At 44.8% G+C, this 72,089-nt stretch overlaps 1 protein-coding gene across 1 annotated transcript; it reads left to right on the forward strand.

The window, feature by feature from the left end:
* Positions 1 to 5,683: 5,683 nt before the first annotated feature.
* MGARP (mitochondria localized glutamic acid rich protein) lies at positions 5,684 to 57,361 on the forward strand. The gene is made up of 5 exons (XM_030191726.1): positions 5,684 to 5,933; positions 25,501 to 25,604; positions 33,952 to 34,054; positions 40,449 to 40,457; positions 55,334 to 57,361. Exons 1-5 carry the CDS (start codon positions 5,858 to 5,860, stop codon positions 55,684 to 55,686), a joined length of 645 nt encoding a protein of 214 aa, XP_030047586.1. The 5' UTR covers positions 5,684 to 5,857; the 3' UTR covers positions 55,687 to 57,361.
* Positions 57,362 to 72,089: the final 14,728 nt, after the last annotated feature.

Here is a 72,089-nt window from a genome sequence, read left to right on the forward strand (position 1 = left end):
TGCTGCATGACTTATATTCTGTCAGTGTCGCTAAGCTCATATTAGCCCTCTCCTCAAGTCACTTCATTGGCTCCCTATATGTTGTCGCATACAATTCAAACTCCTCTTATTGACTCACTCTGCAACTCCTCAGTACCTCTCCGCTCTTATCTCTCCCTACACTCCTCCCCCGGAACTCCGTTCACTGGGTAAATCTCTCTTATCTGTACTCTTCTCCTCCAATGCCAACTCCAGACTCCGTTCCTTTTACCTTGCTGCACCATATGCCTGGAAAAGACTTCCTGAATCAGTACATCAAGCTCCGACTCTGGCCGTCTTCAAATCTGCTTTTAACTCCTAACTCCTATTCACTTGTTCAGTATCCATGTCTGTTTTATAATTCTACTACTACTACTATTAAACATTTCTATAGCGCTACTAGACTTACGCAGCGCTGTACAAATTAACATGAAAAGACAGTCCCTGCTCAACAGAGCTTACAATCTAAATTGGACAGATGAACAGACAGCTAGGGGTGGGGAAATTGCAGTGGTAGGGGTGATAAGTGAGGGTGTTGAGTAAGAGAGTCATGGTTAGGAGTCGAAAGCAGTAGCAAAGAGGTGGGCTTTAAGCCTAGACTTGAAGTCAGCCAGAGACTGAGCCTGACGTACTGGCTCAGGGAGTCTATTCCAGGCATAGGGAGCAGCGAGATAGAAGGAACGGAGCCGGGAGTTTAGCAGTGGGGGAGAAGGGGGACGACGAGACATTTACCCAGCGAACGGAGTTCACGGAGAGGAGTGTAGGGAGAGATGAGAGCGGAAAGGTACTGAGGAGTTGCGGAGTGGATGCACTTGTAGGTCAAAAGGAGAAGTTTGAATTCCTACCTTAAGTAATTCCCTTATTTGTCCTAATTAGATTGTAAGCTCCGTAAAGCAGGAATTGTCTCTTAGATGTTCAGTCTACAGTGCTGCATACGTCTAGTAGCGTTATAAAAATGATAAATAGTAGTAGTAGTAGTAAAGAGTTTGTTTGGTGGATCGGGGGGGGGGGGGGAGTGAAGGAGGACAAGAGAATGGTGTTAGATTCATGGAGAGGGGCGTTGGCTGAGAAAGGAAGAGGGAGAGGTGCTGCACCCATGAGAAGTGCAGGGAGGGAGAGGGAAAGGTGCTGAACTTGCAGGGGGAGGAGGACAGAAGAGATGCCAGACTACAGGTGAGGGAACCAAGGATAGATGGGAGTGCCAGACTATGCAGGGAAGACTAGGGACAGGGAGAGATGTCAATCCATGGGGGGACGGCTGGAGGAGGGAGAAAGTAAGTATAAGAGAGAGAGATGATGAACTGCGGGTGATGGCGGGAAGGGGGGGGAGATGCAGCGACACTAACCTTGATACTGTGCTTCTTCCCAGGCTAGGTAGGCGGTAAACCACACTTAGGATTTCACTTCTGGTGCATGGTTTGCCATCTACTACTACTACTACTTAGCATTTCTATAGCGCTGCCAGGGTTATGCAGCGCTGTACAGGTTTCACATGGGGAAGGACAGTCCCTGCTCAGGAGAGCTTACAATCTAAAGGTTACAAACTATGTAGTCAGTGTAGGTAGCTTACAATCTAAAGGTTATAACTAAATGGCTTACAATCTAGAGGTTACAAACTATGTAGTCAGTGTAGGTAGCTTACAATCTAAAGGTTATAACTAAATGGCTTACAATCTAGAGGTTACAAACTATGTAGTCAGTGTAGGTAACATGAATGGGGAAGGTGGTTAGGCGCCAAAGGCAAGGGAGAAGAGATGGGCTACATGATCCAGGAAAGAGCAGGGCTTTGGTATTTATAAAGCCACATTTCCTGCTGCCAGGCTCTTTTTCCTGCGGCTGCTCTCCCCTCCAAGCTGCTGCTGGGTGACAGAGGAAAATGTTCCTACTTGAACACGGGCACGGGGCACATAGCAGATGGAGGGGAGATGTTGAACACTGGGGAGCATATAGAGACAGGGGGATGTGGAGGGGCATTTTCGATATGTCTAAATCTGAATTTGGACGTTTTACACAAAAACATCCAAATTCTGAACAGGAAACAAGGTCATTTTCGAAAAAGAAAAATGTCATTTTTTTTTTCGAAAATACTATGGACATTTTGTATTTTGGATGTTTTGTGATTTGGACGTTTATTTTTTTTTGTCCATTTTGGGAAAAAAAATGTCCAAGTGCAAAACATACAAACTCGAGCCAATGGTATGTAGGAGGAGCCAGCATTTTTAGTAGACTGGTCCCCCTGACGTCCCAGCACAGCAACAGGGCACCCTAGGGGGTATTGCAGTGGATGTCATAAAATGCTCACACATTTGACCATTGCTCCCTTACTTTGTCTGCTGAGACCCCCAAAACCCACTACCTCCAACTGTACACCACTACCATAGCCCTTACGGATGAAGGGGGTAGCTATATGTGGGTAGAGTGGGTTTCTGGTGAGTTTTGGAGGGCTTGCAGTTTCCTCCACAATTGTAACATGTAGGGAGAGGTAGGAAGCTGGGTCCACCTGTCTGCAGTGCACTGCACCCACTACTGGACTACTCCAGAGGCATGCATGCTATTCTGATGGACCTGAGTATAACATCTGAGGGTGGCATAGAGGCTGCAAGTAATGTTTTTCATCACATTTGGGGAGGGGGTTAGTGACCACAGGGGGAATAAGGGGAAGTCATTCCGGATTCCCTCCAGTGGTCATCTGGTCATTTAGGGCACCTTTTTGTGCCTTATTTGTAATAAAAACAGGTCTAGCTCAAAATGTCAGTCCTGGATGTTTTTGTTTTGTTCAATTATGACTGAAAAACGTCTTAAGTCTTAGGAACGCACAAGTCCCGCCCTGAACACGTCCCTGAAACGCCCCCTTGATATTTGGACGGACTTCTGACGGATTTCATAGAAAAACATCTAAAATAGGTTTCGAAAATACTGATTTGGATGTTTTTGTGAGAAAAATGTTCAAATGCAGACATATCACTTTTTAGACATTTTTCTCTTTTGAAAATGAGCCTGAGAGCGAGATAAAGGGGAGATGCTGGACATGGAGGGAAACAGAGAGATGGAAGGGAAATTTTGGACATGGCGGTATAGGAAAATGTACAGGATATGCTGGACATTGGGAGGGATTGAGAAAAAGTGCAGATGCTGGATACAGAAGGTGGGAATTGAGAGACAGAGTATACCTTACTCCTTCTTGTCCTTCTCACCTTTTACGATCATCTCAACAAGATCTTCTAACTGTTACTTCCTTTTCTGACATTCTTGCTGCCACTATGTGCCACTCCATTTTTTTCAGTCCAAGCCCCCCCAGCTTTGGAACCATATACCTCTACGCAGTGGTGTGCTGGAGCAGGCTCTCACAGGCTCTCGAGAGCCATTTGTTAAGTTTTTAAGAATTTTGGGAGCCGGTTTTCCATGGCTACTTTAACAAATGGATCCCAAAATGTGGGCTTGGGCCCCTCCTGAATTCTCTTTTACTTTGCTGGCAAGAGAGAGCCCCCTGTTAACAATTTTCTAGCACACCCCTGCCTCTACGTCTAAAGCACCTTACTACTTTGGGTCAGTTCAAAACCTGAGTTGAAGACATATCCTTTTTTGGAGGCTTACGAGTGCTAACCATGATGTACGGAACGCTGGTATCGTTTCCATTATTTTCTACGTGCGCCTTCTCTTTCTTTCCTATCGAGGGTTAAAGAAGGAAGGTCTATAAAATCATGAGTGGAGTGGGCATATTTCTTAACTCAACATGTAATTAAGCATTATCAGAGAATGTGGTAAAAGCAGCTAACACAGCAGGATTTAGGGGCCCTTTTACCAAGCAGTGGTAGGGCTACCATGCAGGTAGCGCACAAAGAATCAGCACTACTGCAGGACACCCTGAGGCATCCCATGGTATCTCTGAGATCAGCGTGCATTGATTCCTGTGCTAGAAAGTTGAGCATTGATTTGAAGATGGGTAAGGAGGGGGCACAGCGTATAGGCTCAGGGAGTTTGTTCCAGGCATGGGGTGAGGCGAGACAGAAGGGGTGGAGCCTGGAGTTGGAGGTGGTGGAGAAGGGTATGAAAGGAGGGATTTGTCTTGAGAGCGGAGGTTACGGGTAGGGACGTAAGGGGAGATGAGGGTAGAGAGGTACGGAGGGGCCGCAGATCGAGTGCATTTGTAGGTAAGAGATTTGCGAGCATACGACCCATTGATGTATGCTGCCCAATTACTAGTGCTTGAGCCCTTATCACCTGATAAATAGGTGACGGCAAGTGCTCATGCAGTAATGGCCACATGCTAATTTGGAAATTAGCTAATTGCCATTAATGGCAGAAATAGAAATTTGTCCATTTTAGAGCTGTGCTAAAAAGTGGCCGGAGCTCATAAGGCAATCCATGCACTAAAACTATCTCCAGCCACTTTTTAGCTTGGCTTAGTTTAGTAAAAGGACCCCTCAAATAAGTTCTCAAATCATTACTAGGGCAGAGCTGGGAAAATCCATTGCTTATTTCTGGGATAAGACCATGAAATCTAACTGTTTTGGGATCCTGCAAGGTACTTGTGACTTGGCTTGGCTACTGAATCAAAACAGGATTCTTGACATGATGTACCTTTGGGCTGTCCTATTACTAATCATGTTTATAGCGCTACTAGACGTATGCAGCGCTGTACACTTGAGCATGAAGAGATAGTCCCTGCTTGACAGAGCTTACAATCTAATTAGGACAACCAGATAAGGGAATTACTAAGGTGGGGGCAATAAAATAAGGGTACTGAACAAGTGAATAAGGGTTAGGAGTTAAAAGCAGCATAAAAAAGGTGGGCTTTTAGCCTAGATTTGAAGACAGCCAGAGATGGAGCTTGACTACCGGCTCAGGAAGTCTATTCCAGGCATATGGTGCAGCAAGATAAAAGGAACGGTCTGGAGTTAGGGGTGGAGGAGAAGGATGCAGATAAGAGATTTATCCAGTGAAGGGAGCTCCTGGGGAGGAATGTAGGGAGAGATGAGAGTGGAGAGGTACTGAGGAGCTGCAGAGTGAATGCACTTATAGGTCAATAAGAGGAGTTTGAACTGTATGCGGAAACGGATAGGGAGCCAGTGACGTGACTTGAGGAGAGGGCTAATATGAGCATAACGACATTGGTGGAATATTAGTCGTGCAGCAGAATTTTGAGCAGATTGAAGAGGAGAGAGATGGCTAAGTGGGAAACCCGTGAGAAGCAAGTCTATGATGATACTTATTATGTAGAAAAAAATCTCCTAGTTGGCACTAAACTAAAGTGCTAGTGCTTAGGGTCCCTCAACTATAATTCCCCTACGTTTATTAGTATGCTCGTTTCCCCATGTGTTGCCAAAGCAATATACAAAGTGGTTAAAAGAAAACAATAATTTATAAAATAGGCAGTTCAAGTAGGTCTCAGAATCGGAGGAGACTAGACGGCTAAAACCAAAAATCTTTTCCGTTACTTGTGCAATTATGTACTAAGAAGCACAAGGTCGTTTTACTACCGTAGTGTTCCAAAGTCCAAATCTCCGTCCGTGAACCCACCACCGCCTTCTGCTTCCTGTTGCCTCGCGCCCTTCAGGTGTTCTTCAGGTAACGCCTCAGCGCTTTCTCCTACGCTGATTGGTGAGAGTGGGGACGGCCCCCTTCCTAATAGGGCAAAAACCAAGCCCCTCGTGCCCCCGCCTCTTCGAGTGAAGCGAGGCGAGTAGAGCGGTAGAGCCTGGACGTGCGCGAGACGCTTGACGTTCGCACATTGCTCTTGCGTTCCGGCACGCGCCTACCACTCCTCAGGCTCCCCTGACAGCTGCTCAGTCTCTTTAACACTGCACAGGCTCGTTTTGTGCTCGCGGACAGCGCAGCGATGCATCTGTGCAGGGCCGCCTGGCGGAAGCTCGTGCCGCTGGCGAGGGCTTCCTCTACCCCGCTCCTCAGAAACGGTAAGCGAGGGAACATTATGAACTGGCGATTGCAGAGTTGGCTAGAGGCTCTGGGGTACAGCCGGTTGTCGGTGCACTTTGCAGGTGACGTTCCAGGTGTGGGACGGAGCGGCGGCGGAAGTGCTGGAATGTGCGCGCGGGCGCGCTGGTATAAATGTCCCTTTCACTGAAGGTCACCCAGACTGCGGTAGCGAGATCAGGAGCTGTAGCGTATGGTATGGCCGAGGCCCTGCCCTTTGGTTTTCATTGCCTTAACACCCAAGTTTTATAGCTGAGGCCCAGCCCTTTAGTTTTTTCACTGCTGTAACACCCAATTTTTATAAGTAGACGTGTAAATATGAAATGTTTCCTGCTTAGTCTTTCGACTACTGTATATTATTAGGTTGCTTGAAAAGGCAGCAAAAAAATAAACTGTATTAAAACACATTGGACACGGTCATCGTTTTAAGCTTTGTAATATTCTAAAGTATAAACTTAAAAGGCAAAGGAAGCTGTTGAATGCAGTCTAGGTTTCGCAATATGTGCTGGGGAGGGGACTCGTGCTTTGGCTTAGCTCCGCTTGGCCACATTGTAGTTCTTCAGCATTCTTTCTGCTATTGTGTTTCTGTTTTAGTGTATAGGTAGGCTAATCGTTTATTTATTTTATTGCATTTGTATCCCACATTTTTCCACCTAGGCTCAATGTGGCTTACAATACGTTAATGGTGTCTTAAAAAAAATGAACTTAAAATAAGAGTTGAGAGGAGGGGGGAAAGGAAACTGCCCTTCAAAAAATGTCCTAATCGTTTCACTTTCGTTATTTTTTTTTTCTTGCTGCTTCATGTCTGGCTCTTCATCGCAATCCTTTTGCGGTTTACATCTGTGGGATCCGCTTGGTCCACAGGATCCATGTTTTATCCGAACCTGAAAGTGCAATATAGTCTTCTCCATCTTGAGATCGGTTTAACGTTTGGAATCTGATTCACTAAACTCTTGTCCACCTCCGACATAGAATAGGAAGAACATTTCAGTGAATCTATTTGGTTTTTTTTTTGTTTTGTTCTTTGTCTCTGTTAAATTTCTATATGCGCCTTATTTGTCTCCTTTTAACCTTCTCTAGAGGCAGTGGTGGGTGTTTACTGTTGCTGGACGAAATCCCTCGTTTGCAGGCTTGCATGCCGCCATGTCTTTACCTTGTGGTTACAACAGATCTCGTTTTTGAAAATGTCAACTTATTCTTCTGTAATATGGTATTTTTAAAGACACAAGCGGCGGTTATCGTATTTTCTGTGTCATCTTTCCTCATAATGCTTATGGGATGCAAACTATTTTTGCTCTGAGGTAACTGTAGCTCATTAGTTCGCTGTTCTGTTAATAACGTGACTGATTAACCAGAGGTCATACAGGTACTGCAAATAAAAGAGGAGGAAGTGGCAGTCCCTGGGTAATTATGTTATAGTCCTGTTGCTCTGGGCTTAATCCCTAGGTATCTGACAAATATGATTCATGTCTTATTTATTTATTTGTTGCATTTGTGTCCCACATTTTCCCACCTGTTTGCAGGCTCAATGTGGCTTAAATAATACTGTGATAGCAATCGCCAATTCCGGTGTGAGAATATTGCGTTAAAGTCCATGAGTGACAGAGTAAATTAGGTAGTCAAGGAAAAAGAGTTAAGTTTTGTCCAGTTCTGGTATAAGTTTCGTTGTGTTGCAGGGTTCAGATGTTTATCAGGGGCGTAGGCAGCAGTGGCGTAGCTACGTGGGGCCTGAGGGGGCCTAGACCCCCATAGATTTGGACCTGGCCCCCTGCTGACGATCCCCTTGAACCCCCCCTCTCGCCACCAACTCTTCCCCGCTGTTGCCGCCCGCCCAGCTGCCACCGCATCAGATACCTTTTTTGCAGGCGGGGGTCCCCGAACCCCGCCAGCCGAAGAGTCTTCTTCAGTGCCGGAGTAGCGCCTTTGTTCAACGAAGTTTCTGGTGTGATCAGCTGTTTCGACACCTTATTTCCTGCACCGTGCATGTAGCCCCATGCAGGACGTAAGGCGTTGAAACAGCTGATCGCACCAGGAACTTCGTTGAACGAAGGCGTTACTCCGGCACTGAAGAAGACTCTCTTCGGCTGGCGGGGTTCAGGGACCCCCGCCAGCAAACAAGGTATCTGATGCGGGGCGGGCAGCGACGGCAGGGGAGGGTTGGTGGCGGGAGGGGGGTCCAATGTGGCGGGGGCTCGGGGGGGGCGGCTAAACAGTGCCCCCCCACCGTTGGCTCTGCCCCCCCTCCCGGCGAGGTCTGGCTACGCCCCTGGTAGGCAGACACCCAATTTTGTGTGGGCCTGTACCTAAGATGGGTGGGCAGAAGAACCCTGTCCCATCCCACAGGTGATTTCGTCTCTCCTTCTCTGGTCTGCATCCCATATGGTCTCTCAAACATCCTCCCTCTCCTGCATACCTTTTAAATAGCAGATTTTCACCAGCAGCGACCAGCAACTAATACACACTGCTCATGTTGGCCTCACAGCCTTCCCGCTGATGCAATTTCCTGTTTCCGCATAGGTGGGAATACATCAGAGGGAAGGCTGTGGGGCCGGTGCGAGCAGTATGTATCAGTTGCTGCAGGCGAAGATCTGCTATTTACAAGGTATGCAGGAGGGACAGTTACATAAGTACGTAACATAGTAAATGACGGCAGAAAAAGACCTGCATGGTCCATCCAGTATGCCCAACAAGATAAACTCATATGTGCTACTTTTTGTGTATACCCTACTTTGATTTGTACCTGTCCTCTTCAGGGCACAGACCGTATAAGTCTGCCCAGCACTATCCCCGCCTCCCGCTCTGCCACCCAATCTCGGCTAAGCTCCTTAGGATCCATTCCTTCTGAACAGGATTCCTTTATGTTTATCCCACGCGTGTTTGAATTCTGTTACCGTTTTCATTTCCACCACCTCCCGCATTGCCGTACTGGGAAAGACCAAAGGTCCATCAAGCCCAGCATCCTGTTTCCAACAGTGGCCAATCCAGATCACAAATACCTGTCAAGATCCCAAAAAGAGTACAAAACATTTTATACTGCTTGTTGTTGAGAGTTTTCAGCTGGTGGGGCTTGGGAATCCCTGCCAGCCACATCATAGGTGTGGTGCTACTAGGTGGGCCTGAGCCCAAAGTGGGTGGGCCTAGGCCCATCCTTGGCTATGCCACTGGTTTAGGTTGGATCATTATGGTATGCCTTTTTGAACAAATTGGTTTTAATGATTTCTTGAAGTTTGTTAGGTTGTGCATTGTTTTCATGACGTTTGGTAGTGCGTTGCATAGTTGCGTGCTTATGAAGGAGAAGCTGGATGCATATGTTGATTCACATTTTACTCCTTTGCAGTTTGGGTAGTGAAGATTTAGTTATGTGCGTGCTGACCTTTTTATGTTTCTGGTTGGTAAGTCTATGAGGTCTGCCACGTAGACTGGGACCTCACCGTGAATAATTTTTAAAAATTTTCATGAAGTCTTTATTAGTAAATAATACACAAATTCTGAAACATAACATATCATGCGTATCATGGTACAATCCAATGAGTTCGCCGTGAATAATTTTATGCACCAGGGTGCAGATTTTGAGTGCAATTCGTTCTTTGATTGGGAGCCAATGTAGTTTTTCTCATAAGGGTTTGGCGCTTTCGTATCTCGTTTTTTCCAAATATGAGTGTGGCTACGGTGTTTTGGGCAGTTTGGAGTTCCTTAATTTGTTCTTTGCTTCCGGCATAGATTGCATTGCAGTAGTCTAGGTGACTTAGCACCATTGATTGTACCAGGCTGCGGAATATTTCCCTTGGGAAGAAAAGTTTTACTCGTTTGAGTTTCCACATTGAGTGGAACATTTTCTTTGTTGTAGTTTTTGCTTGGCTTTCTAGCGTGAGGTTTTGGTCGATTGTAACTCTGAGAATTTTCAGGCTGTCTGAAACAGGAAGGGTGTAGTCTGGGGTGTTTATATTGGTAGGTTTGTTCGTGTTGTATTGTGATGAGAGGATGAGACAGTGTGTTTTATTCTGTGTTGAATTTTAGTTGAAATGCATCCGCCCGTGAGTTCATGATTTGTAGACTGAGTTGGATTTCGTTTGCGATTTCTGTTAGATCATGTTTGAACGGGATGTATATCGTGACATCATCTGGGTAGATGTAAGGGTTAAGGCCTTGGTTCGATAGGGATTTGGTTAGTGGGGTCATCATTAGATTGAAAAGAGTCTTCTAGTTTATATGGTGGCATTCAGGCGGGGCTCTTGTCCAGTTACTGTTAAACTATGGTGCCCACTGCTTTGTTACAAGGTATGGAGAACGCAGTGGGCTAATCGTCACGCATTTGGACACGTCAGGTGTAGTGTACCTTGTTGGGGGCTTATTGGTTATAATTTGGAACTGCAGTTGATCTTGTTGAATTGTAACTTTACAAAACCCTGGAACCGAATCTCATGTTGACAACCTTGAAAGGGGTTTTAATATGTGTAAATTTCATATTGAGAACTATATATTGGGTAGTACAGTATAGAATTAATTTTGTTTATACATTCTTGTATCCCACTGTTATCCCAAAACAAGTTTCGATTCAAAGTGGCTTACATTTGGGGCCCTGTTTACTAAGCCGTGTTATAGGCATATTAACATTTTTAACGCGCGTTAACTGTGTACATGCCTACAATATCCCTATAGGCACCTACATGGTTAGCGCACTCGCTAATTGTAGGTGTGTTAAAAGTGCTAATGTGCCTTAGTAAACAGGGCCCTTGGTGAGTTACGGTTGTTTTTTACAATTAGGACATGGGGGAGACAACTATAGTTTTTATCGGCTAACTGTAGAATTTGTTTAAAGAGGTAGGTTTTCAATTCTTTTGTATACTGAAGATAGATAGTGATGTTTCTTGTGGTTTTTGGTACTGAGTTCCCCCATTTGGAAGCCAGGTAGCTAAATCCTGCTGTGTAGATGGTTTTATAGGTTATGTTTCTGCAGTTGGGTAGATGAAGAAGTAGATATTCCCCGGTTTCCGGGCTAGCATTTCTTGGGGATAGTTTTATCCAGGGGTGTAACCAGACCTCGGTGGGATGGGGGTCCAGAGCCTAAGGTGTGTGGGGGGGCACATTTTAGCCCGACTCCCCCAGCCGCTGACACCCTCCCCCACTGCCAGGTACCTTTGCTGGAGGGGGTCCCCAACCCCCACCAGCCGAAGTCTTCTTCATGCAGGACGTCAGTCAGGACTCGCAGCACAGATCAACAAACGCGCTGGAGACTGGCGCTGAAGAAGACTAAGGCTGGCGGGGGTTGGGGACCCCTTCCAGCAAAGGTATCTGGTGGGGGAGGGTCGAAAGTGGAGGGGGCCAGGGCTAAATCTGTGGCGGCCCGTGCCCCCACCTAGCTACGCTCCTGCTTTTATCAGATCTAGCATATAATCTGGTGCCATCCCAAATAGTACCTTGTAAATGAGTGTGCATGCTTTGAAAAGTAGGTGTGCCTTGATTGGCAGCCATTGTAGTGTTTTGAACAGTAGAGTCGCTTTTTCATATTTCAGCTTCTTGAGTATAAGTCTTGCTGCCATGTTCTGGACAGTTTGTAATGATTTTAGTGTGCTTTTCTTTGCATACTACGTTTGCTGTGTTGCAGTAGTCTAGTTGTGATAGTATAGTCGATTGAACCATTATCCGGAAGGATTGTTTGGAAAAATAGTCTCCTATCCTTCTCAGTTTCTGTAGTGTTCTGAAGCATTTTGACTTTACTGCTGATATTTAACTGTCCAGGGATTAGATGTTTGTCGCGGATGATTCTCAATATTTTTAGTTTTGTTTCAATTTGAAATATTGGTTGGTTGTGAAATTTTGGTGGGATGTGGGGTTATGTGGGCTGGATAAAACCAGGAATTTGGTTTTGACTCTGTTATTGAGTTTTGAAGGTGGTTGCCCATTCTTCCATAAGGTCCCGTCCTGTTTTTTTTTTTTTTTTTTTAATTCTGTCCAATATTTCAGTAATGCTGTTTTTGAAAGGTATGTAGATGGTAATATCATCTGCGTATATGAATTGGTTTGAGTTTTTTTGCCAAGTGGTACCATCATTATGTTGAACAGTATTACATAGTAACATAGTAAATGACGGCAGAAAAAGACCTGCATGGTCCATCCAGTCTGCCCAACAAGACAAACTCATATGTGCTACTTTTTGTGTATACCCTACTTTGATTTGTACCTGTCCTCTTCAGGGCACAGACCGTATAAGTCTGTCCAGCACTATCCCCGCCTCCCAACCACCAGCCCCGCCTCCCACCACTGGCTCTGGCACAGACTGTATAAGTCTGCCCAGCACTATCCTCGCCTCCCACCACCGGCTGGCTCTGCCACCCAATCCTTCTGAATAGGATTCCTTTATGTTTATCCCACGCATGTTTGAATTCTGTTACCGTTTTCATTTCCACCACCTCCTGCGGGAGGGCATTCCAAGCATCCACTACTCGCTCTGTGAAAAAATACTTCCTGACATTTTTCTTGAATCTGCTCCCCTTCAATCTCATTTCATGTCCTCTCGTTCTACCGCCTTCGCACCTCCGGAAAAGGTTCATTTGCAGATTAATACTTTTCAAATATTTGAACGTCTGTATCATATCACCCCTGTTTCTCATTTATTCCAGAGTATACATGTTCAGGTCATCAAGTCTCTCCTCATACGTCTTGTTACGCAAATCCCTTACCATTCTCGTAGCTTTTCTTTGCACCGCTTCAATTCTTTTTACATCCTTCGCAAGGTTCGGCCTCCAAAACTGAACACAATACTCTAGGTGGGGCCTCACCAACGACTTATACAGGGGCATCAACACCTCCTTTCTTCTGCTGGTCACACCTCTCTCTATACATCCTAAAAACCTTCTAGCTACGGCCACCGCCTTGTCACACTGTTTCGTCGCCTTCAGCTCCTCAGATACTATCACCCCAAGATCCCTCTCCCCGTCCAAACCTCTCAGATTCTCCCCGCCTAACATATACATCTCCCGAGGGTTTCTGTTCCCTACGTGCATCACTTTGCATTTCTTCGCATTGAATTTTAATTGCCAAACCTTAGACCATTCTTCTAGCTTCCTCAGATCCGTTTTCATGTTTTCCACTCCCTCCTGGGTGTCCACTCTGTTGCAGATCTTAGTATCATCCGCAAATAGGCAAACTTTACCTTCTAACCCTTCGGCAATGTCACTCACAAATATATTGAACAGAAGCGGTCCCAGCACCGATCCCTGAGGCACTCCACTACTCACCTTTCCCTCCTCCGAGCAAACTCCATTCACCACCACCCTCTGGCGTCTGCCCGTCAACCAGTTCCTAATCCAGTTCACCACTTCGGGTCTTATCTTCAGCCCATCTAGTTTATTCAAGAGCCTCCTGTGGGGAACCGTGTCGAAAGCTTTGCTGAAATCTAAATAGATTACGTCCATAGCACGTCCTTGATTTAATTCTCCGGTCACCCAGTCAAAGAATTCAATGAGATTCGTTTGACACGATTTCCCTTTGGTAAAACCATGTTGTTTCGGATCTTGCAACTTATTGGCTTCCAGGAAATTCACTATCCTTTCCTTCAGCATTGCTTCCATTACTTTTCCAATAATCGAAGTGAGGCTTACCGGCCTGTAGTTTCCAGCTTCTTCCCTATCACCACTCTTGTGAAGAGGGACCACCTCCGCCGTTCTCCAATCCTTCGGAACCTCTCCCGTTTGCAAGGATATGTTAAACAAATCTTTAAGAGGACCCGCCAGAACCTCTCTGAGCTCCCTCAATATCCTGGGGTGGATCCCATCCGGTCCCATGGCTTTATCCACCTTTAGCTGTTCATGCACACACTCTTCCGTGAACGGTGCTCTATCCACTTCAATCTCAGTTATACGTTTTGCAGTCCATCGCGGTCCTTCTCCAGGATTTTCTTCTGTGAAAACAGAACAAAAGTATCTATTTAGCAAATTTGCTTTTTCTTCATCATTATCCACATAGCGGTTTGCAGTATCTTTTAGTCTCACAATTCCCTTTTTAGTCATTCTCCTTTCACTTATATACCTGAAGAAATTTTTGTCACCCCTCCTTACATTTCTAGCCATTTGTTCTTCCGCTTGTGCTTTCGCCAGACGTATCTCTCTCTTGGCTTCTTTCAGTTTCATCCTGTATTCCTCCTCGTGTTCCTTTTCTTTAGTTTTTGTGTATTTCTGGAACGCCAACTCTTTAGCCTTTATTTTCTCAGCCACTTGCTTGGAGAACCATATCGGTTTCCTTTTTCTCTTGCTTTATTTACTTTCCTTTCATAAAAGTTCGTGGCCCTATTTATAGGTTCTTTCAGCCTGGACCACTGTCCTTCCACTTCTCGTATTTCCTCCCAGCCCATCATCTCCTTCCTCAGGTATTCCCCCATTTTACTAAAGTCAGCACGCTTGAAATCCAGAACTTTGAGTTTTGAGTGGCCGCTCTCCACTTTAGCTGTTATATCAAATCAAACCGTTTGATGGTCACTGCTGCCCAGGTGGGCACCCACTCGGATATTTGACACGCTATCCCCATTTGTGAGCACCAAATCCAGCGTCGCGCCCTTCCTCGTGGGTTCTGTCACCATTTGTCTGAGCAAACCGCTTTGTAAAGCATCCACGATCTCTCTACTTCTTTCCGATTCCGCAGACGGAACCTTCCAATCTACATCCGGCAGATTGAAATCTCCCAGCAACAGCACCTCTCTCTTGTTTCCCAACTTTTGAATATCTGCGATCAGGTCTTTATCTAGTTCCTCCGATTGTTTCAGCGGTCTGTAGACAACACCCACGTGTATAGAGGTTCTATCCTCTCTTTTTAAGGTGATCCATATTGCTTCTTCCTTTCCCCAGGTCCCTGTCATTTCGGTCGCCGTGATATCATTTCTCACATATAGAGCTCCTCCATCTTTACGACTCTCTCTATCCTTCCTAAACAGATTATAACCTGGTATGTTTGCATCCCATTCATGCAAACCATTTAGTCACGTCGCCGTGATTGCAACAATGTCTAAGTCTGCCTCCAACATCAGGGCTTGAAGGTCATGAACTTTATTGCTTAGAATGCGAGCATTTGTGGCCATCGCTTTCCATGTACATTTCCTGGTATGTGCTTCAACATTTGTTGTTTGGGGTTGTCTTTTCTCTTTGGGTACCTTCATATCCTTTTGTTCCAACTTCATTTCTTTCTCTTCTGCCTCGGTTCTATTTTCAGGATCATCACCATGCTGTAATGGAGCAAAAGAATTCTGTAGGGGCAACACTTGTGAGGGCGGATGCCTCTGGTGCACATAGCGAAGCCTTCCTGAGCCTACTGTGATAGTGAGGAGCTCGGTGGTACCCTACATTCCGGGATCCAGGCGGCTGATGTCTGGTTAAACATCTTTATGATGTAGGATCTGGACTTTAGGAAACCATTTATTTATTCATTTAGATTTTGCTCACACCTTTTTCAGTAGTAGCTCAAGGTGAGATACATTCAGGTACACTGGATATTTCTCTGTCCCAGGAGGGCTTGCAATCTAATTTTGTACCTGAGGCAATGGAAGGTTAAGTGACTTGCCCAAGATCACAAGGAGCAGCAGTGGGATTTGAACCGGCCACCAAGACCGGTGCTCTAACCACTAGGCCACTCCTCCACTGCACCGCTGATACCCATGTTGTGAAGTAGAGCTATTAGTGTTGTGTGATCTACTAGGTCGAACGCACTTGACATATCGAATTGTAATAGTAGTTGTATATTGTGACCTTGGCTTATTAAACTTCTGAACTTTATCAGGGTGGTTATGACTGTCTCAGTGCTATGTTGTGGTCTAAAACCTGAAGGAGTGAGAATCGTCGCTGGTGCCTGTGAAACAAGGAGAAGATATAATGAGGTGGTTTCACAGGTGTGGCGTGTTCTACCATCAACAAAAGTGATCTCTTCCCCTATTCCATTAGTTGCTGTGCTGCAAGACCCTCCATCATTTTGGTCAGTAGTGGAATTGAGGCCACTGGTCTGTAGTTTGTCGTTGATTTTACTTGTTGCATTTTTGGGAATGGGGGTTAGTACGATGTCACCTTTGTTGGGAATTGTCCTATTGAGAACATGTATGTGATGTGTTTGGTGAGGCCTTTCGATGAACAACAACTCCAGTGGGTCTTTCATCAGACAGTTGGGGCAGTTGTCTAGCAGGCAGTGTGCATGTGCGTATTTTGTCAGCGTTGACTTTACTATGTTTAGTTTGTGCTTTTCGAAGGTAGACCATATTCCAGTGATGGCGAACCTATGGCATGCGTGCCAGAGAGGGTACGCAGAGCCCTCTCTGTTGGCACGCGCACTGTCGCCTCAGCCAGTTCCAGCCCCCCTCCGAATAAAAGTCATACCTGCTCGGGGTTAAGTCGGCAGCGGCAGTGAAAAGCCCTCATTTCCTGTTTCCGCAAGGGCGGGACCAGAGCTTGAGAGACAGAAGGGAAGGCTGTAAGCATGCTGAGACAGCATGCTTTTCACTGCCGACGCCGCTTTAACCCCGACCAGGTATGACTTTTAAATTTCGGAGGGGGGCCCTGGTGCTCGGAGGAAGGGCGGGTGGGCAGGCAGGCGGCCTTGTGCTGGGAGAGAGGGCGGCCTGGTGCTTGGAGGGAGCCTGCCTGCCTGGTGCTGGGAGGGAGGGCAGCAGCCTCAACGAGAAAAACCTAACAGGAGGTGCAGACCTCCCGTTAGGTTTTCCACGGTGACTTCCTCGGAAAACGGTAGTGCATCGCATCGGGTTAGTATTTTAATACTAATTTGCTCATTTGCATACCATTTTTGTTGGCTGCTACTGTGACAGGAAAATGCCCTTTTGTGCATGTCCCTGGTTTACTACTTGCGTTCTAAACTGGCTAGAACCAGTTTCTTGCTGGTATTCAGGTTAAATTGCCTTGTTGGCACTTTGAGATAAATAATTAGATTTTGGGTTGCTGTTTGGGCACTCGGTCTCTGAAAGGTTCGCCATCACTGCCATATTCTGTCTGCCATGGTTTGAGTATCTTTGGTTTTGCATTCCTGTAAGAAGTTGGTGATGTGCTGTCTGAATGTTTGATCTTGTAGTTGCTCTTTTGTGTAATAAATCAATGATATCTACAATTTTACCAGTGTTATCCGTATGTAATAGGTAAACCTTATTTGTATATATGGTTGTTCACTGTTTCCGATATTTTTTTAATATTCAATATGCAGTGAAGGTTCAGCAGCAACCACTTGAGACCAGCTGATCACCTATAGATAAGTCATTCTTATCACAGTTCAATATATTATTACATTGGTTTCTAACATATTCGGAGGTAGGCAGGACTGGTGCTATGATGTTTGGTTGCTACGGGCTGACTCCATTTTGTATGGTATAAAGGCACACGAGCAAAAATGTGAGCGCTGCATATTAAAAATTTTTTAAAATATCGGAAACAGTGAACAACCATATATACAAATAAGGTTTACCTATTACATACGGATAACACTGGTGAAGTGGCCTAGTGGTTAGGGTGGTGGACTTTGGTCCTGGGGAACTGAGTTCGATTCTCACTTCAGGCACAGGCTTGTGACTCTGGGCAAGTCACTTAACCCTCCATTGCACCTGGTACAAAATAAGTACCTGTAAGCCACATTGAGCCTGCCATGAGTAGGAAAGCGCAGGGTACAAATGTAACAAAAATAAATAAAAAAATTATTGGTGTTTGATGCCAGTACCTCTTGGGTTTTCGTTAGTTTTTGTTAAGAGTTAAAATATTTTTTTCATATTTCTGTTCTGGGTTTGTATATGAGCTGTAATATACTGCCTTGGCTTTCTTTGTTTGTATATGTTCATATGGCTTTTCTCCATGTTTTGTGTCTGTTTTATTTTTGTCCCATTTTCTTTCCAGTTTCTTGTGCAGTTTTTTCTACAAATTTCTGCAGCGCTGTACACTTGTACATGAAGAGACAGTCCCTCCTCGACAGAGCTTACAATCTAATTAGGACAGACAAACAGGACAAATAAGGGATAATGGAATTATTGAACAAGTGAGTAAGGATTAGGAGTTAAAAGCAGCATCAAAAAGGTGGGCTTTTAGCCTAGATTTGAAGACGGCCAGAGATGGAGCTTGACCTACTGGCTCAGGAAGTCTATTCCAGGCATATGGTGCAGCAAGATAAAAGGAACGGAGTCTGGAGTTAGCAGTGGAGGAGAAGGATTCAGATAAGACAGGTTTACCCAGTGACTGGAGCTCCTGGGGAGAAGTGTATGGAGAGATAAGAGTGGAGAGGTACTGAGAAGCTGCAGACTGAATGCACTTGTAAGTCAATAAGAGGAGTTTGAACTGTATGTGGAAACGGATAGGGAGCCAATAAAATGACTTGAGGAGAGGGCTAATTTGAGTGTAGTAACGCTGGCGGAATATAAGTTGTGCAGCAGAATTTTGAACAGATTAGAGAGAGATGCTAAGTGGGAGACCTGTGAGAAGCAAGTTGCAATAGTCTAAGCAAGAGGTGATAAAGAGTGTGGATAAGGGTTCTGGTATTGTGCTCAGAAAGGAAAGGACAAATTTTGGTGATCTTATAGAAATAAATGACAGGGGTTTTTTTTTCATGTGTAGTAGCTCCATCATTAAACCAGGGATGTGGTTTTTTAATTCTTGTTTTCCTTTTGAGTGGTGCATAAGTACGTAAGTATTGTCATACTGGGAAAGACCAAAGATCCATCAAGCCCAGCATCCTGTTTCCAACAGTGGCCAATCCAGGTCACAAATACCTGGCAAGATCCCCAAAAATGTACAAAACATTCTATACTGCTTATCCCAGAAATAGTGGATTTTGCCCAAGTCCATTTAATAATGGTCTATGGACTTTTCCTTTAGAAAGCCATCCTTTTTTAAAACTCTGCCTTTAGCACATTCTCTGGCAACGAATTCCAGAGTTTAATTATACATTGAATGAAGAAACATTTTCTCCGATTCGTTCTAAATTTTATTACATTGTAGCTTCATCGCATGCCCCCTAGTCCTAGTATTTTTGGAAAGCGTAAACAGACGCTTCACATCTACCCGTTCACTCATTACTTTATAGACCTCTATCATATGCCTTCTCAGCCGCCTTTTCTTCAAGCTGAAGAGCCCTAGCCTTTCCTCATAGGGAAGTCATCCCATCCCTTTTATCATTTTCTTCGATCTTCACCTTTTCTAATTCCACTAGATCCTTTTTTTTTTTTTTTTTTTGAGATGTGGTGACCAGAATTGAACACTATTCGAGGTGCAGTCGCACCATGGAGCAATACAAAGGCATTATAATAACCTCATTTTTGTTTTCCATTCCTTTCCTAATAATACCTCTTGCATTTCTAATAATACCTAACATTCTATTTGCTTTCTTAGCCGCAGCAGCACACTGAGCAGAAGGTTTCAGCGTATCATCAACAACGACACCTAGATCCCTTCCTTGGTGCATGACTCCTAACGTGGAACCTGGCATGACGTAGCTATAATTCGGGTTACTCTTTCCCACATGCATCACTTTGCACTTGCTCATATTAAACATCATTTGCCATTTAGACGCCCAGTCTCGTAAGGTCCTCTTGTAATTTTTCACAATCCTCCCGCAATTTAATGACTTTGAATGTCATCAGCAAATTTAATTACCTCGCTAGTTACTCTCATCTCTAGGCCATTTATAAATATGTTAAAAAGCAGGGGTCCCAGCACAGACACCTGGGGAACCCCACTAACTACCCTTCTCCATTGAGAATACTGACCATTTAACCCTACTGTCTGTTTTCTATCTTTTAACCAGGTTTTAATCCACACTAGAACACTACCTCCTATCCCATGACTCTCCAATTTCCTCTGGAGTCTTTCATGAGGTACTTTGTCAAATGCCTTCTGAAAATCCAGATACATAATATCAACTGGCTCACCTTTATCCACATGTTTGTTCACCCCTTCAAAGGTTGGTGAGGCAAGATTTCTCTTCACTAAATCCATGTTGACTTTGTCTCAATAATCCATGCTTTTGAATATGCTCTGTAATTTTGTTCTTTATAATAGTCTCTACCATTTTGCCCGGCACCGACGTCAGACTCACCGGTCTATAATTTCCCGGATCTCCTCTGGAACCTTTAAAAAAAAAAAAAAATCGGCGTTACATTGGCCACCCTCCAATCTTCTGGTACCATCTTGTTTAATGTGCTTTCGCTTGCTTCGTCCCATTGTCTCATGAATTGTGCATTCATGAGTGAGATGTTTCTATGTTCATTTATCACTGTTGTCCAGAAGATATTGTCTACTTTCTCTCTTGGTTGTGTATGTGTGTGATGTTGGTTCTCTGTTCTTGCCGTGTTTTTTTCCATTGTAATATAAAGGTAAGTTTACTGTGGTCTGACCATAATACTTCTTACCATTTGTGTTTTTCTAATGGTGGTGGTTCACTGAGAATCTGTATGTTAGTATATCTAGTAGATGGCCTTTCGTGTGGGATGAGGTGCCTTGTGCTGTATTTAAGTTCCATTGGCTTAGGAAGTTCATAAGGATTTTGGTGTTGGTGTTTTTGTTTTTCTAGGTGTAGATTAGTATCTCCTAGTAGTATGACATTTGGTTGGTTGGTGCAGATGTTTGATATGAAGTCCTTGAAATCGTCTTTAGCGTTTGACCAGTTTCCTGGGGGGGGGGGGGTGATAAAATAACATGATGCGCATAGTTGGTCAGTAAGTGTAGTTAGTATCTGTGATTTTGGAGACATGATTTGTGTACTTTCTAGCTAAAATAAATGGGATCAGATGGAGTGATGGTAGGGGAGGGGCAGCAACATCTGGAATGTGAGGTGGTAAAAATGGAAAACCAAATGGATGAGAAATAGGGATAGTTATGTTTTGGTTTTCAATGACTGCTTCCAATATATAGTGTGCTGTTTTGGGGTTTTTTTTTAGATGACCTGCAGGGTGTGGGAGAAAAGGTTGGATAAGATTGCACTTACAAGTCTTATGAATGCTACTCACAAGACTAGATGTCTGCTGTAGGGTAATTTTACACTTTATAGTTATTTAAGAATTCAATTGTAGAAATCACAAAGGGCTTTTGGTGGGTGTAATCTGCTGATACTAAAATGATACACAGTACAGTTATTCTCTCTGAGCTAATCTGTTGGCTTATGAGAAATTTTTGTGCACAGTTTGAATGTAAAGGAAATATATAAACACGTGTGTGCAAAACACGCACACACTAGGAGGAATCTCCTACTTTGCACGTCCGTGTCGCAGGTTTGGATTATGTAATGCAGAGAAGACACAAATTATTTGAGGACTAAAATTTTTAATTTGAGGGTCAGTCTGAGTCGGGGTCTTCAGACTTCATGGTATCCTGATAAAGTTGGTCCTTCAGGCTAGTAGTTGTAGCATGGGGTAACATGTTTAAAAAAATTGTCTTTATAAAGTGGATGCCTCAGCTGATTTAGATATAGGTATTTACAAGCTTTACACATTTTATGGGGCTTGTGTTTGAACTATTCAAACACAAGCCCTATAAAATGCGTAAAGCTTGTAAATCCCTATATCCAAACCAGCTGAGGCATCCACTTTATTGGATAACTATTGGTCTTTGTCTGTTTTGGCATATTCCATGCTTTTTTATGCTGTTTACCACTGCAAGGATGCTGCCAATTGGAATTGCACCCTGTGCAACGCACCCCATGGTGCCCCTTCCCTATGTTATCCTCCATGGCAAAGCAGAGGAAACAATGGATAGGAAGCAATTTTTGTTGCCCCCACCTCCCTTGATTCCCACTGCAGCTCTTTGTGACTCTGGGCAAGTCACTTAACCCTCCATTGCCCCTGGTACAAAATAAGTACCTGAATATAAGTAAACCACTTTGAATGTAGTCGCAAAAAAACCTCAGGCAGTACATCAAGTCCCAGTTCCCTTTCCCTATTTGAGATTCTAGATGGAATGTTGCTACTATTGAGATTCTGTTGCTACTATTGGAGATTCTAGATGGAATGCTTTGATCCTGGGGAACTGAGTTCAATTCCCACTGCAGCTCCGTGTGACTGAGCAAGTCACTTAACCCTCCATTGCCCCTGGTACAAAATAAGTACCTGAATATATGTAAACCGCTTTGAATGTAGCTGCAAAAACCTCATGAAGGCAGTATATCAAGTCCCATTTTCCTTTCCCTACTTGAGATTCTACATGGAATGTTGCTACTATTGAGATTCTGTTGCTACTATTTGAGATTCTACATGGAATGTTAATGTTGCTATTCCACTAACAACATTCCAAGTAGAAGCCTGCCCTTGCAGATCAGCAACGCGGCCGCGTGGGCTTCTGTTTCTGTGAGTCTGACTTCCTGCACATACGTGCAGGACGTCAGACTCACAGAAACAGAAGCCTGCGCCGCTGCATCAGTAGTGGAGGAGTAGCCTAGTGGTTAGTGATCCTAGTAGACTTTGATCCTGGGGAACTGAGTTCAATTCCCACTGCAGCTCCTTGTGACTCCGGGCAAGTCACTTAACCCTCCATTGCCCCTGGTACAAAATAAGTACCTGAATATATGTAAACCGCTTTGAATGTAGCTGCAAAAACCTCATGAAGGCAGTATATCAAGTCCCATTTTCCTTTCCCTACTTGAGATTCTACATGGAATGTTGCTACTATTGAGATTCTGTTGCTACTATTTGAGATTCTACATGGAATGTTAATGTTGCTATTCCACTAACAACATTCCAAGTAGAAGCCTGCCCTTGCAGATCAGCAACGCGGCCGCGTGGGCTTCTGTTTCTGTGAGTCTGACTTCCTGCACATACGTGCAGGACGTCAGACTCACAGAAACAGAAGCCTGCGCGGCTGCATCAGTAGTGGAGGAGTAGCCTAGTGGTTAGTGATCCTAGTAGACTTTGATCCTGGGGAACTGAGTTCAATTCCCACTGCAGCTCCTTGTGACTCCGGGCAAGTCACTTAACCCTCCATTGCCCCTGGTACAAAATAAGTACCTGAATATATGTAAACCGCTTTGAATGTAGCTGCAAAAACCTCATGAAGGCAGTATATCAAGTCCCATTTTCCTTTCCCTACTTGAGATTCTACATGGAATGTTGCTACTATTGAGATTCTGTTGCTACTATTTGAGATTCTACATGGAATGTTAATGTTGCTATTCCACTAACAACATTCCAAGTAGAAGCCTGCCCTTGCAGATCAGCAACGCGGCTGCGTGGGCTTCTGTTTCTGTGAGTCTGACTTCCTGCACATACGTGCAGGACGTCAGACTCACAGAAACAGAAGCCTGCGCCGCTGCATCAGTAGTGGAGGAGTAGCCTAGTGGTTAGTGATCCTAGTAGACTTTGATCCTGGGGAACTGAGTTCAATTCCCACTGCAGCTCCTTGTGACTCCGGGCAAGTCACTTAACCCTCCATTGCCCCTGGTACAAAATAAGTACCTGAATATATGTAAACCGCTTTGAATGTAGCTGCAAAAACCTCATGAAGGCAGTATATCAAGTCCCATTTTCCTTTCCCTACTTGAGATTCTACATGGAATGTTGCTACTATTGAGATTCTGTTGCTACTATTTGAGATTCTACATGGAATGTTAATGTTGCTATTCCACTAACAACATTCCAAGTAGAAGCCTGCCCTTGCAGATCAGCAACGCGGCCGCGTGGGCTTCTGTTTCTGTGAGTCTGACTTCCTGCACATACGTGCAGGACGTCAGACTCACAGAAACAGAAGCCTGCGCGGCTGCATCAGTAGTGGAGGAGTAGCCTAGTGGTTAGTGATCCTAGTAGACTTTGATCCTGGGGAACTGAGTTCAATTCCCACTGCAGCTCCTTGTGACTCCGGGCAAGTCACTTAACCCTCCATTGCCCCTGGTACAAAATAAGTACCTGAATATATGTAAACCGCTTTGAATGTAGCTGCAAAAACCTCATGAAGGCAGTATATCAAGTCCCATTTTCCTTTCCCTACTTGAGATTCTACATGGAATGTTGCTACTATTGAGATTCTGTTGCTACTATTTGAGATTCTACATGGAATGTTAATGTTGCTATTCCACTAACAACATTCCAAGTAGAAGCCTGCCCTTGCAGATCAGCAACGCGGCCGCGTGGGCTTCTGTTTCTGTGAGTCTGACTTCCTGCACATACGTGCAGGAAGTCAGACTCACAGAAACAGAAGCCTGCGCGGCTGCATCAGTAGTGGAGGAGTAGCCTAGTGGTTAGTGATCCTAGTAGACTTTGATCCTGGGGAACTGAGTTCAATTCCCACTGCAGCTCCTTGTGACTCCGGGCAAGTCACTTAACCCTCCATTGCCCCTGGTACAAAATAAGTACCTGAATATATGTAAACCGCTTTGAATGTAGCTGCAAAAACCTCATGAAGGCAGTATATCAAGTCCCATTTTCCTTTCCCTACTTGAGATTCTACATGGAATGTTGCTACTATTGAGATTCTGTTGCTACTATTTGAGATTCTACATGGAATGTTAATGTTGCTATTCCACTAACAACATTCCAAGTAGAAGCCTGCCCTTGCAGATCAGCAACGCGGCCGCGTGGGCTTCTGTTTCTGTGAGTCTGACGTCCTGCACGTATGTGCAGGAAGTCAGACTCACAGAAACAGAAGCCTGCGCGGCTGCATCAGTAGTGGAGGAGTAGCCTAGTGGTTAGTGATCCTAGTAGACTTTGATCCTGGGGAACTGAGTTCAATTCCCACTGCAGCTCCTTGTGACTCTGGGCAAGTCACTTAACCCTCCATTGCCCCTGGTACAAAATAAGTACCTGAATATATGTAAACCGCTTTGAATGTAGCTGCAAAAACCTCATGAAGGCAGTATATCAAGTCCCATTTTCCTTTCCCTACTTGAGATTCTACATGGAATGTTGCTACTATTGAGATTCTGTTGCTACTATTTGAGATTCTACATGGAATGTTAATGTTGCTATTCCACTAACAACATTCCAAGTAGAAGCCTGCCCTTGCAGATCAGCAACGCGGCCGCGTGGGCTTCTGTTTCTGTGAGTCTGACTTCCTGCACATACGTGCAGGACGTCAGACTCACAGAAACAGAAGCCTGCGCGGCTGCATCAGTAGTGGAGGAGTAGCCTAGTGGTTAGTGATCCTAGTAGACTTTGATCCTGGGGAACTGAGTTCAATTCCCACTGCAGCTCCTTGTGACTCCGGGCAAGTCACTTAACCCTCCATTGCCCCTGGTACAAAATAAGTACCTGAATATATGTAATCCGCTTTGAATGTAGTTGCAAAAACCTCAGGAAGATGGTATATCAAGTCCCATTTTCCCTTCCTCTTGAGCTCTGTGTGACTGCACCACATTCACAGCCACGTGCACAAGTCTCAGTACAGCCCTGACAGCTGCAATTGCATATTATGTGAAAGAGCAAGGGTGAGTTTCACATTGTCCCCTTACTGTTGTCTGAGCTTCTTGTCTTGCATTTTCAGGTCACATCAGAGGATTAATCAGAAATCAACAGCAGTATCTACAAGGGGGGAAAAAAAACAGGTGGCAGGACTCTGGACCCTGCTATTTCACAGAGTAATTTTTTGTTTTTAATACTTCCTGCAGCTCCCCTTCGGTCAATGTCCTCCAGCAGTGTACCGGGCTCCTCTGGGGATGGCTTGATTTATTATCTGGTAGTTGGTGTCAGTGTGGCCGGTGCAGGATTCTACGTAAGTATACAGTTTGAATATACATTGCAATACCTGACCTTTTGGTGGTGTAAGCAGGGACCTCTAAGTGCAGCCAAGGATAGAACAATCTCCTCCAGCCACAGGCTCCCGGTACAGTCAAGAAGTAAATGTCCACCAGCAACTTCAGTCTTAAGGACTTTATTCCATGCAGGTTTCTAGTAGACCTGATACACAGTTCCAACAGCAGCATTCACCTTCAATCTTAAGCATATGTAAGCCACCTGAAAGTGTGTGGCAAATAGTCCCCTTTAAGCAGTAGGCTATCAGCACATACCAGGTTTCAATACAGGCTCACAGTCAGCTCCAGTCTGGGCTCTTTATCCAGTGCACAATAAACAGTAGTTCAATTCCAATAAGAAGCAGTTCATTCAGTTCATCGTCACAGTTAAATCACAAAGCAGAGGTTTCTACCTTCTACTCTCTTTACCTTCATAATAGGTTCCATACTTTAGGGACTTCTCTTACCCAAGGATTTTCAGCCTGCAAATACTTTTGGGACTTTCTCACACCCAAGGGATTTCACCCTGCATCTGCTTCACTCTACCCTCTTCTTGCCTTCTGCTTCTCTCTTCCCTGGGACTCCTTCCCATCTGCCTAATCAATCCCTGGCTTCTGCTACCACAGCCAATCATTCTCCTTCCATTAGCTTCCCCCACACCCATACCAGCTGAGTTAAGCATTGGACTAATGAGCTCCTGCACAGAGGGTTTCCTATCTCTCTTTCCCCCTAGTGGCAGCCAATCTACACATCCTGCCAGCTTACACCCATGTCTTACCCTATTGCAGCTAGGAGTCCAGTCCAGGTTCTTCATCTCACCCCCTGGCTCCTTGCCTGCAATGCCTTCTGGGACTTGTATTTCAGACTGAAACTGCCTTAACCCAACTATCCTGGATGTGGCTCTATCACTGTGGTTCTTGTCTTTCTTTTGATTTGTGATTAACTTAGTCATATATAAAATTGTGTAGCATGGTGGGATTTTCCTGCTCCAGGGTTCAAATTCCACTGCTGCCCCTTGTGATCTTGGCCAAGTCACTTAGGGCTTCTTTTACTAAACCACGCTAGTGATTTCCCCCGTAGCAAATGTGACAAAAGTCCATAGGAATTGAATTTTGCTTTCTCGCATTTGCTGTGTGAAAATCACTGGCATGGTTTAGTAAAAGCATCTCTTACCTCTCTGTTGCCTCAGGTAAAACTTTATTGCACTGGGGAGAAGAGTATACCTGTTTTACTTGAAAGTAACACATTTTGAGCTACTACTGTAAAGGTGTCTGCTAAATGGATCAAGGGCTTCCTAACCACCAGAACATATCAAGTGAAATCTAGCACAAACTTATCACCGTGGATACCAAACTGTGGAGTACCACAAGGATCACCATTATCACCGATCCTTTTCAACCTCATGATGACCCCACTAGCCATGTCCCTATCCACTCAAGGCCTTAACCCATTCATATATGCTGATGACGTCACAATATATATCCCATACAAACAAGATATGTCAGAAATCAACAGTGAAATCAAGCTCAGTTTGAACATCATGGACAAATGCATTCCAACTAAAACTCAACACAGAAAAAACACACTGTCTCATCTCCTCCCAATACAACACATACAAACCCAAAAACCTAAGTATCCCAGGTCACACCCTCCCCATCTCAGACATCCTAAAAACCTTGGAGTAATAATAACCCTAAAGAACCAAGCAAACTCTACCATACAGAAAATGTTTCACTCAATGTGGAAACTCAAACGCATGAAACCATTCTTCCCGAGGGCTATATTTCGCAACCTGATACAATTAATGGTACTAAGCCATGCAGATTACTACGATGGAATTTACGCGGGATGCAAAGAATAAATTAAAAAGAAACTTCACACTGCCCAGAACACAGCAGCCAGGCTTATATGATAGCGCCAAACCACTCTGAGAAAAACTGCACTGGCTCCCAATCAAAGAACGCATTGCCTTCAAGGTCTGCACCATGGTTCATAAAATTATCTACGGAGAAGTCCCAAGATACATGATAGACCTCATAGACCTGCCAATGAGAAACACTACAAGATCAGCACGAACTTACCTAAATCTCCACTACCCAAGAACTAAAGAACTCAAATACAAATCAACTTATGCATCCAGGTTTTCTTACTTAAGCGCACAACTATGGAATGCACTGCCAAAAATAGTAAAAACAACGTACGACCACCTAAGTTTCTGAAAATAACTAAAAACAAACCTGTTCAAAAAGGCATACGCCACCAACCCAACGTAAAAACCCAAGTCTCTGCGACACTGCAAAACCAAAGACTGTAATGGACACACCTTAACCATCATCCCCTCTCCCTAACTTCCCCCTATGTATCTACCAAACACGATCCTTCTTACCATCAATAACACCTGTATTTGTTGACACCGCAACTGGCGAACGCCGTTACGGTACCATGTAAGCCACATTGAGCCTGCAAATAGGTGGGGAAAATGTAGGGTACAAATGAAACAAAAATAATCCAAAATCTCTTTAGTGCTAGTACATAAGTATTGCTATAGTGGGACAGACTGAAGGTCCATCAAGCCCAGCGTCCTGTTTCCAACAGTGGCCAATCCAGGTTCCCAGCCTGTGGGTCACATCACCAAATGTAGTCACACTGTCATATACAATATATATGTGTGTTTGTATGTATATGTATATATATATATATATATATATATATATATATATATACACAATAACAACTCATCATAAATTCAAATTAACATAACGCAATTATACAACATGTATTCTCTATATCTCCACTGTTTTTGCTAATTATCTTGATTTCCAGTTTAATGATCCTAATTGTTCAAGCTTTCTTTGTCATGAATGAAATTTAACCTATTACCTTTAGCTCTTATCATAGGACGAACTTTCCTCTTGTAACCTAACCTAATTTGTCCCTTTACCCCAACTATGTATTTCTCCTATCCGGAACTGGTAATCACCACTTACGGAATTATGTAAGCCACATTGAGCCTGCAAATAGGTGGGAAAATGTGGGATACAAATGTTATAAATAAATATAGTAGAGCTGAGTTGACCCTGATTTAATATATATATATATATATATATATATATATAATTTTTTTTTTTTTTTTAATAAGAGCTGTTCCTGAGGAGCAACAATATATCAATATATCAGCCAGTCAAAAAACAGCTTATGTCTGGACTCTTCCTGGCTGGAAACGAGGATTGTGAGGTATACTTAGTCTATGCTGGAGCAGTTTAATTCAGTGGTGTAGCTACGTGGGGCCTGAGGGGGCCTGGGCCCCCGTAGATTTCATTCTGGACCCCCCCCCTGCCGCCGCCACCTACCTTTGCTTTTGCTGGCGGGGTACCCCAATCCCCGCCAGCCGCCGACCCCTTCGTCCTGCAGTCAAAAGTCTTCGTTCTGTTGCATGAAGAGTCGTTGGCGGGGATTGGGGTCCCCCGCCAGCAAAACCGAAGGTAGGTGATGGTGGGGGAGGGTTTGCGGCAGGAGGAGGGATTGAGAGGGCGGGAGGTCATGAAAAGTGTTGGCGGGTCGGCAATGGCGGGGGGGTCAGCGGTGCCGGGGGGGGGGGGCTAAAATGTGCCCCCTCACCTCAGGCTCTGGACCCCCCTCCCACCAAAGTCTGGCTATGCCCCTGGTTTAATTTATTCAGCTCAGACGCCCTCATCCCATGCAAGAGATTTACAGAAGCTGGAGGCTGGACTTCTCCTTATATAAGCTGCAGAAAATAAATGGGACTGAGGGAGTGGGTGGTACATAGCTGGGTTTCCATAGGATCACTCCCTCATGGAGGCTGAAGTTCAACCACTTTGCTAACCTGCTGAGTCAGAGGGGCAGGGCTCAGCCAGGGAGGAGGTTAAATGCCCTAAAGTAGAACAGTTTAGGGGAGGTTCTGAGGGAAGAATCATCTGAGGCTACAGTACCTAAGGGGAGTGTTAAGAGATGAAGGTGAAGTGCTGAAAAAGGCTTTCTATGGCACTGCATTGTTTGATCAGAGCTCGTTTTTTTTTTTTCCATTGATATGGAAACCATTGCAGCTTTGTGTTGGTGTTTAAATTGAAACAAAATTGGCATTTTGGAAGGCCATTTTAGAACAGTTGCACAGCATTGACATGTAAATAGGGATTTTTTTTCTATGCCACAATCTATGTATGTAGATGCCACAGGAGCACAAATTTAAAGGGAGCATGATGTGGTCATGGTTTTGGGACTCCCATCATTCCGCCCCCCCACCCCTCCCAGACATGTAGGTACTCATTGTCAAAAGGATTTATGCATTTAAATTAATCTTTGAAAATTTACTATGGCCAAGTGTATAAATTTATGTATAATTTAGAAGCCTGGTACTGAAATTAGTACAAAGCTCCAAACTTTTTCCCCAAACTTACCACCCACTTCCCCCCCCCCCCCCCTTAGGTTCCTAAAGTAGAGGTTCAGTGAAATTCCAAGTTTCTGAATCTAGACAAATGATGAGCCTAACTATTTTTCCCCCCTTTTTAAAGCTCCTAAATTGATGAATTTTAGCTGAAATCTTGGGCTCCCATGTTTGGTAGAAAATAAGGTACAAATTTAGGGGCTCAGCTTAAGTTTGGACCTGGGTTTCCTATTTCATGTGGCAATGCATACTTTTCGCCATTGTCATTTACACCTTCTTTGTCATCTGATTGGCTTGTTTGAACCTGGAATCCCCACCAGCAGTTGAGGGGGTGCAGTTATGATTACATTCGTGGTGTCTGTCATCTCTTGAAAAATTCAGAAAAGTTATTTCACTGTGTCCTTCATTGGCTCCTCGTGGATGTGTAGTCTTGTGATATTCTGCTGGATACTGTATATATAATGTCAAATATGTATTTGATGGATTCATGCAGTAAATGTCATCAATAATAGAATCAAAAATCTAAAAAAGCTGGAGAACAAAATCTATATAGAAACTGCAACCAATCCAAAACTTGGCTCTTATTCAGTACATATAGAAGATACAAAATCCATTAACAAAAAAAAAAACTGCCTGGGGTGCCCCAAACAATGGCTAAACCCCCAATAACGGCTACTATCATGGGTTCTAACCAATCCTCCGAACCCAACTGCAAGGAAAACAACTCAAGAGAAAACAAGTTGCAGCCAAAAAAAAATAGAGGATCAATCAAATCTTCAAAATAATATACTGTAATGAGTAAGAGTCTGCAAGTCACTAGAAAAATCTACAGTATCACCAAGTGCAAAACTGTGCACAGGACCAACAAAATAGATTTAGCTTCTCTTCACCACCCGGGTGGTAGTCGCCACATCAAAGTTCTTCGGGCATCCAGCCGGTGCTAACTTCCAAAATCATAGTCTATGGATCCACAGTGTCGCATTGCAGTCTCCTCGACAGAGGGACTCCCCTGTTTCATAACTGCCTCAGGTGGATGTAAAGCATGGGAAGTTTTTCAAGCTAGCAATAATAGAATACCATCTAACAAACATTTCATACATAACTTTAAATAAATCTTCAGATGGCCCTTGAGCGATATTAACTACTTGTGCTCCACCGGGTTCCTCATTGGTCCAAATGACTTAAAACAAATTTTTTTTCTTTTCCACAGTATTTCGTGAACTTGTATATCTAATGTATAGAAACTGCCACTTCTCTTGACATGAAATTCATGTTTCAATGTCCTTTGTTTAGTGTTGAGGCACCCTAATTTCAAGTGACTAAACTTGCCATAATGTCGGAAGAGGTGGCAGTTTCTATGCAACATATTGGATATATAAGAAGTTTAATGAAATACTGTGGAAAAGACGAAAAAAAAATGTTAAGTCATTTGGACCAATGAGGAAGCGGACCCGGTGGAGCACAAGTTAATAATGCTCAAGGGCCATCTGAGGATCCATTTAAAGTTTTTATATATGAATGTTAGATGGTATTGTATTGATGACACTGCATGAATCCATTAATATATATTTGACATAAGCTTATACAGTATCTAGCATGATATCACAAGACTGCACATCCATGAGTAATCTTTTGTTAGGTGCTGTTGACAGCGCTGTACACTTGAACATGAAGAGACAGTCGCTGCTCGACAGAGCTTACAATCTAACCAGGACAGACCAACAGGACAAAGAGTAGCAAGATTCCGTGCAGAATTCCAAAGAGTAGCAAAATTCCGTGCAGAATCCCAAAGAGTAGTAAGCATCCCCCTTCTTTTTGCATCTCATCCCTCTTTTTTTTGCCCCCCCCCCCCTTTTACAGCCGCTCCTTCCCTCCAGACACCCCCACACTTAACTGAGGTAGGAGTAGGAGATGCAGCGGGATTACCTCTCCAGGGAGCAGGAGAGATCCCCACTCTTTCCTGCCCCGCTGCCACTACTCTCTTGCTGGTGCTGTGCTTTTTCAAAATGGCCACAAAGACTTCAAGCGGTAGTCTCGTGACATTACCATTTGAACTCTCGGCGGCCATTTTGAAAAAGCTCTGCACCAGCAAGAGCGGCAGGTCAGGAAAGAGTGGGGTTCTTTTCCTGCTCCCCAAAGAGGCCACTAGAGCACCAGGGAATGCACAGGTAGGAAATCTAGACTGCCCCAATTTGACATTTCGTCCTTTAGATTGTAAGCTCCTTTGAGCAGGGACTGTCCTTCTTTGTTAAACTGTACAGCGCTGCGTAACCCTAGTAGCGCTCTAGAAATGTCAAGTAGTAGGCCAACCGGGTGGGGGTTGGGGGGGGGGTTGGGTTATCAGCTAAGTGGTGGTGGTGGGTTTCGTCCTTTACCAAGGCCCCGCAGATTCTGCGGGGAAATGTTGAATTCTGCACAAATTGTGCACTCCACAATCGCGCAGAATTCTGGCAGGAGCAATATATGTTGCTAGGTCACCACTTACACCTGTAAAGTAAGCTTGAACATAATTTTGTGAAATCAGTGTGCCCACCTGTAGGTGCCAGCAAATGCACATGTTTGCTAACATTCTTTATGTATTTTATAAAAGACTACTCGTTCAGCAGAGCCTTCTGTAAAATACTCGGTCCGGGGGGGGGGGGGGGGGGGGGGTAACTGTCTATGTCCCAACCTGGATGCCTTGTACAAAATAGGACTTCATTTGCTCACCAGTGCTGTTGCTTGTAGCTAGAAATAGCCCAGTGGTGTGGGTCCCAGAGAAACCACCGACTGTCTGTACTGGACAACTGAAATAAGAGTTCAAAAACTGTAAGGGAAGCTGTAGATTTTCAGAGACAGCCTTTGCTTTTAATATGGTGCGGTTTTTCCTTAGTCTAGTAGATTTTGAGCAATGAATCTGTATGACGTTCGAATGCACTGCTACCATGGCATACAAAATTACCCTAATGCATGTTCATTGTGAAAATTCTGAAAACCCCTTGGGTTCCCACAGGCCACATTTAGCAGCCGCTACTTTAGATGGTCTTAACTGTTAGAAATGGCCCATAAACATCACAGGGTTAAATCTGTCCTAAAGACTTGGGCTCACTTAGACCTATTTTGTCAGGGACCTCATAGCACTAATTAACCTTATGTTTTTGTGTTATTTGTCTGAAGGTATTGTCATGGAAAGATAATGTTGTTTTGATCTTTATCTACGCTTATTTGTCATGGATTGTTGATATTGTTTTGCTTTTGTATATTATGTTTTGAAAAAAACTTCAATAAAAATATGAAAAAAAAAAGAAATGGTATATACTACTATTACTTAACATTTATAAAGCGCTACCAGGGTTACGCAGCGCTGTACAATTTAACGCAGAGGACAGTCCCTGCTCGAAGGAGCTTACAGTCTAAAGGACGAAATGTCAAGTTGGGGCAGTCAAGATTTCCTGAGTAGAGGTGTAGTGGTTAGGTGCCGAAGGCGACATTGAAGAGGTGGGCTTTGAGCAAGGATTTGAAGATGGGCAGGGAGGGGGCTTGGCGTATGGGCTCAGGGAGTTTATTCCAAGCATAGGGTGAGGCGAGGCAGAAGGGGCGGAGCCTGGAGTTGGCGGTGGTGGAGAAGGGTACTGAGAGGAGGGATTTGTCCTGTGAGCAGAGGTTACGGGTAGGAGCGTAAGGGGAGATGAGGGTAGAGAGGTAGTGAGGGGCTGCAGATTGAGTGCATTTGTAGGTTAATAAGAGAAGCTTGAATTGTATGCAGTACCTGATTGCCAGTGAAGTGACTTGAGGAGAGGGGTGATATGAGCATATCGGTCTAGGCGGGTCTATGCTATAGGTGCTGTGACTTGTAGCTAAATGTGAAAAGAGTTTTTGGACATGGGTCTATGAACTGGCTGCAACTTGAAGTATCTTAATGCTCTGTAATGTTTTCTTATGTTCAGATCTACCGAACCCTCCATCGTGATAAAGCTCGGTATGCAGATCGCGCCAGTTACATTGAGGGAAGACAACCAGAGTGGAAGGCCAAGCCATGGCCCCCTCAATGTAAGCAAAGTGCTATAATTTTTTATTTGTATCCCTCCTCCTTGTTCTCCGCTTTTCCTTCTGTTATGTTTTTTTTTTAATTTGTAAATTTCAATATTACATTCATATAACATAAATGCATTTGAAATATCAGCAATATTACAAAAATAGGAAATAATTTTTAAACCTTAATTAAGGTAAACAGAAAAATTGCCTTCAAACTTAGTCCACAAATAGTTAGACAAGATACTAGGAAAACATGAAAATAAAGAATAATAGATCAATTCAGTTAGAGCAGGGAAATGCCGACATTTACCCAATTTAATCTGCAAACGAATCTTTTCCGGAGATGGGAAGGCGGTAGAACGAGAGGACATGAAATGAGATTGAAGGGGGGCAGACTCAGGAAAGATGTCAGGAAGTATTTCTTCACGGAGAGGGTGGTGAACGCTTGGAATGCCCTCCCGCGGGAGGTGGTGGACATGAAAACGGTAACGGAATTCAAACATGCGTGGGATAGGCATAAAGGAATCCTGTGCAGAAGGAATGGATCCACAGAAGCTTAACTGAAATTGGGTGGCGGGGGGAAGAGGGGTTGGTGGTTGAGAGGCTAGGATAGGGGAGGGCAGACTTATACGGGGTCTGTGCCAGAGCCGGTGATGGGAGGCGGGACTGGTGGTTGGGAGGCGGGAAATACTGCTGGACAGACTTATACGGTCTGTGCCCTGAAAAAGACAGGTACAAATCAAGGTAAGGTATACACATATGAGTTTATCGTGGGCAGACTAGATGGACCATGCAGGTCTTTTTCTGCCGTCATCTACTATGTTACTATGTTAGCATTTAGTTAACATGTGGGAGCATTCAGGGAAGCACCTCTTACACCTTTCTTGGATATTACAAATTCCTGCAATTTCTTTGGGTCAAAAAAACATATAATTTGTCAAATTTAAAGACACCGAACATCTACAAGCAAATTTTAGTACAAATGTTCCACCTAAAGCTAGTATTCTTTGGTTTTAAACCCAAGAATTCTCGTCTTCTCTTTTGCGTGTCTTTAGCTAAATCAGGAAAAAAGCCAAATCTTGGCCCCAAAGAACAATGCATCCATATGTCCGACATATAATCGAAATACGTCATTTCTGTCTGGTTCTAATGCAAAAGTTACTAGAAGAGTTGTTCGTTCAGTAACTACTTCCAGAGAGCTCTCCAAGAATTCGGTCAGATTTAACACAGGTTGAGGATTCACGGTTGGAGTTCTGATTCCACTTATGTATTGGGCACCGAATATGGAGTGGCCTAGTGGTTAGGGTGGTGGACTCTGGTCCTGGGGAACTGAGTTCGATTCCCACTTCAGGCACAGGCAGCGCCTTGTGACTCTGGGCAAGTCACTTAACCCTCCATTGCCCCATGTAAGCCGCACTGAGCCTGCCATGAGTGGGAAAGCACTGGGTACAAATGTAACAAAAATAAAATAGATACTATTGGAGACTCTACATGGAATGTTGCTATTCCACTAGCAACATTCCATGTAGAAGGCTGCGCAGGCTTCTGTTTCTGTGAGTCTGACGTCCTGCACGTGCAGGACGTCAGACTCACAGAAGCAGAAGCCTGCGCAGCCACATTGGTGATCTGCAAGGGCCAACTTCTACATGGAATGTTGCTAGTGGAATAGCAACATTCCATGTAGAATCTCAAATAGTAGCAACAGTGGAGGAGTGGCCTAGTGGTTAAGGTGGTGGACTTTGGTCCTGGGGAACTGAGTTCGATTCCCACTTCAGGCACAGGCAGCTCCTTGTGACTCTGGGCAAGTCACTTAACCCTCCATTGCCCCATGTAAGCCGCATTGAGCCTGCCATGAGTGGGAAAGCGCGGGGTACAAATGTAACTAAAAAATAAATGGGTTGAAAACCCTCAGCCGGAATTCCCAATATTGCTCCAAAGTATCTTTTCAACATTTCTATAGCAGGCATTAATGGCGATTTAGGAAAGTTTAAAAATCTCAGGTTATTCCTCCTCCCATGATTATCTAAATATTCTAGCTTCCTAGCTAAAATATCTCTCTCCTTAATGACTGATGTTGCAAAGCTCTGCAGTTTAAGTTCTCCTTCTAGTAATTCAGTTTTTCCCTCTTGTAGATTTATTTTCCCAGACAAAATTTGATGTGATTGTTTTAAGTCAGAAACTTCTCCCCTAAAGGGGTTACCTGGAGAAGGGAAGAGTTCAGTCCCTGTATAGCATCTCACAGGGCTTCCATGGTCATCACATGGTTTTCTATATCCCCCAACACCAATGGAGGCAGCTCCCAGATCAGAAGAGAAAGGCTTACTTGCCCGCATATCTCTAGTTGTTAAAACTTCTGGGGTCGAGGTAGCGGTGGGTCCTCCTCCAGCAGCTTGGGAGATCAGCTGCTCACCGGGCGTCTCTCAATGCTGTTCCTCAGCAGACACCAAACTGCTTCCGGGTCATGGGGGAGCTGCGTTAGAGGGAGGGCTTAACGAGGCTCCCTCTATGCTATGATCCGCCGACAGCATCGCGGATCCAGCCGAAGTGGATGCCAGCATTTCTGACGTCTGAATGCCAAACCTCTCCAGAGTCGTCTTTCGCAGGGTAAGGTTTTCTTCAGGATTGGCGGAGGGCTGACCCCGGTTTTCCATTTTCTTTTCCCCATGTATAACATGGGGAAAAGCTCCTATACAGCAGGCAAAATCGTGAAGGGTCAGGAGCTCAGAAACGCGTGACCGCTCAAGACGCCATCTTTCCGGGTGTCCCCCTTCTGTTTTGATTTTTAAAAGCATAGACTGATGCACTTTATTCCTTTCTTCTTTGTTAGAGGTACAAGTAGAGACCAACAGAGTTTCGACTTCAGCGCCGAAGCCAGCCCGAATTCTGGATTTGACTATGCTTCAGTTTTGGCCGAAAATGCAAGTGCATTTTCAGCTGAAACTGAAACTCCCTGCCATTGTGACCACTCTTCCGCACTTTGCCTCCTGGCAGAAAACTGGTCTCCCTGGGACTGCTTTCCACAATTTTTATAAAACTCAGCTCGATAACCATCCATACCTGGGGCCTTCAAAAGCGGACTCTGCTGAATTGCCCAGTGCACTTCGTTTATTATAGGTGTGTTCAGCAGATATTTATCCTTCTGAGACATGGAGGGCAGCTCTAAATTATTGAGATATAAACTGCTCGCCAATACATCATCCATTAGAGTAGTGTAAATCCCCCTGTAAAAAGAATAAAAAAATTTCACAGATGTCCTCATCTTTCATACACTGTCTCTCCCCCCCCCCCCACCCCTTCCCATCGCTTATGGCTATAATCTTTTGACAAGAATTTCTCCTCGAAACCAGGAGATCTAACAGGCAAACCACTTTATCACTGAGCTGGTATAACATATATTTGTAATAAGCTTGGGACTTAGCGGCCCGCTGATGCAAAAATTAATTTAGCACCATCCAAAGGTACAAAACCTGTTGCCTGTGGTCTACCCAATGTGTATGCCTGAAAAGTCGACGTGTGGAACGCGGTTGGTGACCCCAAACGCACTATCTCCCAATCCCTAACCTTTCGGACATGGTGAGAGTAACCAATGATTTTCCTCTCGCAAAACCGGCTTCGCGGCGTCCCATTAAATGATAGGGTTGTTTTCATGGGGGGGTATTATGGGTTTTAGTCTTTCCAACGCTTTAAGTGCCTGACACGAAAAGATAAGTCCTTGTAAAGTTCCAAAGGAAAGATCCAACGGCGACCCGAAGCACTTGGTACTCATGGACTCCAATCTAAGCATGATCCGAAATAACACATGGACGTACAGTGGTGGAAATAAGTATTTGATCCCTTGCTGATTTTGTAAGTTTGCCCACTGACAAAGACATGAGCAGCCCATAATTGAAGGGTAGGTTATTGGTAACAGTGAGAGATAGCACATCACAAATTAAATCCGGAAAATCACATTGTGGAAAGTATATGAATTTATTTGCATTCTGCAGAGGGAAATAAGTATTTAATCCCTCTGGCAAACAAGACCTAATACTTGGTGGCAAAACCCTTGTTGGCAAGCACAGCGGTCAGACGTCTTCTGTAGTTGATGATGAGGTTTGCACACATGTCAGGAGGAATTTTGGTCCACTCCTCTTTGCAGATCATCTCTAAATCATTAAGAGTTCTGGGCTGTCGCTTGGCAACTCGCAGCTTCAGCTCCCTCCATAAGTTTTCAATGGGATTAAGGTCTGGTGACTGGCTAGGCACTCCATGACCCTAATGTGCTTCTTCCTGAGCCACTCCTTTGTTGCCTTGGCTGTATGTTTTGGGTCATTGTCGTGCTGGAAGACCCAGCCACGACCCATTTTTAAGGCCCTGGCGGAGGGAAGGAGGTTGTCACTCAGAATTGTACGGTACATGGCCCCATCCATTCTCCCATTGATGCGGTGAAGTAGTCCTGTGCCCTTAGCAGAGAAACACCCCCAAAACATAACATTTCCACCTCCATGCTTGACAGTGGGGACGGTGTTCTTTGGGTCATAGGCAGCATTTCTCTTCCTCCAAACACAGCGAGTTGAGTTCATGCCAAAGAGCTCAATTTTTGTCTCATCTGACCACAGCACCTTCTCCCAATCACTCTCGGCATCATCCAGGTGTTCACTGGCAAACTTCAGACGGGCCGTCACATGTGCCTTCCGGAGCAGGGGGACCTTGCGGGCACTGCAGGATTGCAATCTGTTATGTCGTAATGTGTTACCAATGGTTTTCGTGGTGACAGTGGTCCCAGCTGCCTTGAGATCATTGACAAGTTCCCCCCTTGTAGTTGTAGGCTGATTTCTAACCTTCCTCATGATCAAGGATACCCCACGAGGTGAGATTTTGCGTGGAGCCCCAGATCTTTGTCGATTGACAGTCATTTTGTACTTCTTCCATTTTCTTACTATGGCACCAACAGTTGTCTCCTTCTCGCCCAGCGTCTTACTGATGGTTTTGTAGCCCATTCCAGCCTTGTGCAGGTGTATGATCTTGTCCCTGACATCCTTAGACAGCTCCTTGCTCTTGGCCATTTTGTAGAGGTTAGAGTCTGACTGATTCACTGAGTCTGTGGACAGGTGTCTTTCATACAGGTGACCATTGCCGACAGCTGTCTGTCATGCAGGTAACGAGTTGATTTGGAGCATCTACCTGGTCTGTAGGGGCCAGATCTCTTACTGGTTGGTGGGGGATCAAATACTTATTTCCCTCTGCAGAATGCAAATAAATTCATATACTTTCCACAATGTGATTTTCCGGATTTAATTTGTGATGTGCTATCTCTCACTGTTACCAATAACCTACCCTTCAATTATGGGCTGCTCATGTCTTTGTCAGTGGGCAAACTTACAAAATCAGCAAGGGATCAAATACTTATTTCCACCACTGTATGTCCGCCTTGACTATTGAACCAAACAGCTGCCGGGCAAGCAGCAAACAATCGATATGGGACTGTGTGGAGTGTGCCCTGGACAGATGGGTGTAATCTCGGAGGGTGAAGCACTCTCCATACGTCTTAACAGATCTAAGATTTTACACATATTTGGCAAGAAATGATGACAGTGTGAATGATGGTGAATATTTAGAGATGGTCTTATTGCCGGTAGCTCCTGAGGAAGCTGTACAGAGAAACTTTGTGGAGCATAAGCCGAGCACAGCATAATATACAAAAGCTAAGTCACTATAGCTTTTCAAGTTATATTATTGACAAACTAAGGAGAAATTTTAAAACATTGTATGCAGGTTTCTCATGCATATTCATTGAGGGTAGGGTATCTGATAGCACTTCAACATAAAACCAAGGAGACATTAAGCTCCATATAGGTAAAAAAGTTATTGTGTTAAGTCTTTTTCAGACTCGACACAGCTGTGTTTTGGTGGTGTTGCCTTCATCGCAGTGTGAGGAATTGCAGTTTGCAAAAATAATTTTTGCCTCATAACTTGCTTGCACTTGAAAGTCCTCTCTTCAGGTGCCTTTTACTCCATACATAGCCATTTCAGGCTATCTCTGGTTTTTCTGGTATTTTTGGCTACAGTGCTGAGGGACACAGCTTCGTGTCGAGTTGGTGGTAAGAACTTTTTTTTTTTGTAACTTTACCTATATGGACCTCGCGCCTCCTTGATTTTGTGTTGGAAGTGCCATTAGATATCCTACTCTTTTTTTTTTTTTTTTTTTTTCCTTGTGACTTTTTCATAGTGATTTCTTCCAATTCATTGAGGGTATCCTGAAAACCTGACTGGCTAGGTGTGTCTTGAGGACAGGGTTGAGAACTCCTGCCCCATCTTCTGTTGAGTGGCCTCTTCATTGAAATGGATCTTTTATCAAAGATGTGGGTGTATTTGAATGCTTTTTTTTGAAAAAAATAACTTCTGAAATTATTTTTCTTTTTCTTTCCAGCTGGAAATGGTAAGTGTGTGTTTGTTTTTTTTTTGCTTTTTGTCTTTTCTGTCTAAATTCTTTAATGCTGACTTGGGCCACCAGGAAAGCCAAAGGCTTAGTATAGGATGTAAGTTAACAGAAGGCGCTTTCTGGGTCATGTTTGCACTAAGAGGCTTTTGAAACGCTTCCTGTCCTAATGAATGAGAGAGATGGTGCTTATGTTGGAATAAGAGTGCTATGCAGGCTTACGCTGCACACTGCAGGAGTTTGGTCATGGCAGCCCCGTTCTGAACACAACCTGATTTTTTTAAAATTGAGCAGAGGGTCGAAGGCAGCTTTGTGTACATGCCAGCAATTGCTGTTCCCAAACACTGGACCAATACAGATTTCAGTGTAAAGGCCAGTGTGATTCTATGCCACAAAAATGAAATTTTCAAACAATTGTTGAAAATGATCACAGTGCTGCAGTATTTCTGAAAGTATTAAATAATATGCAAACAGAGGATGCCCTCAAAATATAGTTTCACCTCCTCCAAGACCTTAACAGTAATATGGTGGTTCTTTGGGTTATATTTATCTTCATTCATTGGGCTTCCGCTATAGGTGCACACTATTTCCAAAAAAAAAGTGTTTTCAAGAGCTTCAAGAAGTCAATCTGGACTTAAATAATATTTCAGCAATACTGGAACAGACATTGGATGAAAATACTGAAAGATCCACTTTAATTGTGTCATTCATTTTTGAACAGGATTTGAATAATATAATGAAACTTTATTTTAAGAACTTGAAAACCTGTTTTGGGGGAATTAAAGTTCAGATTTTCCCTGATGTAGCGAAATCTACCCAACAAAGAAGGAAAGCTTTCCTTGCGTTAAAATCAAAAACATCTGATATAGGAGGGAACTTCTTCTTGGCATTTCCATGTAAATGCATTGTTAAATTGGGTCAGATTAAATACACTTTTTATTCACCTGAACACCTTAAATCATTTCTTGATTCAAGGCAGCAGTAACGATATAAATATAACGTGGGAATGTTAAGCCACTATCTTTTTTTTTTTTTTCTTCTAATTTTGTTAATAAATACTTGTTTTAAATCCTCTCTAAATTCCACCGACCCCTCTCTCACCTTAATGTGGTCTAATGAAGCAAAAAAATTTGTTATAGGAATTTGATAGAATACGATTTGTATATCTGTATAATTCTACGATATTTCCTTAAATGTTGTTTAATTTCCTCTTATGAATCATGGCTGTATTTCAATAACAAGTATTTTCTTGTTGTAATGTTTAAAATTAATAAATTTAATAATAAAAAAGTGTTTTGTACTCAATATTGATCAAATGTTTGCCCCCAGGATTTAGACTGTTAAACACACAAGGCTTCAAAATCAACGGTGATTACAAAATCTATTAATAAGCAAAAGAACAAACGAATTATCTGCAATTATTTTGTTCTTTTGCTTAATGTACTTTGTGATCGCAGTTGCTGATTTTTGAACCATTCTAATAATTTTTGGGACAAACATTGGATCAATATCGAATACAAAACACAGTTTCAAAATATATATGCACCTATAGAGGAAGCCTGATAAATGAAGACTTAACTATAACCTGCTATTGAGGTCATGGAGTGGGTGAAAGGATGCCCTCAGAGTATGCAGAAATATTGCAGCCCTGTGATCAAATTCAATCATTTATTTCCAACTATTTTTATTGATAACCCAGCATGTTGAACAACTCCAACTAGTTAAATATAACCTACATTGAACACCAGAATCATGCTTCATATGAGCAGCAGCATTAGCACAGAAATCGCAATTTTCTCCCCCCCCCCCCCCCCCCCAGGTAGTACAAACATTGCCTTAAGTCTTGAACGGATCCTAAGGAGCTTAGCCGAGATTGGGTGGCAGAGCCAGCCGGTGGTGGGAGGCGAGGATAGTGCTGGGCAGACTTATACGGTCTGTGCCAGAGCCAGTGGTGGGAGGCGGGGCTGGTGGTTGGGAGGCGGGGATAGTGCTGGGCAGACTTATACGGTCTGTGCCCTGAAGAGGACAGGTACAAATCAAAGTAGGGTATACACAAAAAGTAGCACATATGAGTTTGTCTTGTTGGGCAGACTGGATGGACCGTGCAGGTCTTTTTCTGCCGTCATTTACTATGTTACTATGTAATAGTATAAGCCTGACCAGACTGGCCACTAACTCAAAAGATGTTAACAGTAAAATCTTATTGACCTTAACCTAGCCCAACTAAGTGGTCCTCCTCCCCCCCCCCCCCCCCCCCCCTTTAAATTAAGTCATTTAACACACAAAAAAAAATAATTATGGCATAGGATCACACTGGTCTTAATATTGAAGTCTGACCAATTGGGCACTGACTGGCTACTGTGGAGAACGTTGTAAGCTCCTTTCTCCATGTTTTCTATTGAAACTTTAAATTCTGCTAGAAGAAATCATACAGAGATTGTCCTTGGGCCATTCTATGTGGGATGACCTTTAGTGTTTCTGTATCAGTAAAGATGAATACTAGTAGAACACTAATCCATGCGTAATGTGTTGGAGTATTGGGACATTTCTGTGCAGATGGATCAGAATTTAACACAATCTGAACAGAAAGTAAACCCTGCCCCCACACAGTTATCTCTGAGATTGACACGAGGGTGGGAGTGGGAATGTCTGTCGGCCCAGTTGTTCAGCCCTTGAGGTTTTCAGAACTGGGTATGTCAAACAGCTTTATTAGGGAGCGTGCAGGAACTGTGGTCTGCTCCACATCCTCTCATTTCTTCTTTTTAAATATGATTTTGGCCGTCCTCTTTTAATTTGAATTAAAAAATCTCCCTAACTTCTGATTTTTTTTTTATTTTTATTAATAAAAATGGCAATTAATTGGCAATTAATTCACTATTTCTAATTCTCACTCTACTTTTACACTTTCCAGAGTAAAATCCCAGGGGGAAATCTTTCCAAACACGAGGAGATAAAAGACACAGGACAGTCCTTCAGTAGCGTGTGCCTGGCAGCCTGACTCTCCTCTTTAAATGTCACAGTTTTCTGACATGGAATAATTAACCTTCGTGCTCTCAAAGCCATCGCACACCCAGCTGTGCCGAACACTTTGAAATAATATTAGAACCAAAGGCACTGTTGCTAAGCTTACAAGTGCTGTGCCGGCTGTTTTGGATGGATACTCCTGTGTATTATGCTCCAATAAAATGCTCTGAATGTTGAGTTTGGCTGTCAGTCTGTTCTTTTTCAATGTGATCATTTGGGCTGTCAGATGCTGTTCTTTTCTTTTCCCCAACTGCCTTGTTTTCTTTTCCTTCTTCCTTTGCTCAGTTTTCAATTTCAGGTTACTTTTTTTTTTTTTTTTTTTTTTTTTGGGGGGGGGGGGGGGGGGGGTCCATGTGACTAACCAGGAATGCATGTCCTGTTTTGTAAACTAACTTGACAGAGTATGTAGTGTTGTCTCATGCTTAGCTTTATAGGTTCTTCTACCCAAGGGCGTAGCCAGACACCCAATTTTGGGTGGGCCTGGGCCCAAGATGGGTGGGCAGAAGAATCCCGCCCCATCCCACAGGTGATCTGGTCTCTCCTTCCCTTCTCTTACCTGCATGCTATATGGTCTCTCAAAACATCCCCCCTCTCCCGCATATCTTTTAAATAGCAGATTTTCACCAGCAGTGAGCAGCAACTAATGCACTCATGTTGGCCCCACAGCCTTCCCACTGACACAACTTCCTGTTTCCGCATAGGCAGGAATACGTCAGAGGGAAGGCTGTGGGGCTGGTGTGAGTTGTTTGTATCAGCTGCTGCTCGCTGCAGGCGAAGATCTGCTATTTACAAGGAATGCAGGAGGGACAGTTGTTGGGAGTTTTCAACTGGTGGGACTTGGAAATCCCTGTAAGCCACATCATAGGTGTGCTGCTACTGGGTGGGCCTGAGCCCAAAGTGGGTGGGCCTGGACCCACCCAAGCCCACCCTTGGCTACTCCACTGCTTCTACCCTTCGTAACTACAGTACTTTTACCAAATGTGCTTTCACCAGACCGTGCACTTGGGGACCGTGAAATGACCTTTGTTTTCAGAGGAGGAACAAAGGTCCATCCCCAACCCCAGTTCTTCTTTCTTCACTTTCCCTACATATGCCACCTTTAACCCCCTCCCCCTCAGTGTCTCATTCTATACTTTCTCCCACTTGTTAGTTGGCGACCAGCCACCTATCCTCAACGTCATGTGGTGGAAGCCCCTGTTTGCCAACCCCATTGCTCCTACATGAATCTGTAAGCCACAACTTTTCACATTCCCAACATCAGCACCTTTTAAATCATCTGCAGAGTGACGGGATATTCCTGCTGCTGCCACTCTGTCCTTGACCAGCTTTGACTGCCAGCACTGCATGTTTAAAATCAGCAAACTGTGAGGCTGGGGAGTGACCAAGATGGCACCAAGCTTCTGATGCCGAGAGAAGCACGGATGTTTTCTGTTGGATTTTATTTTTACTTTGTCTGTTGCTTTTTTGCTACATGTGCTGCATACTAAGCAGACAGGAGCAGTGAGGTCTGCTGCCTCTGCAGCCTGCAGTGTACCCCTAGTCCAGCAGACTGTATTGCTTTGGCGTCGGACCATCGTCGGTTACTGGAGATGTGAGCCCTGCTGCGAAGCATGAGAAAAGAATGATCGCCCTGCTGGAGCATAAGATCTGGTTGTCCCCTGTGGCTCCTAGCACTCCTCCCTGTCCTGCAACTATGTCTATGTTGGGGATTGGAATATGTGCCCCTGAAGATGTGGTGATGGTGTCTTCCAAGGTGGACCTGAGGTGGATGGAAATGCAGAGTGGTTGGCGATTACTGGAGCTGAAGCCTTGCTACAAGCTCCTGCAGATGTAACACTTGATAAGATCTGGAATGTTCTTCAGAAATTGGATTCCATTGTCTTCAAGTCAACTGTAGAGGTAACCATTATGGCTAATAAGGTGGAAGAATGACTGACTAAATTATTAGCAGATGTTAAATGACAACTTACTAGCCAAGTTAAGCAGATTCAAGATGAAGTTAGACCTTTCATGTTTTTAAAAGCTACTGTTGCAGTGGATAAGATAGCAATTCATTGAAGGATTGAGTAGATTGGAAACATCAACAGCTGGATATTCATTCGTCTGTTGGAATTCTCAGTCTCCTGGGATGTTGCCTTTAGATTTATTCACGAAATATTTGATGGAAGTTTTGGAGTCTTCTGAGGCTATTCCACCTTTTGAACAGATTTATTATCTTCCTGTTTACTCAGAAAAAGACCCAGGGAGATACGGAGGGCAGCCGGAGTCGGGAGTCACATGATGATGATGGTCTGCAATTCTGGAAGAATCTATAACTGAATTCTCTTGAGAGCAACATTCTTAAAGCGAATGCTACATACCTGTAGAAGGTATTCTCCGAGGACAGCAGGCTGATTGTTCTCACTGATGGGTTGACGTCCTCGGCAGCCCCCTCCATCGGAAAGTTTACTAGCAAAGGCCTTTGCTAGTCCTCGCGCGCCCATGCGCACCGCGCATGCGCGGCCGTCTTCCTGCCTGAAACCGGCTCGAGCCGGCCAGTCCAGTATGTAGCAAGACAATACACTTCAAGGGAAGACTCAACTCCAAAGGGGAGGCGGGCGGGTTTGTGAGAACAATCAGCCTGCTGTCCTCGGAGAATACCTTCTACAGGTATGTAGCATTCGCTTTCTCCGAGGACAAGCAGGCTGCTTGTTCTCACTGATGGGGTATCCCTAGCCCCCAGGCTCACTCAAAACAACAACCATGGTCAATTGGACCTCGCAACGGCGAGGACATAACTGAGATTGACCTAAAAAATTTACCAACTAACTGAGAGTGCAGCCTGGAACAGAACAAACAGGGCCCTCGGGGGGTGGAGTTGGATCCTAAAGCCCAAACAGGTTCTGAAGAACTGACTGCCCGAACCGACTGTCGCGTCGGGTATCCTGCTGCAGGCAGTAATGAGATGTGAATGTGTGGACAGATGACCACGTCGCAGCTTTGCAAATTTCTTCAATGGAGGCTGACTTCAAGTGGGCTACCGACGCAGCCATGGCTCTAACATTATGAGCCGTGACATGACCCTCAAGAGCCAGCCCCGCCTGGGCGTAAGTGAAGGAAATGCAATCTGCTAGCCAATTGGATATGGTGCGTTTCCCTACAGCCACTCCCCTCCTATTGGGATCAAAAGAAACAAACAATTGGGCGGACTGTCTGTGGGGCTGTGTCCGCTCCAGGTAGAAGGCCAATGCTCTTTTGCAGTCCAATGTGTGCAGCTGACGTTCAGCAGGGCAGGAATGAGGACGGGGAAAGAATGTTGGCAAGACAATTGACTGGTTCAGATGGAACTCCGACACGACCTTTGGCAGAAACTTAGGGTGAGTGCGGAGGACTACTCTGTTGTGATGAAATTTGGTGTAAGGGGCCTGGGCTACCAGGGCCTGAAGCTCACTGACTCTACGAGCCGAAGTAACTGCCACCAAGAAAATGACCTTCCAGGTCAAGTACTTCGGATGGCAGGAATTCAGTGGCTCAAAAGGAGGTTTCATCAGCTGGGTGAGAACGACATTGAGATCCCATGACACTGTAGGAGGCTTGACAGGGGGCTTTGACAAAAGCAAACCTCTCATGAAGCGAACAACTAAAGGCTGTCCTGAGATCGGCTTACCTTCCACTTGGTAATGGTATGCACTGATTGCACTAAGGTGAACCCTTACGGAGTTGGTCTTAAGACCAGACTCAGACAAGTGCAGAAGGTATTCAAGCAGGGTCTGTGTAGGACAAGAGCGAGGATCTAGGGCCTTGCTGTCACACCAGACGGCAAACCTCCTCCAATGAAAGAAGTAACTTCTCTTAGTGGAGTCTTTCCTGGAAGCAAGCAAGATGCGGGAGACACCCTCTGGCAGACCCAAAGAGGCAAAGTCTACGCCCTCAACATCCAGGCCGTGAGAGCCAGAGACTGGAGGTTGGGATGCAGAAGAGCCCCCTCGTCCTGCGTGATGAGGGTCGGAAAACACTCCAATCTCCACGGTTCTTCGGAGGATAACTCCAGAAGAAGAGGGAACCAGATCTGACACGGCCAAAAAGGAGCAATCAGAATCATGGTGCCTCGGTCTTGCTTGAGTTTCAACAAAGTCTTCCCCACCAGAGGTATGGGAGGATAAGCATACAGTAGGCCCTCCCCCCAATCCAGGAGGAAGGCATCCGATGCCAGTCTGCCGTGGGCCTGAAGCCTGGAACAGAACTGAGGGACTTTGTGGTTCACTCGAGATGCGAAGAGATCTACCAAGGGGGTGCCCCACACCTGGAAGATCTGTCGTACCACACGGGAATTGAGCGACCACTCGTGAGGTTGCATAATCCTGCTCAACCTGTCGGCCAGACTGTTGTTTACGCCTGCCAGATATGTGGCTTGGAGCACCATGCCGTGACGGCGAGCCCAGAGCCACATGCTGACGGCTTTCTGACACAGGGGGCGAGATCCGGTGCCCCCCTGCTTGTTGACATAGTACATGGCAACCTGGTTGTCTGTCTGAATTTGGATAATTTGGTGGGACAGCCGATTTCTGAAAGCCTTCAGAGCGTTCCAGATCGCTCGTAACTCCAGAAGATTGATCTGCAGATCGCGTTCCTGGAGGGACCAGCTTCCTTGGGTGTGAAGCCCATCGACATGAGCTCCCCATCCCAGGAGGGACGCATCCGTGGTCAGCACTTTTTGTGGCTGAGGAATTTGGAAGGGACGTCCCAGAGTCAAATTGGAGCAAATCATCCACCAATACAGGGATTTGAGAAAACTCGTGGACAGGTGGATCACGTCCTCTAGACCCCCCGCGGCCTGATACCACTGGGAGGCTAGGGTCCATTGAGCAGATCTCATGTGAAGGCGTGCCATGGGAGTCACATGAACTGTGGAGGCCATGTGGCCCAGCAATCTCAACATCTGCCGAGCTGTGATCTGCTGGGACGCTCGCACCCGCGAGACGAGGGACAGCAAGTTGTTGGCTCTCGTCTCTGGGAGATAGGCGCGAGCCGTCCGAGAATCCAGCAGAGCTCCTATGAATTCGAGTCTCTGCATTGGGAGAAGATGGGACTTGTGATAATTTATCACAAACCCCAGTAGCTCCAGTAGGCGAATAGTCATCTGCATGGACTGCAGGGCTCCTGCCTCGGATGTGTTCTTCACCAGCCAATCGTCGAGATATGGGAACACGTGCACCCCCAGCCTGCGAAGTGCCGCTGCTACCACAGCTAGGCACTTTGTGAACACTCTGGGCGCAGAGGCGAGCCCAAAGGGTAGCACACAGTACTGGAAGTGGCGTGTGCCCAGCTGAAATCGCAGATACTGTCTGTGAGCTGGCAGTATCGGGATGTGAGTGTAGGCATCCTTCAAGTCCAGAGAGCATAGCCAATCGTTTTGCTGAATCATGGGGAGAAGGGTGCCCAGGGAAAGCATCCTGAACTTTTCTTTTATGAGATATTTGTTCAGGGCCCTTAGGTCTAGGATGGGACGCATCCCCCCTGTTTTCTTTTCCACAAGGAAGTACCTGGAATAGAATCCCAGCCCTTCTTGCCCGGATGGCACGGGCTCGACCGCATTGGCGCTGAGAAGGGCGGAGAGTTCCTCTGCAAGTACCTGCTTGTGCTGGAAGCTGTAAGACTGAGCTCCCGGTGGACAATTTGGAGGTTTTGAGGCCAAATTGAGGGTGTATCCTTGCCGGACTATTTGCAGAACCCACTGATCGGAGGTTATGAGAGGCCACCTTTGGTGAAAAGCTTTCAACCTCCCCCCGACCGGCAGGTCGCCCGGCACTGACACTTGGATGTGAGGCGCGCGCTGCTGACGAGAGCGAGCGCGCTGGGGCTTAGCCTGGGCCGCAGGCTGTCGGGAAGGAGGATTGTACCTACGCTTACCAGAAGCATAGGGAGCAGTCTTCCTTCCCCCGAAAAATCTTCTACCTGTAGAGGTAGAGGCTGAAGGCTGCCGGCGGGCGAATTTGTCGAATGCGGTGTCCCGCTGGTGGAGAGACTCTACCACCTGTTCGACTTTTTCACCAAAAATGTTGTCCGCACGGCAAGGCGAGTCCGCAATCCGCGGCTGGAGTCTATTCTCCAGGTCGGCGGCACGCAGCCATGAGAGCCTGCGCATCACCACACCTTGAGCAGCGGCCCTGGACGCAACATCAAAAGTGTCATAAACTCCTCTGGCCAGGAATTTTCTGCACGCCTTCAGCTGCCTGACCACCTCCTGAAAAGGCTTGGCTTGCTCAGGGGGAAGAGCATCAACCAAGCCCGCCAACTGCCGCACATTGTTCCGCATGTGTATGCTCGTGTAGAGCTGGTAAGACTGGATCTTGGACACGAGCATAGAGGAATGGTAGGCCTTCCTCCCAAAGGAGTCTAAGGTTCTAGCGTCCTTGCCCGGGGGCGCCGAAGCATGTTCCCTAGAACTCTTAGCCTTCTTTAGGGCCAGATCCACAACTCCAGAGTCGTGAGGCAACTGGGTGCGCATCAGCTCTGGGTCCCCATGGATCCGGTACTGGGACTCGATCTTCTTGGGGATGTGGGGATTAGTTACAGGTTTTGTCCAGTTCGCAAGCAATGTCTTCTTTAGGACATGGTGCAAGGGAACAGTGGACGCTTCCTTAGGTGGAGAAGGATAGTCCAGGAGCTCAAACATTTCAGCCCTGGGCTCGTCCTCCACAACCACCGGGAAGGGGATGGCCGTAGACATCTCCCGGACAAAGGAAGCAAAAGACAGACTCTCGGGAGGAGAAAGCTGTCTTTCAGGAGAGGGAGTGGGATCAGAAGGAAGACCCTCAGACTCCTCGTCAGAGAAATATCTGGGATCTTCCTCTTCCTCCCACGAGGCCTCACCCTCGGTGTCAGACACAAGTTCACGAACCTGTGTCTGCAACCTCGCCCTGCTCGACTCGGTGGAACCCCGTCCACGGTGGGGGCGTCGAGAGGTAGACTCCCTGGCCCGCATCGGCGAAGCTCCCTCTGCCGACGTAGTCGGGGAGCCTTCCTGGGAGGTGGCCGCGGTCGGCACCGCACGCGGTACCGACGTCGGGGACCTCAACCTGGGCGATGGGCCAGCCGGCGCCACGCTCGACGGTACCGGAGGCGCAAGCACCGCCGGTACCGGAGGGGTAGGGCGCAACAGCTCTCCCAGAATCTCTGGGAGAACGGCCCGGAGGCTCTCGTTTAGAGTGGCTGCAGAGAAAGGCTGAGAGGTCGATGCAGGCGTCGACGTCAGAACCTGTTCCGGGCGAGGAGGCTGTTCCGGGCTGTCCAGAGTGGAGCGCATCGACACCTCCTGAACAGAGGGTGAGCGGTCCTCTCGGTGCCGATGCCTGCTGGGTGCCGAATCCCTCGGCGACCCAGAGCTCTCGGTGCCGACACGGGGAGGAGACCGGTGTCGATGCTTCTTCGACTTCTTCCGAAGCATGTCACCGGAGCTCCCCGGCACCGACGAGGAGGACGTAGAATCCATCCGTCGCTTCCTCGGGGCCGAGACCGAAGAGGGTCGATCCCGGGGGGCTGTACCGCAGGAGCCCTCAGGGTAGGAGGAGACCCACCCGAAGGCTCACCGCCACCAGCAGGGGAATGGACAGCCCTCACCTGCACTCCTGACGATGCACCTCCGTCTGACGACATCAGCAGACGAAGTCTCGGTACCACCGACGTCGATGCAGTCGCCCGATGCCTCGGCGCCGATGCAGAGGTCCGATGCCTCGATGCAGTCGATGGAGCGGCAGCCAAGGAAGATGGTCCGGACGCTGACGACGTCGATGCACTCGATGCCTCCGGTGCCGATGTCGACGAAGAGCCCGAGAACAAAACGTTCCACTGGGCTAATCTCGCTACCTGAGTCCGCCTTTGTAACAGGGAACACAGACTGCAGTTCTGAGGGCGGTGCTGGGCCCCTAGACACTGAAGACACGCAGAGTGCCTATCAGTGAGCGAGATTACCCGGGCGCACTGGGTGCACTTCTTGAAGCCGCTGGAAGGCTTCGATGTCATGGGCGGAAAAATCACGCCGGCGAAATCAAAAGCCGAAATGGCGAAAATTGAAGCACCAAAATTTAGAGGGAGAAAAATCTCGACCGAGGCCAAACTAGGCCTACCCCGACAACGAAAGAAAACTTACGGGGCAAAAGCTGAGAAAAAATACGGGAAGGGCAGAAAACACGAAAGGGTCTTCCGGAACACTTCCGGAGCGCTTTCCTGAACTTTTTAGAAGAAAAAACAAGAGAAAACACGTCGAAAAGGACGCGCGAGGTCGACTCTCTGGGGCACGAACGGCGTAACACGACCGTACCGAGCGCAGACGAAAGAAGACTGGCCGGCTCGAGCCGGTTTCGGGCGGGAAGACGGCCGCGCATGCGCGGTGCGCATGGGCGCGCGAGGACTAGCAAAGGCCTTTGCTAGTAAACTTTCCGATGGAGGGGGCTGCCGAGGACGTCAACCCATCAGTGAGAACAAGCAGCCTGCTTGTCCTCGGAGAATTTACTTTGTCTTTAACCAATATTTAATTGCAGTCTTCAGACTGTAGAGTTCATCATTCAGAGTTTGTTTTATGGTCAGAAGATCTGGATATTTCCAGCTGTGACTAAAATTCCTCGAGAGGAGAGGCCTTTTTGGCTATGCATTCTGAGACTAGGAATATTGTTGCAATTTTTCTTTTAGCATATCCATGCAAGTGCTTGGTTTGATTTGCTAGATATTTATTTTTTCTTCTATATACCAGGGGCGTAGCCAGACACCCAAGTTTGGGTGGGCCTGGACCCAAGGTGGGTGGGCAGCACTTCGCCTTGTCCTACAAGTGATTTGGTTTTTCCCTCTCTTGCCTGCATACCATATGGTCTTTCAAACATCCCCTCTCCCCCGTATACCTTTTAAATACCAGATTTTCACCGGCAGCAAAAAGATGTTGGGAGTTTTGGGCTGGTGGGGCTTGGGGTCCCTGCCAGCCACATTATAGGTATGCTGCTACTTGGTGGGCCTGAACCTAAAGTGGGTGGGCCTGGGCCCACCCCAGCCCACCCTTGGCTACGCCACTGCTATATACTCCTAATTAATTCCACCCACTCCGATCTGTTGTTGTGGTCTAAGGAAGAAGATTATTTGTAATTATTTTGCTATACATTTCCTTAATGTTCTCTTGATTGAAGAAATACAGGAAGAAAGAATCGTGTGTAAATTTGCAAATTCATAAATAAAAGCATTTTTAAAATATAAAATCAGTTAAGCAGCTACTTCTGTTTCTTGTGAGAAACTGGAAGCCGTTACTCTCCCATTTTAACAAGCATGCAGTACTGGCGGCCAGAGCCAGTCAAGGATCCAAGGGTGGAGCAGCAAAAGGAGAATCTCCCTCTTGCTTAGCGGGTAAGAAAAAGTGACAGCTGGCAGGAAAATTATGGTGTGGCTAGGGCTCGTGTGTCGTCCTGCTCCACCTGTTCAGCGCCAACAGGCATCGAAATCTGAACAGAGTTGTTTATGCAGTCAAAGGCAAACTAGGAGCAGCGATCAAGAGATTAACCTAGTTCAGACAGTCCAGAATGAACAATCGTTTGGTGTGAGAACACACTGTCACAGTAGTAGGGCACAGCAAAGAGGATTGGATGAACACAGACTCGACACTTTTCACTGTTCTCTGCACTGGCAGTCTGTGTAACTGCTGTTTGTCAGTGGCGTAGCTAGGTGGGGGCCTGGGCCCCAGCGCTGGTCTCTGGCGCCGCCTCATTGCCTGCCCTGCCGTCTCTTCCCCCCCATGTCGGGCACACTCCTTTTAGTGAAATTGAGCGTGCTCAGTTTCACTAAAAGGAGTATGCCAGACGTGAGGGGAAGAGAGCAGGAGCAGGCAATGAGGCGGCGCCAGAGACCAGCGCTGGACAAAGTCTAAAGCTGGTGGGGGTTGAGGACCTCCATTAGCCAAGATGTTACAGCAGCGGAGAGGCGGTGACCCAAATGTGCCCCCCCCCCCCCACCTTGAGGTCTGGCTACACATCTCGTTTAAGTTGATGTTTCACTTTAATGACCAAAGTCTGATTATTTACCTCTGAAGTTGTCAGTCTTTGTGCAAAGTTTAATTTATATCTCTGATTCAGGCAGGTGCCCAATTCTAGCCGTATTCGGTCTGTTCATCCACTAAATCATATTTGGTGTGCCATACTGGTGCCTGCTTTCGTCTAGCAACTGTTCGGGGGGGGGGGGGGGGTTGGGGTTTTTTTTTGTGGCCATCGAGATGCATCCAGAACTGGGAAAGCAAAGCAATGCAACTCAAGCCTTAAACCGAGAAGTATCAACCATTCTTAATCTGATGCTACAACAGTCTGTACTAATAGCATGGTGGCACTAAATTTGTGGGTACAGTGATTATATAAAAAAGCTGCTAATCACACTTGATTTAATGCAAGCAAAAACAGTGTGGATGTTTTTTAACCCATGAGTCTAATGTGTTAGAGAGCAAGTCCCAAATCTGTTTCTCCAGAAGATGGGGGCGGATCTGGTTTTCAGGTTGTGTGCAATAATACCCAAGTCTTTTTTTCAACAAGCAGCTTTACTTAGCCTGCTATTGTTACCCCCAAAATTGGACCTGATGAGAGATGTAGGCAAGGGACTGGGAACCATTCAACAGCTGTTATGATACATGAAAAATTGGAGATCATTGTCCGTAGCCTATACTTCCTGTTTAATCAGTTTTCCTTTTCTTTTGTTCTCATGTTTATTACTGTTAACTCCTTGCTCTTTACTACCATTTATTTAAAAGCAAACAGAGACCCTTCACATAGTGGGACTTAAGGGAATATGATTCTTCCACTTTTATTTATTTCCCAATCATCATTTTCTAATGAAGGCCTCATAGCTCATCTTATGGAAGCCATCGCACCTTCTGTAGCTGCTGTAGCCTTTGTCAGTTTGGTCTGTAATAAGGGAAACAAGGAGCCGTACATCAAGGCAGGTTGCCTTCCTTAGGGTATACTAAGCCGGCTAAGAAAGCTGGTGTAATGTTAAGCTTCCTACAGGTACAGTTTTTTTGTACTGAGCAAACCAAGGTGCAACACAATTACCCTCCTCAAAGCTATGAACGCACTACCCACAGCCCTGAAAACCATGGACAATCTAATCAACTTTCGCAAATCTTTGAAGACACATCTCTTCAACAAAGCCTACAAAAAGAACCCTTAACGACACAAATCACCACCCAATACACCTCTTACACCACCCTTTCTAACACCTCCTTCTCTAATACCTCATATACATCTTCTGCTTGATACCGATTGTATACAAGATCCTGTCATGACTATGTCATAACAACACTCTGTAAGCCACATTGAGCCTGCAAGTAGGTGGGATAATGTGGGGTACAAATGCAATAAAAATAAATAAATGACAACAAACGCACATTTCTAAAATGTTGATGCTGGTTGCTACTTCGTGTCACTATAAGAGACCACTCGGCCTAGAATAATCCAACTGCATTCATCACCAGTAATTAGATTCCCATGGTGTTCTGGTTCCTGCAACAAAGCCCAATTACAACAATGCTTTACTGAGTGCTGCAGTAGCTGACCATAGCAGTTTATAATGAAATAAAATAGTTTTAATATAAAAATGAACAAATGACGACACATTCTAGAATGAGGGAAGCCATTTCTGCTGCTCCATGGTCCAGTTATCTTCTCTGGATGGCTACTTTTAAGAAGACTCCTGTTTTTTTTTTTTTGTGAAGGTTTTCTGTTTGCATAAAATGGTAGAAGGCACTGGGTTAGCATCATGTTTTGTTTTCTGCTGCATGTGCTGTTTTTATGTTTTGTTTTCTTAAAAAAAAAAAACAATCTTTTTGTTGTATTAAATAAATTTTTTTTTAGAAGGTGAGGAGACTGTATCCGCTGAGATGAGCAAAGACGTCCTTGAAGCAGCTGCCGTGGAGGTTATTGCGGTGACCGCTGAAGCAGCTCCGGGAGAAGCTGCAGTGGAGACATTAGCAGTAACCGTTCAGGAGGATGGCAAGGCAGCTGTGGTAGAAGCTGTTGAGGAGGTCCTGGGAACTGTGCCGAAAGCCGGTGCTGAAGAGGCCTCAGAGCAGAACCAGAGCACTGCAACACCTACAGAGCCACAGGGAAGGGTGGCTGTGGCTAAAGAACCTGTGGAAACGTCAACTGTAGGGAAGGCAGAGCAGGACGCTGGCGTTAGAACAAAGGCCACCTCTGTGCAAGATTAAGCTTTTTCCTATAGACCAGTGATGTGTGCTTCATGGGGTTATCTAGAAACGAACATTTCATGAAAGTTTAGTGAACAAGTTGGGCAAATCATTTCTTCAAAAGGGTCCTGTGGGGTTTCCAACAAAAGATTTTGTTTAAGTAGCATCAAATTACTCAGATTAACTTTTTCTACGTGTTAATGTAGTGCTGGTAAAAGTCTGCCCGAGATTTCTGTACATTTGTCATGTAGGCTAACAGCTCTGGCCACAAGAAATGTCTGACTTTTTTTTTTCACAAGGATTTCCAGAGGCAAAAGCGCAGGGGGTTTTGTTTTGTGTGTGATTTTTTTTTTTTTTTTTTTTTTGAAACAGGGTTTTCACATTGAGATCTCCCTGGTTCATGTTAGATTTTAACTAGCTCTGTGGCTTAAGCTATGCAGCTGTTGCCCTCCTGCCAGCCCCATAACTTTGTTTATCCTGGAAATCTCCACCTATCTACAGCCTGCACTCTGGTCAGCTCTATTTATTTATTTTGCTGCATTTGTATCCCACATTTTCTACAGTACTGCATCAGGATGGCACAAGTGAGAGTGGACTTTCTAGTCTTTGGCCTCATGTTCTCTAATTTTCACAGCATTGCCCTAGGCATGGAATTAAGGTAAAGCCGTTTTGAATTGGGCCTTTATTTTAAGAAGCTATCTTATTAAGCTGGGTTGTTTGAATGGGATATGAATATGTACAATTTTTTTTTAAGTGTCAGGTTGAGAGAGATGGCCTAGTCGACTTAGAGATTCTTTATAAATATACATTTTAACCTTTTTGGAGGCCTGAATTGGAGACTGTTCAGTGAATTCTAGATTATACTGAATATACTGTCCTCCCTGAATGTGTGAAATTGAAGACTAACATGCATTGTAACAGCACTATATATATATATATATATATATATATAACTTTTTTTTTTAGAATTCAGTGCTGGCTTTTTGAGGCAAATGTCTTGCTGATTTTTATTTTATTGCAGCAGTATGAGTAACTTTGCTGAGGCTGGCAGTGTTGTGCAGCCCCTTCCTCAGTACCCCTGATGCTCAGTCAAGATGCTGCGTCATTCTAAGATGCCTAAATTATACTACAAACTGGTACATACATGTTGGAAAGATGGCTATCACTAGAAACTGTGAAAAATGTAATAGCACTAACACGAAATCAAAGCTAAGATGTTTCAGAGCAAAGTACAGTGGCAGAGGAGAATAGCAAGGCCTGGAACCTAGCCCTAGAGAAATGGGTTGGGACACATTTCCAGCTAGCCTTGGTCTTCTGTTGGCTTGTTTTATCAGGGCTTGGTCTAACATTTTGCTATTTAAAAATTTTAAATATCATTGTGTATGATTCCTCCCTCCCCCTTTTCAAGATTAAAAAAAATTAAGCATCTTACTACAGCGTTCTTACCATCAGAGAAGTGTTTTTCTGCTGTAGGTTGATAACAAGCTGCCTGTTGTCCCCCAGAGTCCAATTGCTTCTCAGGTACAGAAGGGAGTTGCAGCTTGCAGTGCTGTTCCAAGAACAGTTACCCTTGCTCACTGTTGAGAGTTGCAATTGTCAGGCAAGGAAGGCAGCCAGCTTCCAAGGATCAGGAGAAACCCTACCACGCCTGTTAAAACACCAGTCTCTAGAGCAAAGCACAAACTTTCCATGGGTGGAGATGAGCTACACCTAGGAAAAAATGAGCAAACAAGCTTCAAGGAAGGAAAAAAACAAACAAACAAACCACTTCAATGTTTGTAGAAACTAAACCAGCTCTCCCATTTTACCACTACATAATCCTTTTTTTTTTTTTTTAGGAAGGGGTGGGGGGGACTTGGGCATTATCTGTAGAACCTTTTGCTACCCCTGCCCTAGAAAGAGTAGATTTCCCTTTGACACAGCTGGGGATTTAGCAGTATGGTCTGCATTAAGAGGCTTTTTCTGTCTGGAAGTGAGTCTATACTACTGCATTGTCCATTTGCCTATCTGACAGGGCTGGCCCAACTTGCCCCCTCAGATGATAGGTAAGCCTGTGTGTTTTACTTTTGCTTTTCAGGCTGCACAGGTATGCAGTAAGATTTCCTGCTCTGATGGCTGCTTGCTCTTCTGTCTGTTCTGCGGGGCTAGCCTAGACTGGGTCAGGCTTGGGGGAGGGGGGGCATTATGGATGGAAAATACAATGCTAATGCAAAGGACAGTGATTTCCAAACCTGGACCTGGAGCCATCTCTTCACCAGAGAGATTTGCATGCACTGTCTCCACTGCATGCAAATCTCATGAATATTCAGTGTGGAGGTCCCGAAAACCTGATTGGCTGGGGTGCCTCCAGCATCAGGTTTGGGAACCACTGATATTGGAGTTATCTGTATGGGTGCTGAGCCCTCCCCCACTTCCACTCCAAAACATGTTGCAATGGTACTCAAGACACATTTATAAGAACTAAGTGGGAAAATAAGTAGCATCAACTCTCAATTAAAGCATGGGGGGGGGGGGGGGGATGGAAACGAGAGGAGTAACCTGCACAGAGCAGCAGTTACAACCCTACATACATTATCAAAAGGACCAGATGGGCAAATGTGGCTTTCATCTATCATCTACTATGGTACATTGTCAAGGAAAAAGATTTGAACATTGACCCCCATTTGTGATTTGCCAAACAGAAACAAACAAACAAAAAAAAAGGTTTGCTATTTTTTTTTTTAATTCAGAAATGTCATGATAATTTTGGTTGCTAAGCTCTGAATTAAAAATATATATATTTTTTCAAACCAACATCCTAAGTTACAGCAGATAAAAGACCAAATGACCCATCCAGTCTGCCCAACTGAAATTCCTCCTTGTTGGTTTTTCTACCCCCCCCCCCCCCCCCACACACACACACAGTGAAATGTTGGTCCCTATGTACTAACAAACAAGGGGAGCTCATCTTACTAAGAAATGCTAAATGCAGAGAAGCCCATAGGAATAAAATAGGCTTCTTAGCATTTAGTGTGTGCTAGATACATAAGCGCACTTTAGTCAAAGGAGCCAAATGAATCTAAAATCATTTTCACTTTTGATGTATAAATATAATACTGGAAGAAATGTTTAACATACAGCTGTTGTCTTTTGTCCTTGAAAAGGTTACAAGTCTAATCGGGGCAGTATGGCTACATCGGGCTTTCAGGGGTGTCAAGATATGCTGGACATCAAGCCCTGGGTGAATAAATGTTTCAGACAGCAGCTTCATTAGTTTTAGTGGCAGCTTAAAATGATTATAGAATTTGATGTACAGGGTGGGAGGAGGGCTATGGGTGTTGAATTAAATGTGGGGCTTAAGAAAAGAAGACGCCTCAAATAGTCTAGTGCTAGGGGTGAAGGAAGTCCATGTTGTAAAAGAACTGAAATATGCCTGGGATCGATAATAAAGAGCAGAGATGAAAGGCTATTCAGTGAAGTACCAAGGGGGGGTAGTCCGCCCCGGGTGCACGCTGCTGGGGGGGTGCCGCGCGCCTGTTGGCTAAGTCCGCTTATTCCCTCCCTGCTGCTCCCTCTGCGCGGAACAGGTTACTTCCTGTTCCGGGGCAGAGGGAGCAGCAGGGAGCGAGCGGACTCGGAACCGACAGGCGCGTGGCACCCCCCAGCAGGTAAAAATGCACCCCGGGGGGGGTGTAATTTTGCCAGGGGGGGCATCGGCAATCCGGCCCGGGTGTCAGCCAGCCTAGGAATGCCACTGAGGCTATTTGCAGTTGAGGAGGTGGTGATGATAAATGCAGATGTGCACCTAAAATTCTCATACACCAACCAACATCCACCGAAAAGGGCAGAAAACCAGCGAGGAGGAATTTCAGTTGGGCAGATTGGATGGGTCACTTGGGGCCCTGTTTAGTAAGGTGTGTTAGTGTATTTTTCACGCACTAAACCTATAGGAATATTGTAGGCACGTACATGATTAACGTGTGTACATGGTTAACGGGCGTTAATGTTAACACACCTATAACGCTGCTTAGTAAACAGGAGCCTTGGTCTTTTATCTGCTGTAACTTAGTATGTTGGTGTGAAAAATATATTTTTTAGTTCAGAAGTTAGTGACCAAAACTTTTTAATCATATAATTTCTGAAATTAACCATATAGCAAACCTTTTTTGTTTGTTTGTTTCTGTTTGGCAAACCACAAATGGGGTCAAGGTTCAAATCTTTTTCCTTGACAATGTACCATAGTAGATGATAGATGAAAGCCATAGTTGCCCATCTGGTCCTTTTGATAATGTATGTAGGGTTGTAACTGCTGCTCTGTGCAGGTTACTCCTCTCTTGTTCCCCCCCCCCCCCCCCCCCCCCCATGCTTTCATTGAGAGTTGATGCTACTCATTTTCCCACCTCATTCTTATAAATTTGTCTCGCATACCATTGCAACCCATGTTGTTTTGGGGAGGGGGGATTTGGTATGAAAAAGATACTTATGCAAAAAAAAAAAATCAGTGGTCTGCCCAAGCATTTTAATTTTCTCCTGCATACGTGTGCTGTTAATTTCTTACTAAGGGCTTCTCACCAGCTCTGCTCTACTCCATAACATTGGGCTTTTATAAAGTTATCTAAAGGGCTTCTTAAGTCTCCTTCCCCTCCAATGCTGTTTGCAGTGACCATGTACCTGGGAGCTGCACTCGTATCCCATTTGTAACTGCTTACCCAGCCTGCGGGGGGCCATGGGGACCTGGGCCCTCGCAAATTGTCTGGGCCCCTGGTTTGGCTGGTGGGGTTCCCAAACCCCCGCCAGCCGAAGCTGCCTTCAGCACTGTCTCCGGCGCAGCCGCGTTCCTGCCCTGCTCTTTTTGCTCCTCCTGTCCTGCGCATGCTGACGCTCCTTTACGTGTAACTGAGAAGGAATGTCAGCATGCACAGGGCAGGAACGCGGCTGCGCCGGAGATTTTGCTAAAGAAGGTTTCATCTGGCGTGGGTTGGGGACCCCCACCAGCAAAAGTATTTGCTAGGGAAGGGGGGTGCGCGGAGGAGGCAGCGGCGGGGTGGCACTCAAAATGTGCCCTCAACCTCAGATGCTGGCCCCCTCCCACCGTAAGGTCTGGCTCTCCCCCCCCCCCCCCCGGTGTAGACATCAGGTTGTCCTTCCAGCTATGTACCCCCCCTGGTCTTTTCACTGCTCCCTTTAAAGTTGTAATCGATTTCTGTATTACTCTGCCAACACACACGTAAGCTTGTTATACCAATTAAGTTATGTGAATTTGAATCACGCTTGAAAATGGGGCTCCTGACCACCTGGAAACTGACATTCGGAAGTAAAGGGAGCTGTTTTACTAGGATGCAGTAAGTACTGCTGCATGCTTACCGTGGGCTGCGCTTAGGGGTCCTGCAGTGAATTCCAAATGTGCATGCATTAACTGTGCTAAAAATACTTTAATTTTTTTCTTTGGGGGCTCCTGCACGAATCAGCATAGCTATATTACCACGTGCTAACCGGTTAGTGCAGGGTTACTGCTTAAGCCCTTACTGCCTACAACACTAGGTCTGTAAGAGGGGGCTTTTTTACTAAGGTGTGCTAACATTTTTTAACTGGCATTAAATGCGGAGACACCCATTATGGGCATGTCACTGTTTAGAACCAGCTAAAGTTCTAGCGTACCTTAGTAAAAGACCCCTTAAGTGCTCACACTTTTTTTTTTTTTAATGGCTGTGTGCTAATAGCAGTGTTAGCAAACTAAGAGTAAGGCTCTACCATTAACATAAGCTGTTGGTGTATAATCAGTAATATAGAATAACTAGTAAAACAGGCCCGTTTCTGACACAAATGCAACGGGCGCCAGCAAGGTTTTCCTCAGAGTGTGTATGTTTGAGAGAGAGAGATGGAGTGTGTGTGTGTGAGAGAGAGAGGGAGAGAGAGAGACAGTGTGTTTGTGTCAGAGAGAGACAGAGTGTGTGACAGAGAGTGTATGTGAGAGACAGAGAGAGATGGAGTGTGTGTGTGTGAGAGAGAGAGGGAGAGAGAGAGACAGTGTGTTTGTGTCAGAGAGAGACAGAGTGTGTGACAGAGAGTGTATGTGAGAGACAGAGAGTGTGTGTGTGTGCCGGGCTCCAAGTTCCATGCCCCACTTGCTTTGGAGTGTATGTTTGAGAGGGAGTGTGTATGTAAGAGAGTGTGTGCGTGCGTGCTCTGTAAGGCTCCATCTCCTCAATTGACGACACGTAGTTCCGGAACATTGCAGGAATGCTTCAAGGCTTGAAGGCTTCACTTTCTCGGCTTCAGAATGTTGGAGATGTGTTTTATTATATAGGATGCTTATGTAGTGTTAGTGACAATAGGAGAGTGGTAGCTAAGAATATACACTGCTCCACAACTCCGCTCGACTGAGGTCTTCAAGTAATAATTGACTCAAACTGGTAACACTACATAAGCATTATTATATTATTTAAATAGCAGCGTTGGAGCATGGCCCTTGACACACAAAATGGAAAATCAGCCATTTTATTGCAATGGTACAAAAAGCCTGCGCAAGGATATTCTAAGGCCACTTTGACCATAGCTTAATCAAAGGACCCCCATAGGGTTTTAGTGGAAACGTCGGTGAGTGGTAGCTTCTCTTTAGAAGACTAACAGTAACATCTGAATATAGTTTGCAAAAGCGCATCCCAACGGCATTCAAGGTGCTCAACAAGCTGCAGCTGTTGGCCACCTTTTACTGTTGTGTTGAGGTACAAACATGGCAGTGGTGGCGCTTCAGTGGAATGTAGAACTGAGTAACTATTCTGCATCCGCCTTTCAAGTAGACTTCAGTATGGTTGCCAACTCTCTCAGTTCCCGGAAATAGATGTTTTGGCCAGTCCTGATTATGAGTTTACATCCCAAGGCCCTGTTGTGTTCCGTTGCTCCCATTGATATCAATGCTGAATGTCCCATAATGCATCCGGCTGGGTATTTGAAAATCATGGGCTAGCCTAAAATTTTTGTAAAATGTCTCTAAGACAAACTTATTTAGAAGATATGTACTTTCCAATTATTGAGTTGTAATTGTATACTAATTTTTGCTGGATATTGTAATTTTGGTCAACTGGGTTTGTTCTATATTGTAATCCACTCCAAACCTAATTAAGATGTTGAGGGGAGTATAATATTAACATATCTCTTTCCTGGAACTGGGTAAATTGGCAGCTATGAAAATAAAGTAATAAGATTTATACTTTGTTGAACGGCCTTCCTGAAATCCATTAACCCCTCTAGATTAGACCATAACAAGAGAGGAAGCCGCACAACTCTCCGCTTTGCCTGATGCAGATCATGAGACCTAATTCTGAGATGATGATAATTCTACTGTGTTCAGGTGGGCACCATCCTCCCCAAGAACCTCCCCTCTCAACGTATTATATGCAGAACTATGTGCAGGGCTTTTTTTGAGGGGGGTACTTGGGGGTACTGAGTACCGGCACCTTTTCCATTGTCTGCTAAAATTGACCCATGGTCCCCAAGCTTTAATGAAAGAGCTCAGGCTCTACATACCACTTCTGCCTTGTCATAGATTCTGTGACTGGTTGCAGGGGGCCTGGCTATTATGGGGTGGGTCCCTCATTGATCACCCCACCCCTGAAGGGTGGCCTAGTTTTTTTGCTAAAAAAAAATGCACTGACTGTGTGACATGTTTTTTCTAGTTACCTGGCTGGACTCTATCAACTGAGCAGTTAGAGTTCTGCTACTGTGGCTCCAGGTCACAAATGAGCCCAAAACTTTGCAGTTCCATGACTGACTTGTGTCCAGACACAACACTTGTTGTTCCCTCACTGTGCAGCAGCAACAGTAATTATAGCTATAATCTGTTATGACAGTCATTTGTGCCAGTTATACATTGATTGTAAGACCTTAGCAATTGTGATTTAAGAGCTTTTACTTTTTTTAGATAGGCTAGTCCCCCCCCCCCCCTTCCCCACCAAAACAAATAGTTAAATATTGCTATGTTGCCCTGCAGGTTTTCAGTTTACCAGAAGAACTAGAGAATAGCCAAACAAGCCCTTGAAGTCCTGCATCTTAACTTTTGGGGGCAGGGGTTTCTAAGAAGTGGCGGCCATAGGTGCCAACAGAGTGATTGGGGGTGCTAAACACCAATTCTTCCCCCCTCAACTCAATAAAGACATTTGGTCAATATTGGAGATGCTCAGCAACAGATAAACACGCTGTATGAAATGTTGTAAAGAGAGCAGGTGCTTGTAGCGAAACAGGTTGCTTCTTCTCTAGAACGTTAGACTAGTTTTCAGTGTCGCCGTTCTCTAGCGCTTTTTTTTATTTGTTTTGATTTAGCTTACAAACTGTAATGTGTCATTGTTTCAGAAGTGAATCTCACTTAATTTTGTACATGAGGAATCGTGTCACTGTTTTCTGTTCAATGCACTAATTTGTAATATTGTATAAATAGCTGTCTGATCAAAGTTACCAGCCTAATTGATTTAGGGACCCTTTTTACCAAGCTGCGGAAAGCACCAATGCATGCTTATTGCAGCTTAAATTGGCATACTGCAGGGCACGCTGAGGCATCCTGCAGTAAGGTGAACATAGGTTACCTAGGTGCTAAAAAAAATAGTATTTTTGGGCTGAGGGGGTGTGCCGAGGGCATGGAGAATGAGTGTGTCTGCGCTAATTGGCGCAGCTACATTGCTGCATGCTGATAGTGTTTGAGCCCTTGTCACCTACGAAGCAGGTGCTGGTAAGGGCTCACTTGCTAATTTTTGTTAATAGCTGTATGCTAATGGCAACCTTAATGCATGGCTGTTTTTATGAAAAATGGTAATCAATAGAAATAAAACATGGAAAATAAAATACCTTTTTTATTGGACATAACTTAATACATTTCTTGATTAGCTTTCGAAGGTTGCCCTTCTTCGTCAGATCGGAAATAAGCCAATGTGGTAGATGACAGTATATATAAGTGAAGCATCGAAGAATTTCAGTGACAGTCTATAACAGGGTGAGGGTGGGTAGGAGATATGCATAAAGCATTTCAGTGATAGTCTAACAGGATGGGGGTAGATAGGTGAGAGGAGGGTGACAGAGCAGTACAACTTTATGGTTTATAATGGGCTAGAAAACCCCAGATCTTTGTTAAGTCCTGTCTGTTGGGTGCGTATTGTTTTAAAGTTACCTTTCGGGATTCTTACTATGAAATCACTGGTACAGTGTTCTCGTTTTTGTAAAGTGCTGCCCCACAGGGGTGGAATCCTAGCCCATTATTTTATTTATTTATTTAAAGTATTTATATCCCACATTTTCCCACCCATGGGCAAGCCCAATGTGGCTAACAGTAATCTACAGAAATCATACAACAGTTCTACAACAACAATCAACAACATGGAAGTGAAAGAGTCAAGGGAGTAATAGCAAAGATGGGGAAATGTGGAAAGAGTAAGTTAATTCAATAGGTAAGAGATGCGGGGCGGGTCTGGAGCGTAAGCTTTTCCAAATAAGAAGGTCTTAAGATATTTTTTGAAGGTCGGATGATCAGGGGTAATTTTTTACAAATTTAGGTAGACCATTCCACATTTGTGCGCTAATATAGGAAAAGGTGGAGGCGTAGGTGGATTTATACTTGAGGCCACTATAGACTTGGGTAATGCAGATTTAAGTACAAGCGAGCAGATCTGTGTGAGTTTCGAGGTGGTAAATCATAAAGTTGTATTGCTCTGTTTGTCACCCTCCTCTCACCTATCCACCCCCATCCTGTTATGCATGGGAACATCAAAGCATTTTAGTGATAGTCTATCTCGTACCCACCCCCCACCCTGTTAGACTGTCACTGCAATGCTTTGATGTTTCACTTATATATACTGTCATCTACCACATTTGCTTATTTCCGATCTGACGAAGAAGGGCAACCTTCGAAAGATGATCAAGAAATGTGTTAAGATGATACCTTTTTTTTTTTTTTATTGGACATAACTTATTTTCTTTTCCATGTTTTATTTTGTGTTATTTCTATCAATTACCTTTAAAAGTGGACTAGCACAGCTACCACTCCTCTCTGTAAAAAAAAATTGGAAAATCGGCCATTTTCTGGCTGCAGTAGAAATGGCCTTGGGAGGGGGGAGGGGAGATCGATATGGCACCTAAAAAAAAAATCCGTGCAGAAAACATTTCTGCCTAAGCATATTCTATAAGTGGCACTTAAATTTAGGTGCAGTATGTAGAATACACTTAGTTGATATTTCAATGCTTAAAACTATGTGTCCATTTATACCAGTGAAAACATGGCATAAATCCCGGCATGTAGATTTAGGCGCAGCGGGAAATCTACACGTGTAAATTTTGTAATGCCCACAAACATCCATTTCCCTGCCCATAACTTCCCTTTTTTTGTCTGCACGTGTTCGAAGTTAGGTGCAGTTGAGTGCGTAAATTCTAATCATTGCCAATTCGTGCTCATGATTGCTTGCGTGCTGTTATCAGTGCTGTTTAGCTTATTGAGCCAATTTATGCTCATTGTTAAAAGAATCCGCTTGGATTTTGGCGTGGATCTCTAGACGTGCTACATAGAATCCGGGGGTTAGCATGGGGGCAAAAAGCCCCCATAAGGCCACTTTTTTGCTGCAGCATTGTAAAAGAGCTCCTTAATAGTTTTAAGGTGTGAGGAATTCAGGGTAGTGCTAAGAAGAAATGTATTTATTAGCTGTAAACACTTATACCTCTGTTGCATGCGTGAATCGAGTTTTGATTGAGCACAAGAAATATGTTATGACATTTTTGTTCTGAACATGGAAACTGTCTCTGGATGTTTGAGGATATGTACAGTAGCGATTAAAATTCTACTTGAGCAAGAATACTATTTTTTTTTTCAATCTAACCTCATTCTACTTTGAAAAACAATTCAGCGCATGGATGAGTGATGAGTGATATGTTCATCTATTAACCCATCACTACACTGCGAAAGCATGTCTTTTCGTTATCCATGTAATAGTTGAGGATATATTTTGTTCATTGCAGTCCTCTCGCACAGGTTACTTTTTTTTTTTTTTTTTGCCTGCTTATGTAGTGTGTGGTATGGGTTTTTTTTTTTTTTTTTTAGTATTGCTAGACATTAAGCATGTTTAACAAGTCCTTTTCTTTCCATACACAGGTGTGTACTAACCTTAACACAGGACTACTATTTAGCATTTCTATAGCGCTACAAGGCATACGCAGCGCTGCACAAACATAGAAGAAAGACAGTCCCTGCTCAAAGAGCTATGTAATAAAAGTGAGCCAAGTATAGGACAATCAAGCCATTGTGACATCACTGATGAGGTTGGCTCTTATTGGTGGACTGAGGCATTATGACATCACACTATTAGCTCTGGTTACAAGAGACTACTACTACTACTATTTAGCATTTCTATAGCGCTACAAGGCGTACGCAGCGCTGCACAAACATAGAAGAAAGACAGTCCCTGCTCAAAGAGCTATGTAATAAAAGTGAGTCAAGTATAGGACAATCAAGCCATTGTGACATCACTGATGAGGTTGGCTCTTATTGGTGGACTGAGGCATTATGACATCACAATATTAGCTCTGGTTACAAGAGACTACTACTACTACTACTACTTATCACTTCTATAGCGCTACAAGGCATACTCAGCGCTGCACAAACATAGAAGACAGTCCCTGCTCAAAGAGCTTACAATCTAATAGACAAAAAATAAATAAAGTAATCAAATCAATTAATGTGAACGGGAAGGAAGAGAGGAGGGTAGGTGGAGGCGAGTGGTTACAAGTGGTTACGAGTCAAAAGCAATGTTAAAGAGGTGGGCTTTCAGTCTAGATTTAAAGGTGGCCAAGGAAGGGGCAAGACGTAGGGTCTCAGGAAGTTTATTCCAGGCGTAGGGTGCAGCGAGACAGAAGGCGCGAAGTCTGGAGTTGGCAGTAGTGGAGAAGGGAACAGATAAGAAGGATTTATCCATGGAGCGGAGTGCACGGGAAGGGGTGTAGGGAAGGACGAGTGTGGAGAGATACTGGGGAGTAGCAGAGTGAGTACATTTATAGGTTAGTAGAAGAAATTTGAACAGGGTGCGAAAACGGATAGGGAGCCAGTGAAGGGTCTTGAGGAGAGGGGTAGTATGAGTAAAGCGACCCTGGCGGAAGATGAGACGGTGTTTTTTTTTTTTTTTTTTTTTTTAAAGACTTGATACACAAAACTCTGCTAATTGGTTTGCCTCCCATTCTGTATCAATACGTGCTGCCCTATTTTTCTACTTGGGAACTCTGATCTGCCACACAGCACCTTCTCAACGCTCCCACACCTTACCATTAGCTACTTTTAGAAAACATTGTATATGGCCCTGTTCCCTGAAATTTGCTCCCCATTACCCAGGTAACAAAAATTCACTCAATGAATGTTAACTCAATTCACAAAATAGATTGACCTCAATACCATAAAGGAATGGTGAGGGGAAAAGACCTCAGATGACTGTGGTATCCTTACAGATGCCAAATACTATAAAATCACAGCATCCAAGCCACAGTTCACAACGTCTATCATTGGTCATAACCCCACACCATCACCACCACACCAATAGCCTTTTTTGTTTATGAAAAAAAAAATCCTTAATGGTGCAGAACAATCCCATCAAAAATTGTACAGTGACACTTAGGCAACCCAGTCAAAAGGGAATTGAAAGTTGAACTTAGCTTATATAGCAGTCAAAACATTGAACTTCACATGTATAGCCATCTAAACCAGTAAGATCCTGGTCCCAAAGGGGACCCGTTTCACCAGGCGGCTTCCTCAGGGGACTGAATACTGCGAGACCTTCTTTGATGTAATACTGCCTGTTCAACTGCGCAGCTCTGGCAGCGATTCATTACCCTTCATAGTAGACAGAAACAAAAAAAGCGCCCCTCTCTCCTTCCTCCCTTCGTGCGGGCACACTAGGCATACCTTTCCTGGCAGCCAATAAATGGACTGCCACCACTCCCAACATCTTGCTCTGAGCAGCATGCTGAAATTTCTCACATATGCTGGAGAAGTCCCAGCCTGCTGCCCAGAGCTGGAAACAAGGAGCGGGGAGCAGCAGTAGTCTATTTACTTGGCTGGCAGGGCTCAGCATCCCCACCAGCAAAGTAAAAGAGAATTCAGCAGGGGGGCCCAAGCCTACATTTTGGGAGCCAGTTGTTAAAGTAGCCATGGAGGGCCCTACTTTAACAACCGGCTCCCAAAATTCTTAAAAAAACTTAACAACCGGCTCTTGCGAGCCTGTGAGAGCCTGCTTCAGCACACCACTACATACAACCACCTTACATAAGTGCTTCCCAAGCTTACTCAGCAGTCTTAGCAATGCTATGTTGACTGGCAGCTGCTGCCAGTCAACATAGCATTGCTAAGACTGCTGAGTAAGCTTGGGAAGCACTTATGTAAGGTGGTGGTCTTTTTTTTTTTTATCTGCTTTTTTTTCTTTTGGTTTGTTACCCTTCATAGTATACAGTCCCACTCAGAGTTTAAGGCTGCCCTTAAAACCCTACTTTACAAACAACTCCTCGATTTGATTAATACACACACAAAATTATCCAGGGTCATCTTGTCGCAGGAGGAGTGTGAAAGATTGCAAGAAGACCTCATGAGACTGGTGGATTGGGTGTCCAAATAGCAGATGAAGTTCAACGTTGACAAGTGCAAAGTGATGCATGTGGGAAGGAGGAACCCTAATTACAGCTATGTCATGCAAGGTTCCACTTTATTTTATTTTTGTTACATTTGTACCCCACGCTTTCCCACTCATGGCAGGCTCAATGCGGCGGGCAATGGAGGGTTAAGTAACTTGCCCAGAGTCACAAGGAGCTGCCTGTGCCAGGAATCGAACTCAGTTCCTCAGGACCAAAGTCCACCACCCTAACCACTAGGCCACTCCTCCACTCCTTTAGGAGTTACGGACCAAGAAAGGGTTCTGGGAGTCATCGTGGATAGGGTGTTGAAATCTTCAGCTCAATGTGCTGTGGCGGCTAAGAAGGCGAACAGAATGTTGAGCATTATTAGAAAAGGGATGGAAAACAAGCATGAGGATGTTATAATGCCGTTATATCACTCCATGATGCGACCGCACCTGGAGTATTGTGTTCAGTTCTGGTCGCCGCATCTCAAAAAAGATATAAAGGAATTGGAGAAGGTGCAGAGAAGGGCGACAAAAATGATAAAAGGGATGGGACAACTACCCTATGAGGAGAGGTTAAGAAGGCTAGGACTCTTTAGCCTGGAGAAAAGGCGGCTGAGGGGTGATATGATAGAGGTCTACAAAATAATGAGTAGGGTAGAGCGGACAGATGTGAAGCGTTTGTTTACGCTTTCTAACAATAATAGAACCAGGGGACACAAGATGAAATTAGAATGTGGTAGGTTTAAAACAAATCGGAAAAGTTTTTCTTTACTCGGCGCGTAGTTAGACTCTGGAACTCATTGCCGGAGAAGGTAGTGACAGCAGCTGGTCTTGCTGAGTTTAAGGGGGGTCTGGACAGATTCCTGAAGGAAAATTCCATTGATCACTATTACATTTTGGATTTTTGCCAGGTTCTTGGGGCCTGGATTGGCCGCTGTCAGAGACAGATTGCTGGGCTTGATGGACCTTTGGTCTTTTCCCAGCGTGGCAGTGCTTATGTCACTCATATTTTGAAACAGGAGACAGACATAGCCTACTGGAAAACCCTGCCACCTCTTCTCTTAAAGGACTATCAGTCCTTATCCCCTTGCTCTTTATGACATTTGTATCCCACATTACCCCAGCAACCTGAGTTCAATGTGGCTAACCATAGAGTGACATCACATCCTACAGAACAGAAGTACATAAGTAATGCCATACTGCGAAAAGACCAAGGGTCCATCGAGCCCAGCATCCTGTCCACGACAGCGGCCAATCCAGGCCAAGGGCATCTGGTGAACTTCCCAAACGTACAAACATTCTATACATTTTATTCCTCGAATTGTGGATTTTTCCTAAGTCTATAATACATAGTAATTACAAGAGAAAGTAAAAAAAACAAGCAAACAATACAGAACAATGCAAACAAAAATTCAGTAACCAGACATTGACTAGGCAGGGAGATCAATATCCACGCCTAAAATTTCCAGAAGAGGAAAGTTTTAAAACATTTTACAGAATATCACACTGACCCCTAATGACTGCGGCAAGGAGTTCCCACATTTCGTGCTCTGGTAAGCAAATTCCACTGCAAGAACTAATTTCTAAATGATTTTTCTTAGTGAAGCACTAGATAATCTGTAGCCCCGAGAACAGCATTATGTGATGGAAGATCAACAAGAAATAACATATAGCCAGGGCCCATATCCATACAATATTTGGTAGATAAGAACACAAAGCTTAAAAGTGACCCTTTTTATGTTTCAATATTTTTATTGACAATTCCAAGCAAATACATCCAAAACTGTGCTTATACAGGTGTATATATATGTGAAAGTATACACAGTAGAATTAAATGTTACCTTCTGTCATCAACTTTTTTTTAACAAGTATAACCCCACCTCCTCCCTGCAATTATTTTATACTTCCAGCTGCTTATTGATGACAAAAACTTAACACCTACAATCTTGTTCAAAATGCACTACAATAAAGCAGAGTTTCAAGCCTTATGTTGTCGTAATTTGGTCTTTTATCCCTTACACCTGTCCCCCCCCCCCCCCCAGACTTGTGTTCTTATAGAAGGTGACCCTTACTTTTATTGGGAGCCAGTGCAGCTCAGATAGCAGCGGAGCTACCCTCTCAAAATGCAAAACTTTACAGACAGGCCGAGCGGCAGTGTTTTGAGCAGTTTGGAGTTTTCTTAGCAGCAGTTCCCTGCAACCAGCATCAATTGCATTGCAATAGTCTGTGGCAAAACAAGCGTCTGCAGTAAGAGTCTGAAGGTCACGGTAGGGAAGATGGGATTCCCCATGCAATTTTTGCTTGTTATGGCCAGCATGTTTGCTTCCTTTTCCAAAAAAATCAAAATATCATTGCATCACTTAAACATAAATAACAGTCTAGTTCATTAACAGGCTTCAAAGTTTGTACCCATCCCCACCCCATCTCCATGGGATCTGTCCCTGCCCCATCCCCCGTGGTTACTGCGGGTCCCCGTCTCCATGTCATTCTCTAGTCCTGAAGTGTATTTCTCCTATTTGGCCAGCTGGTGCTGTTTCTTTGTTGTAAAGCTGTTACAGATAAATGAATGCTCTTTTCTTTAGTTTAACACAAACAGGAAGCAAGGCGCAGTATATTTTTTAAATGGTGTGTGCTGGGCTCTGATTGGCCTGGAGTTTGACACTAACTAGCAGTTACTGGTTTGGAGTTCCATCCTAGCCAGAAAGAAAAGAGCAGGATCTCTTTGCAGAGGCACAGTGAACAATTATATGTCCTGATCTTCCCAGGTACTTTTTAGAAAGTAAACAAATGTTTAGTTTTCTAGTTGGTTTTTCA

The sequence above is a fragment of the Microcaecilia unicolor genome, chromosome 2 (assembly GCF_901765095.1).
Source record: "Microcaecilia unicolor chromosome 2, aMicUni1.1, whole genome shotgun sequence".
Classification (NCBI taxonomy): domain Eukaryota; kingdom Metazoa; phylum Chordata; class Amphibia; order Gymnophiona; family Siphonopidae; genus Microcaecilia; species Microcaecilia unicolor.

Excerpts from the sequence above, each read along its gene's own strand:
- MGARP (XM_030191726.1), top strand. The coding sequence starts at position 5,858 with ATGCATCTGTGCAGGGCCGCCTGGCGGAAGCTCGTGCCGCTGGCGAGG. Across the intron at positions 5,934-25,500 it reads TACCCCGCTCCTCAGAAACG|CTCCCCTTCGGTCAATGTCC; the intron begins GTAAGCGAGGGA and ends TACTTCCTGCAG. Across the intron at positions 25,605-33,951 it reads TGGCCGGTGCAGGATTCTAC|ATCTACCGAACCCTCCATCG; the intron begins GTAAGTATACAG and ends TCTTATGTTCAG.